Source organism: Nyctibius grandis, chromosome Z, assembly GCF_013368605.1.
Source record: "Nyctibius grandis isolate bNycGra1 chromosome Z, bNycGra1.pri, whole genome shotgun sequence".
Lineage (NCBI taxonomy): Eukaryota > Metazoa > Chordata > Aves > Nyctibiiformes > Nyctibiidae > Nyctibius > Nyctibius grandis.
The window spans coordinates 1,773,080-1,845,168 of record NC_090695.1 but is presented as its reverse complement, the minus strand read 5'-3'; the positions used below and the strand labels follow the sequence as shown (position 1 = coordinate 1,845,168).

Below are 72,089 nucleotides of genomic sequence, written 5' to 3'. Positions count from 1 at the left end.
TGAGGATTGCGAAGGCATTAACCAACTTCAGTGAGAGTCTGCGGACTAACGTTGCCTCAGTCACTGTTGATCCGATCATCTTTGGCGAGTGTGCCTTCCTCTGTTTTCCCTTCAAGCCCTTCTCCTGAAGAAATACCTAGGAACCATGTAAGACATATCTCTGTGTCATAAATAAAGCAGCAGCATTAATACTTAAAGTACTTAATAACCATCTATCAAGATATGGCAATAAAGTAAATTAATACTCCAAAGTCCTGATTTGGATCTCATTTACATTGGTGTTACAGCACAAAAAACTATTGGTTTCATCTGGGTCATTTACAGACGAATAACTGAGGTGAGTCTGACCTTGCATTGCTCTAATAAATACATTAGAGTAACAACAGATCTGGAGTCAAAAGGAGTTTGCCCCTGGCTGCAACAGTAGCACCGTGTAAATAATACATGGATATTAGAAAAGCAATTACGTCCCAATATCAGAGCCCATATCATGAGCACGTACTGCTCTGCAACACAAGCTGGCTCTGTTTGCATGAATGCCCTTTCTAAATTACAGCGTTACACATCGACTAGGTATTCACTTTGTTTCTGTAGTCATGCAAAATAGGAGGCTGCTCCGAGTTTAAGGTCAGCTTGATTTTTTTTTTTGAATAGATCTCTTTAAGGACATGAGTTCGTCTTTCAGAGAAAAAAAAAACCTAACCTTGGCCTTGGACAGGTGCAGGGTGACGTCTCCATTTTGCTCTAGTCCCTCTGGGGTGATGCAGAGGAGGGAGAAGAAAGGCAGGATGAGGCGCTCTCATAAAAACTGCTCTCAGTCTGATGCCATTTTGCAGGAGCAAAACTAATACCTGCCCTAAGCTGGTAAATACTGTGCATATTTCTACAAACAGAGCCCTGTCAAGGAGCTCACCTGTAGGCTCTACGCTGGAGATGCCTAAAATTAGGAGAGATTAGTTTCATGCTAAGTATTGTTGCTTTGTATTTGCAGGAGGTGCAGACTCAACTTTTCTCTGTCTCTGTTTTTCCATCTCTAAACTGAAAATATGGATAATATATGGCTAAGTTCACTAATGCTACTCAGGCTGTTGGAGATCAATGGCCAGAGAGATAAGACAAGTTCTCATCTCTTCATTTGTCAGGGCTTTACCACTTGTGGTTGTTTCTCAAACGGTCAGCGAGCAAGACCTTGACCTCAGCTTTGGACAAAGCCATTTGCTACTTGGCAGAGATCTCATTTGCCACTCAAAAATGATGAGACTTTACACTCTGAGATGAGCCACGTTCAGTCTTTCTGTGCAAAGAGTATGATTGGGCTTAAAAAGAGACAGTCAAGGCTAACAACCCAACTGGACCAATCTAAGTCTATGTGTTTTATGGTTGGATTACTGGGATACTTTAACAAATACCTGTCTTTCGTAGCAAGCCTCTTTAAATAGCCATAGTCATGGTATAAAATTATACAGCATGAAACAATAGTTTTTTAAATCAAAATGGTATTGGCTAGGATAAGGGGGCAGGGCCAAACTACTTTAATGTCTTCTGAAGCATCCACTGTAAAAACATATATTTGTTTGCTTTTCCTGCTGGTTATTAGTATAAAATTAACAATCCAAAGGCTAATAGATGAAAAAGTTTTTAAGGTATAAGTTGATTAATCCCCAGAATGTAAATGTTTACTCATGCAGCTATAAAGTTTGCTAATCATAAAAATACATTTTTCAAGCCAAAGCTTGGCAATAGTTACTAAAAATTTGCACTAAGGGTGGTCAAAAATACTCAGTGCAGAAGCTGAAAAGGAGCTGTGCCACAAAGACCTACAGTGGATGAGAGTTCAGAGCACCAAAGACCCAGCAGAGGACAGTCAGCATCTGGTGAGCTGGTTGAAAACTCACCCAAAAACTTTAATAAATAGAGCTTATAAAGATGCAAATACTTGCTACTTTTCCCACCGAATCATCATGTTACATTTGTATGTGTCTTAACAGCCTCTTCTCTGTGACAAACAGTTTAGCATCAGCCTGGCAAAGTGTCTGCAAATTCACTGGGATAAAATAATATTAATATAGCAGAGCAGTTATCGGGCAAGTACTTAATATCTTGGGGTCAATATTGCCTGCTGATGTGATTTCTCACAGAAAGGGTTGTGCGAGCCCCCCACCTGTGCCTCTCTGCCAGCCCCTCCCTCCTGCTTTCCAACTCCTGTGCTAAATTTCAAGCCAGATTGACAGCAAGTCAGTGATTCCAGAGACAGTCTCTTCCTAGATAGTTTATGGAACATTTTAGGGAAATAAAGAGCTATTGTGGATAGTGCACATACACTTGTGCTTTCATTATACTGGAGAACTTGCAAACAAGAGAAATCCCAACCAAGGAGGGGGGTCTCTGGTGTCTAATATGGCAGAAAATCTGATTTAATCTTTTCTGTTCGTGTAAGCATTCATAACATCTCACTGCTAGATCAGTCCTAGAAGGTCTAATATGGGATAAACCCACTGCTGCTGCACTTATTTAAAAAAAAAAATCTGCCTACCACGACCCATAAATCCAGAAGAAGGTAATTTTCCTCAGCTCCACTGTTCACAAAACTGTTTTGGATGTGGTTTAGATGTTTTCAACTTGTGGACAACCATGGTTCTTCCTGTGATGATGTGTAAACATTGAATTCTGCTAGCCGGCTAAATCACGTGATACCAGCAGGTTTATTTTATACAATAAGAGGCGTGTGCAGACACAGAGTCAAGATATGCTCTCTGTACAATATTGTATACATTGATTTTTGTGAATTATTCTTTATTCAGATGAGTGAGGTAACACACTGATCATATATAATCATATAACCAGAGCCAGATAGTCTGTCTATGACCTGAAGAGGCACCTGGAGGGTAGGTTGTACCCCTGAAGCCTACGTGTCCCCACCTTGCAAGGGGACAAAACTCAACACTTGCATTTACCAACAATCATAGAGTCACAGAATCACAGAATGGTTTGGGTTGGAAGGGACCTTAAAGATCATCTAGTTCCAACCCCCCTGCCATGGTCAGGGACACCTTCCACTAGACCAGGTTGCTCCAAGCCCCATCCAACCTGGCCTTGAACACTGACAGGGAGGGGGCAGACACAGCTTCTCTGGGCAACCTGGGCCAGTGTCTCACCACCCTCACAGCAAAGAATTTCTTCCTCATATCTCATCTCAATCTGCCCTCTTTCAGTTTAAAACCGTTCCCCCTCATCCTGTCACTCCATGCCCTTGTAAAAAGTCCCTCTCCAGCTTTCCTGTAGCCCCTTCAGGTACTGGAAGGCTGCTAGATGGTCTCCCCGGAGCCTTCTCTTCTCCAGGCTGAACAGCCCCAACTCTCTCAGCCTGTCTCCAGAGCAGAGGTGCTCCAGCCCTCTGACCATCTTTGTGGCCTCCTCTGCACTCGCTCCAACAGGTCCATGTCCTTCTTATGTTGGGGTCCTCAAATATAGTACTGGCTTATGCACTACTGCCGTAGCTGACCCTGAAGCAATGGGAGGACGGCGGGGCTTTCCTGGGAAGATCCAGGGAAATTCATCTAATCCCAACATCTGCATTGCTACATACAATTCATTGTATATGGCTGCAAGGCAAGAGAGACTATAGAGCCATAAAACTCTGAGTGTTAAGGAGAAAAAAGCAATTCATTAGAAAAATGCATCTTCACTAGAAAAGAAGGTGGCTTGAGCAAGACCAGGAACCTGCTGGGGTAGGTTGCAAAGATGCCAGGCAAGACCGGCTTTTAAGTATTCTCAGTGGCAGGCAGCAAGGCAGAAGGTCAGACCAAGTCTGGTTCTGGGGCTGGTCCAAAGCTGAAGGTGTCCCTGAAGGTGTCCCTGAAGGTGTCCCTGCCCATGGCAGGGGGGTTGGAACTAGATGATCCTTAAGGTCCCCTCCAACCCAAACCATTCTGTGATTTTATGATTCTATGATTCTGTGTCTGCAGGTCTCAAAAGGCAGCACCAAATCACAGGAACCAGGATGGACAGGGATCCAGGAGCCCCTTGTCCTTCCCCTGCAGGACCAGCTACCCCAACAGCAAGGACCTCCATACAACCTCATTTCTGACCCACTGGCAACAGAGAATTCAGTGCTCCCCAGGAAACCTTTTCCAATGCCAAACCCTCGTTATCTTTCTGATAAGTCCCTGTGAGATGCTGCCAGAGGAAGAGGGGTTGCAGGCAACGCATGAAAAGGGCAAAGATGACCCCATCAGCCCCAGGGTGATGGAGGATGCAGGCAGAGAGGGATGAGCACCTGGAGGGATGCTGTCAGCAAGGAGGGAGGACATTAGTGTAGGATGTTTTTCTACAGCTGTGGGCAGAGAAGAGCAGGCGAGGTGTTCCAGACCTCTGATTTCACCTCCACGAGTTGTAACAAAATGCATATCAAAGCTGGTGATGACAAACTGAAATAACTGCCTGTTGATTTTGCAGGTTTGTGAAATGATATCTGACACATCCGAGAGAGAAAAAGACAGTGCCTGTGTACTGGGTAAAACCGTGGGTTTGGGTGATATGAATACTTTGAGTGAGTTGGGGCATGTGCACGTCACTCATTCAAAAGCAGGGCAAGAAAAGGATTATTTTGTTAAATATTCCAGAGTTCTGTTTTGCACCTCTGCCTTTCTACCTACAGATGTATACTTAGGGTTGTCACCTTTTTTATCAAAAAAGTGAGACACTCTCCTGTAGCATTTCTGTTGATTCAGTGGTAGGATTTGAGGTCTGTATCGTTGTCTCTGAGATCTACATAGCCATCTAGTTTCTACATCCCACCTTCAACAAAATACGCATGCTCCCAACTCTTGGTTAAGACCTGAACTTGCTAACTCAACAGTTTTCAAGTGCAGAAAAAAATTAGTGGTGTCTGAGTTCCTACACGTAGGAAGCTTTGGTATTGACATCCTTGCAACCAGGGTGTCTTCTCCACCTGAAAAGGTGCCTGTGGCAGCAGTTATACTCACTTAATGGAATATTTTCCCTCTCTGTGATGGACAGTACCACCTTTATGGATTTAAAGGGTTTATTCCTCTAGCCAGACCCACTGGGAGGGCTTAGAGATGACTGAAGCCTTAGAGCAAGAAAACAACCAAGTGATAAAAATTACCTGACAGCTAGAACTTCACCACCCAGGAGTAGATTCTGCTTAGCAGTGCTCATCACAGCTCTAGAGATGGTTGGGAAAAAAAAAAGGAAAAAAAAAAAGAAAAATAGATATTTATAAAGCTTTTATTCATAGAGGTGATGCCTGTGATGCCTGTGGTGAAAGAAGGGAGGTCAGTACCTGCCCTGGCTCCACGTAGCAGGTGCCACAACCCAAAGACATCTTGGGAGAAAGGAGCAGTTCACAAAAGAAAAAGGAATCACTTCATCACACGAGCGCAGAGCTAAAGTCCTGGTGCTCAGTATCACATAGCATTGCTGAGGCCAAAAAAACAAAGTGGCAATGCCAGTTTGAGGGAATACCAGCAGAAGGGCCATTTATTACTTACCCTATTTCTTCTGCTCTTTGCCTAAGTCCCCGCTCCTGGGTATTGTCAGAGGCAGACTGTGGTGGAACATCTCTGTAATTCACTACGGCTTTTTATGGAGACTTTCTCAGAGGAAAGGCTGCAAACGCCGCAAAGGAAAATGACGGATGCTGCAGTCTTTAGGAAATGAACCATTCTTTGATTGCTTGCTTAGCTGAGCAATTTGCAATGTGATAGACAGCAATTATATCATCCAGTGTCAATTTCCCTATTCATTTTTCCCTCTCCACACGTTTCCTCTTCTTGATTGAATAATCACTAACAATAATCACAAGCAGCTGGGGGAAGGAAGTACGTCCATCAGTTTTAATGTTAGCAAGAATGAGAACTGATTCCTCCAGCATTCACCACAGCTCTGCATCTTCAAAGTCATTTACATTTTTCTTATACCACTGCTAATACCTAGATCATATTATCTCTATCAATCATCACCTACTCCTATTTCAGTTTATATGTTGTAGCAAGGCAGGTGTTGGTCTCTTCTCCCAGGTAACAAGTGATAGGACGAGAGGAAACAGCCTCAAGTTGTGCCAGGGGAGGTTTAGATTGGAGATCAGGAACAATTTCTTCACAGAAAGGGCTGTCAAGCACTGGAACAGGCTGCCCAGGGCAGTGGTAGAGTCACCATCCCTGGAGGGATTTAAAAGCCGTGTAGATGTGGTGCTTGGGCACATGGTTTAGTGGTGGGCTTGGCAGTGCTGGGTTAATGGTTGGACTCTATGGTCTTAAAGGTCCTTTCCAACCAAAACGATTCTGTGATTCTATAACAACAGAATGCCACAGAAAAACACCCAATTTCAAAAAATACACAGTTGTTTCATCTGCTCTTCTGTATTTGCACAAATAGTTTTACATTTATGTTTTAATCCTCCTGATGCTGAGAATATTGACAGAAGTGTAAGCTTGTAAGACTGCAGCTACATAAGATAGACCAGACCCGAGGAAGATGAGTTTATGTAAAGGATGAGAACAGTAAAGGACAGAGTTGTTAGGAAGGTGTAAGCAGGCAAAACCCAAGGATTGCAGAGGCTTTTCAAAGCTTGTCTGTGCAACAGAGTGCTACTTCTAGTAATAAATTACCTTGCTGTGCTCATATATATTGTAGGCTACAACCCAGAATGTAACACTGAATGATACCAAATTCTCCATTTATATCGTTGCATAGCCCTACAGGTACTTTTATATATCTGTATACATATATGATGTTATATCCTTATATAATTTTACAGTGGTATTCTCCAGTTATAGAATTTCTATCATCAGCTGAGCTTCCAGTTCTCTCTGTTCAGAGACACAGAACAGCAGAAAATATGAAATGAGTTTGAAGGCACAAAAAGCGGCCCAAAAATTGCCTTTCCAATAAAACTGTTGAAGTGGTTTATTCAATAGAATTAAATCATCTTTCAAATACAGTGACACAGACCAAAAATAAAATACCCTGATTACTGTTTTAGTTATGGCTTACATCAATTGATAGGCTTTCTATTACAACCATAATACAGCAACAGAAACAACAAGCAAAAATTACAGGGAGGAAGGTGGAAAAAAGAAAGGTGAGTCAATGGACACGAGGGATTAACATCAGCATGAAACTACCATGACTCTGCTTGGATTTCTCCACCCCCTCCATCACCACCTTACAGACATAACAAACATGAAATAAGCTTTATTTTGTAATAGCCCAAGATCCTCCAACGTGAAGACACACAGTTTTGCTCCAGTACTTCCAAACTAAGCATTTGTTTTCCACCAAGTGAAAATGGGAGACATATTCAACAGACAGTAGCTGTTTCATACAATTTACATGGGCTGAATGCAGAGGTTTGATCAAGAACCTCATGGTTGACAATAAGGAATACCCAGAAATGAAGCAAAATTCACCATGTCCCGTCCCAGATGGAGCAGGTACAGGCAGTTTCCCTCATCTCTAAGGGGACAGGCTCTAGTGTCACACATAAGTGTGTATCACTTGGCCAACACAAGGTTAACCAACAGGGATTAATTCAATTCTGCTTGCTCCCCACTGCTAAAATGGTTAATAACCGGAGTCTTCATAAGCTGTATGGAGCTTTGGAGACACTTCAGTGTCTTTCCATCAGACAGTTTCAGGTAGAAGAGGCATTTCGAGAACTAGCCAACACACTATCTCATTTTGCTGGCTTAATTTGTCATCATTTTACATGCTAACACATCTTACAGTGATTAGTACAGTTAAAAACGTACATCAACTTACCCAAAGATCAAACACCGAGAACATTTATGGCTTCTAAAGGGAAAGTCAGACATGTCAGTAACATATTTACAGCTTTCAATCCTTGAAGCGCTGAGGCAGATTTGTCTTTCTTTAAGTTTCCCACTATGGCCCAGTCCCATATTTCTGACGTTCCTCAGATGCTCATGGCTTGAGGGAGCATTGGAGGTGTTGACAGACCCAAGATCTTTCACTCTATTGCCTAGCGTACATTTGGATTTCCCTTAAGTTTATTTTAGAAAGCACTTAAGTACAATTGCTTGTTGATTTTGAGTACCATGCAGACAACACAGGGATGCCAAGCAGCCTCACCCACGTTAGACAGAATGATAATAAGACATAAAATCATAATACTCTGGGAGGGTTTTTTGGGAGATGGCTTGACTTACAAGCATTGGACCCGATGTTTTTTTTCTGTTGAAGCCAAATGCGAACGTTGTGCTGGCTTCAAAGGGAACAGACTGAATCCTGCCTTGAACACATTCATATCACTGGTAAATTCCACACTGGTATTTTAAAGCAAGTAGAAAAACACCTCTTTTTCTCAAGGCATGTGATTCGCGTACATACAGTTAGGTACAGAGGGTTCATTTGTGATCTGATATGGCAATTTACACTACCACGATGAAATGCTTTGCATAGATGAGTTTGAAAAGATAAAAAGTGCTGAAATCTGGAAGGGAGAGTGACAGTCACATTTCTGCTTCCAGATAAGTTTGTTAGTTACGCACACCATTAAAAACACAGTATTGCTACTGCACTGTATCTACAATGTTTTAAAAAATGTATCTGAAATCAAGTGAGCAAGAAACAAAAGAGGCTCCTCTTCCTGCCCATGATCAGAGCCCGTTTCTGGAGGCTTGCTCTGAAGGAGACCAAACTTACCACAGACTTCACAGATTTTTGGAAAAGGCCCTAAGCATAAATAAGGACTCCTTTATTTCTAAAAGCTCAGCTCAATCCAGAATTTCCCAGGGAATTTGGCCCTTAGGGATTGCTGAATTTTGCTATGTTTCCTTCTTCGTATATGTGTAAAAGCTCCAAAGTTCTCCACTCAAGCGAGACGGGAGAAAGGACCATGTCGGAGCTCTCTATTTTCATTACCCAAGCTTGTGCTCTCTACATTCAGAGCTTTCCTGACAAGCCACCAGGCCTCCTAAGATTAAAAAGGACAGATTCCCTCTCACTCCACATCTCAGTGTTTTATCCCTCACACGCAAACCAGAGATTGCTCCTTCCTGCCGTGTAAAGCTGAGCACGGGCAGTCCGCCCACGTCGCTGCGTCACCACCAATGTTTTAACCAACATTTCTACTGATTCACCAAACCCCCACAGACTGGACTATTCTTAGGGTTTATTTCCTTCCATCTACTACATCTCACCATCCCGAGTGAACGTCACCTTTAATTTCTCATCAGTTGAGGCTGCATGGGGGCAGCTTTTGTCAGGGACTAGGGGAGTTACTCCTGTTCTTTGCAAGCTGTGAAGTTTCATCTATCAATCATCGAAGTCGTGTTACTCCACAGCACTAAAGTCTCTGGACCAGAGCTATGGTTGCAATCTCCCATGTTCCCTTTACATCGCTTTTCCAGGCGGTCACGGACCTACTCACTGTGGTGCCTCTCCTCCCCGAGATCGCAGCAGGAAGAGCTGCCACGGTGTGGCTCTCCCTTTGCAATTCATGAGCTGGCTTTGACAACTCTGCTGCAATCACAGAAAATATGGTAAAATATTATAATGGCCCTATCACCATTTAAGCCCTTCTGTCCAACAGCAATGTTGGATTTCACAAATCAAAGGCAAGCAGCTAAACTATTTCAACTAAATACTTCCTTCTCTTTGATGAAAGCACTGTCAGATTCATAAGCCTCCTCTGTCGACCTGACAATAAAGGAGAAGCAGTCCTAGTTATGTTTTTCTGACTGAATTTGCATTGCCAGTGTATGCAGATCTCAGGAACTTCTTAAGAGATTCTCCTAAATAACATGAGGAGATGGGGATTAAACCATAATACTATAATTTTCTCTCTCCCTGTCTCAGTTTTCATATCCTGAGCAACAGAGCTGGGATTACAGCTTGAGCTCAGGCTGTGGTACCAGACAGATGACAGCATTTCTTCTTGGACAGATGAGATTTTTGTATCGGGGGATTTCTCTGGGACCTGCAGCCTTTTCTGTGGGAAAGCATGGCCTGCTCTGCACACCATTTACTTGCCATAACACTGTGCAGCAAACACACCCGGATTCCTGACAGTCACTTCTTATCCCTCAGGTATCCCTTTGTTCAAGGAAGTTAAGATTGGACATTTGGAGCTTTGACCGCATGGGAGAAGGGAAAACAAAACAGCCTCAAACTCAGACAAAATCTTGATGTCAAAAGAGCATTTTCTTATGCTCAGTACACAAAAGAATGATGGCAGAAAACAAGGAGGGTCCTTCTTTCTGCATCAGCCCTTCTTTTCATCCGTTTAAGCAGGATGGGCAGAAGCTCAGGCTGGTCAATGCTGGCTCACCCATCACACCGTAACATTGCACAGGTAGTGACCTCTGCATAGCTAAAATCTCCTGGGCAGCATTTATTTGCTGCCTACGGAGAACAGAGCAGAAGGTAGAATCCATCCTCAGGACCTGCTCCTGCAAGCTGCCACCATTTCCAGTTTGCCCCATTGATGCTGCAGTACAGCAGCAGGAATCTAGTTTTCCAGTGCCCAGTGCAAGGAAAGGAGGCTAAAAAATATCTGAAAGCTTCTGCATATGGCATTTCTGACAAATGCCATAGTTCTTCAATCATTTTTTGAGCAACACCTGAAAAACGAATCAGAAAGTAAACACGTTGCAACATGCATCTCATCTCAAGGACTATTTTATGTATATTTCTTTAAGTATCTCTCTGGCTTGCAAATCACTCCTTATATCTAACTATACACCTATGTACACCTGCACAGATGTGTCTGGGCCTGTTTCTGCAGTCCCTACACAAATAAAATACCCATCCACTTGAATGGGAGCTCTTTTCAGATAAATGTGGCAAGATTGGGCCTTTGGTGCATACGTGCGAGTATCCTGCACACAAATTTTATAATCATTAAAAAAATATAGTAGCTATAGATTTATAACTGATCAAAATCTAAACACAGTAAAACTGCACTTATTATGGTATAGCCTAGGTGAATTTACATTGCTCATTTATATGAAGCAAACAAAGGAAAGGAAATGTCTGTGACCCTGTAATACAGGTTAACTGTAATTACAGTTTTGCTTATCCTTTTGTCTGTCCAAAAATTCCAAAAGGATTTTTGCAACTAAAAAGAGGGATTTGCACCATTTCTTTCCAACATATGGATGCTCCTCAAGTGCCTTCCCATCTTTCTTGAAGCATCTTTCACAACATATCAGACTCCTTTCGGTTGCTTTTGTTCACTTCAATCATCACAGTAACGAAAAATCCCTTAATAAACAAGGTAACCTTAGCAAAGCAGCAGCAGCAAAGCAATACTGAAGTCACTACTAGTCCCATACTCAGGCAGATTAAGGAGTAGGGGCTCTAGGTATCAGCTTCAGCGTCATTCCTGTTATCATAAAGCTTAATGCACAGCAAGATGGCCAACCCACGGGGTCACATTGCTCTCTAAATAGCACTTTCATTACAGCACTTCATTATCAAAGCCCTTTGCACATAAATTTACAAATCACAGCAAAGACAAAGATCTCTTTTGCATATTAAATCAAGGAAACCATTTCATCTACAAGTTCATTCGTAGGGTGCTGTATATTTCACAGCTAGCCGATACGAGGTGGTGCTCACTAACACAAGCTATAACTCTTAAGACCAAAAGCACAACACCACAAACATATAAAGCTTAAGCACAGGTCCTTCACCTACCCCTGGCTGGTATTTCCCAACTGAGCTCTGACACCTTTATCAAGGATACGGGTTGCTTCTAAAGTAATCAGACCTCTGGAGTCTAGTGTAAAGTTAAGGAAATACACTCTCACATACCATCCAGGTCACTGCTGGTCAGTAGGGACTTTTGAAACGGTGACCATCATGCTTCGCTTCCTTTTTGATCATTTTATCTGTAGTGTGAGCAACTTCCACAGCTCTCAGCATAGCACAGAGGCTTTTAAAGGAAACTTTGTGCATTCATGCATTATAAAATCAAAATCCAAGTCCAGATTTGGATTTAAACTCTCCCCCTCCCAAAAAAAGTATCCCTCATAAAGAACAAGCACTTTAAACTCCAAATCCTTGATGAAAGATCTGGTAATCTAAGTAAGACAAGACAAGGCACTGGACAACAGCCCAAGTGCTTCAGACTAAGAACTTATACGAGGAAACTCTGTTCATTTAACTACGCCAGCACAGCTGAAACAGCAAACCTCACCCTCCTGCATATGCAGTCACACCAGTATGAAAGAGCATATACCAGCAGCCTACTACACCACAGTTCAGCAGCCAAAACAAACTCCAGCAATATGTGGCATCTTTTCTGCATCAGGAGTTTGCCAGTTTAACTGTATCAGGTGAAAAATTAAGCTTGGCATAACTGACAGAGTTACATTGGTAACTTTTTAAAGACTACATCAGCCCTTTTACTATCCTAATAACATTCGCAACACACAAAAATGCCACCTTAAGACATCTGACATCTTGAGATGCATAATTTAAAAATAAGCATCATAATCCAAGCCACAAAGTATTTTCACTGTACTTTAACTTCATTTCCTGCCAGTACTTATCACAGATACCTGAAAGTATTTAACTTGACCTTCACAACAGTGAATCAACATTCAGATACTCTTGCAAAGTCTTTAATAAAAAACAAAGAGGAAATGCTTTTTTCTATCTTATCTTGTGATAATTGAATCAAAAAAAACCAACTCAGAAAACCTAACCATGGTAACCTCCTTGCTAGTCAGCCTGAGAAAAACTTGCAGAAGTGTGAAGGAGCATGTTTCTGCAGTAAGGACTCCAATCTGAAGCTCAGATGGTCACTGTAGGAGAAAGCACACACATTGCTCATGCGTTAGCTAGCAGGAAAGCGTTACAGACAATGAGAAAGAAAACATGATCAGCAGAGGAGACCAGAAACGTAAGACACAAGAAGGAAGAAGAAAGAAACTCTAAAACAATTGCACGCCATGATCAACACCATTACCTGTTGCTGTGAATGGGAGTTTAACATTCTCTTCTACCCTGGCTGAAAAATTTCCTAAGTGATCATGTTTATTCCTATCACATCTACCTGCTATTTTTCACCAATACTTTGTGACATTACAGAACAAAGACCTCAAGTTATATACTTCCCCTTAAAACTATAATGCTAAAGAGTATTTTTAAAAAAACAAATGCCAGAGAACAGTGCTTTCAATAAAACCTGGCAATGCCCTAAGGTCCTCGATTCAGGAACCTAGGTAAAGTCATACAGTCTGTGCTAAAATTCTCCATCACCGATTCTCCTCAAAAGTTTGGTGCTTTTCTTCATAGTGAGATGATAACAATATTAATGTGCTCTGTTTATCCCTAAACCTACTGGAAATGTGCTTATCTGACTTGCTTTCCAGGGCACTGTATACCCTGGGACAGAGTTTTTCTTCTCCTACACTGTTACAGACCCAACTCTGCTAGCAGGAAAGATGCTGGTATCCTAGATCCTGTGGGATGCAATGCCTTGAGGAAATTTCTATTAAACAATTATTGCATAATCTCAGGGTGTAATAAAACCTCCTACACCATATACAGGCATTGAGTTCCTGTTACACTTTTGTGTCAGAGGAATAAGTGTCCCCGTCAACAGCAGCTACAGGTCCCTGTATGAACCCGCAGGATCCCCTTGCTGTGCATGTGGAGGAAGTTGAAGATTTCTGAGGGCATAGCATGAAAACCAGGGCGAGGTTTCACATTGTCATAGTAGTGGTGAGTTATAAAAATCCCTGAGGGGTTCATGGGGAAGGCCCAAAAGCCAAAAAGGTGGACCTCTTCGCAGAGCTCCAGGGCAGCAGTCACCAGGATCAGTCCAGTGCTAATCCGCTTGGCCCTCACCCCTTGGCCGAGCCAGTAGCGTGAGACGTTGATGAGATACTGGGGATGAAAGTAATAAACAGCTTGCTGGGATTCAAAATCATCCAGGACATATTTGACCCGGATTGAGACATCTGTGTTGCGAGTGTTGTAGAAAGCTGGCAGCAGCACGGAAGCGTTCTCGTAGACCTGGAGCACATCGTAGAAGGGTTTCCTCCATTTTTCCAGCTTATGAAATCTAAAGGGAAAAGGATGTGAGTGATAGTCAGACCAGGGCGGACTCAGTCTGAACCCAGCAGACAAGAAGCCTCCAATGGGCTTTTACAGAAACATTTCTGATACAGAGATAATTGAAATGGTGTTTCAGTTAACGAGGGGAATATATTTAGATTTGTAGCTAAAGTATCAGCATGATATGTAGGGCAAAAATGCAGGGGACAAAAAAATACATATTCTCCCCTCTTATGACAATACACATTAAATAGTGGACAAACTTTGTAGACATTTCTGATAATGTCTCGCTTCGCATTTTATTGTAATTATGTAATTTTTTCAATGTTTGGTCAGCTGTATAGTGCATTATGCAGTGCAGAACTGTATAAAAAAGTGGCAAATACCAAAGCAGAGCAAAAACATTTCCAAAATGTCCAACTGTAACATTTAAAAGAATTCCACAATGCAAGTAAATGATTTTATGTTGCTTGAGAAATGAAACACATTCCCCCAGCAAGAAAGGAAAGCAATAATTAGTCCCATGGTCCCAAACCTGTCAGCAAGGTGGCATTAAGGTATTCAAAAAATTAAAATCACTCAGTCAACCCTGGCTACAAAGTTAACTGATATTTCTTTAAAAAAATATGACAATGTGTGTTACTTTATTTAAGCATTTAGGGTTGGATTCAGTTGCTTCCACCCTAAATGTTTCTGAGACATTGCCTGGGGCTTGCAAGCACGGCACAAGACTTCCAGGGGAAGGATGGCTCTGTTTTAATACCAGCTCATCAGCTTCTCACCTTCTACCACCAATGTGCAGGTCTAAGTGTTTAACACATTTCTATAAGTTGTTACAGATTCCATATACTGAATAACTTCAATTAAGAATGAAATGTATGATTCATAGTGTCAGTTTAAAGTAGTATTGGGAAGAAAATTCTCTGTAACAGTTAGAATTAAATCAAAGGTAGATTTGGAAAAGCAATAGGAGATGAAAATACAAAAAAAAACAGAAATGACCTCTCAGTAATTATACTGGGATTGACAGTCACGACATCCGTCTTTACTCCAACGTCCGTGAAGTATTTCTCAGATATAGGAGGCAAATTGCATCTGTAAGGGAAAGAAAGTAGTAAGAAAGTTAAAAAATCCCTTGCACCTGTTCAGGACTAGCAAGTAGAACAGATTTAAGCATTTCTTCCAAGCAGCAAATCCAGAAACAGATTGAGAATTAAAAATTGTATCAAACGTGTTGATGCCCAAACTATGCATTAAAGTAACAAGTTCCTAGGGGCTGTATGAAGACCTCTCTTCTTTCCCGAGTCTGTCAGAGCTGATCCCTTTTTGCAGATGTAGCCAACGTTTACTCATTGCATTTCCTTAATAGCAGTTCAGCTATTTCCTTTGGCAGTTTAAGACAAGAAATGGGATGAAGCCCCGAGGACAATCAGCCTATAAAATCAAAGACTTCCTCAGCAACAGCTGAGCTGTATTCAATAATTGATAGATAAAACTATATGTATAACATTGCCTTTAACATGCTTTGGTTTATACCCAAGAGAATTTAGGGGAAATGCTCCACAAGAGACAAATCAGTTCAGTCCTAATTAATCCAAATCTGCTTCCCTTCCTTTTCACTTTACAAGTATCTCCCAGTGCAGTGTAAGAGCAGCAATTCTGACTCTACAGATTCACCAGAGGATGTCAAAGCTATTAGGAGGAAACTTGTGAAGATTTGCAAACCTTGACTTTGCCCAGCCTCTGCTCACCTTGGCCTTGACCTAGATTCATCATCTCACAAAATTTAGAGCATCCCTCCAGAGATGCTGAAGTTACTGAAACACACGCACGCGTGCTATCACACAAGCTTTGCTTCCATAGGAAATCCAGATGAAAAGAAAGCTTCATTATGTGTTATCAGAGGCAACATAAGTGGCTTTGCAACTAGTTTTACACTCAGTTGAATCTAGTGTTAGATACTTGCTGACATTTTGAGAAGTTTTTGAAGTGATCTACAAGCCGCAATAAAAGCCATCACTGCTAAGATCCCCACATCTCAAAAGTACTGCTGTGCCTAATTCCTAAACACCTCCATATTTTTGAAGTTCAGAGTTGAACAGGAGAAAACCTTGAAGGTATCTAGGGTAAGCGATGCTCAGTGTTTTCACATTACTAAAGTTCAGCTGCCATCGTAATTTCTCAGTCACAGGGACAGGGTGAGTGGGGGAGCAGAGGAATGCACAAAAATCCTTCAAAGTCCTTCTCAGACTCAGGAGGTTCACATCTACCTTCCAGAGAGTCCCTCTTTATCAGGTCAGAGAATTTTTTTTAGCCACCTCATCCTTCTCATAGGCAATGTTATTTCCAGCACTTTTCTCTGATAGGTCAAGCAACGTCCTTCTGAAGTCCTCTAGCATCCTCAGTTCCACCTAGCACTGGGCACTGTTCTCATTAGATTATATTTGACAAAGGTTTTCAAATACTTAGCTTCAATATTTTTGAACAGTAAACGCCCACTAGGATTAAGAAAGACTGAACTTGTTGAAAGTGATAATTCCTTACAAAAATGACACAAGCTGCATAAACTGTACTTTTGCCATAAGACTCCACAAAATTCATCCCTGCAAAGAGAGTAGTCCCATCTCTAAATGCACCGTGTTTCATCACAGATCTCTGCTCTGGCCAGTAGATGGAGATAGACAATAACAACCAGTAAATGCAATTCATATGGGTGTATTTTATATGTTCTATTGTACTATAATTAATTGCTATCTGGATTTATTTCATAGAAAATCTTTGGTTGCATCCTGCTGGCCACAAGCTTCTTGACAATAAAAGATTCTTCCCAGGTGTCCTGAAGGTATCACTGAATGTTAGTTGTGCTCCATATGCAGTTTTTGAAATATTTGAAAGAATTATTTTGTTGGTGACCAAGATGGTGATTCCTGACAGTTTTGTGAACTGGTGTTAGACTGGAAAGCGGATGTGTTCAGACCCGACCTTAAAAACAAGCTTTACTTTAAAATTGATGTCAGCAGACCTTAAGCTCTTAAACACTAGCATGACTTTGTGCATAACGCTGGTCCCACATGTTCTGGAGATGATGAACCAGCAGTTTCTTTCACACAAGTACTGATGTATTTATTCATATTTCAGTTTCACAGATTAAAACTAAGACAATAGTTTTCTATAAAGTGAGCACAAGAGGCAGACACAACGGTCTGAAAACAACGAAGAGGGAAGGTAGGATCTGTAAAATTTTATTTCTCATTTGATGCCAAATTAAATTAAGAATGCAGTGAGCCAAAATCTGACCTAATTTTTGCTGGTGTGAAATCAAAGAAATTCATTGATTTATGCACAGTTATTCTACACTGACAGCAACATACCCGAGATCAGAAATAGGCCAACAAAAGTAAAAAGATTTTTCTTTTCTACGGAACAGGTCATGAATCTGTGAGCTAGCTGTTATATGCCATGACCCAGGCAAAGAGTTTAACAGGATTTACAGAGGGATTAGTCATGCATATGAATAATAAAAAAATCTTTCCCATATATATTAAGGATGATAAAAGTGCTGCTAAACTCCGTTATCCAGGGACGCAAGTCGTGGGGCATCCCAGTCTATGCAAAACCTGGATAACTCCATATGTGGTGGGGAGCACAGTATGAAGACACTCAGCCTTCAAAGATATTCAGGAGTCTCTGCACACCCTGGAGTCTACAGTACTGAGTACTGTAACGCGTATTATCCAGCACTTGAGCTCAGTACCACTTCAGAAACACTTCTCTGAGAAACATGAGCTGCACAGAGTGGAGCTATTAACATCTGTCCAAGCTGCTTGTCACATAATAGAGGTTGTAACTGGTTCAGAACTGCCCCAGAAAATCATGGCCACATTCACAGGACACTGCTCCTGAGCTAATGTCCATGGAAGGATAAATCCGTAACCTGAGTAACAGGGGATGTATTGAATGAGGACATCAAACTTTGTCAGCAAGTCAATTATTAGCCACATGGAGTTAGGGAGAAATGATTCCTCAAAACATAATTTTTAAATAAATACTATACAGTGAGGTGGTTTTTTTGAAACCTCGCTTTTTGTGCCAGAAGCAGGCTTGATGTAGCCAGTTTGGCAAATCCCATGTTTCCATGTGAGAGAGAATAGCTTTGCAATCCTTTATTTGTCATTAAAACAGGCAAAAAGAAAAAACGGTGCTGTGGTGATTACCGAAACACGAAGTCTGCACTGTCAATCTCTCGGCCACATCTGCTGTTCTTCAGAATTCCTCCATTCCCAACCACTGCACATTTCTTAAACTGGGAGCGGTGGTACGGCATATCCTGCAACATCACAGCAAGGAAACAGTTAAATATCCAGAAACATGGAGGCAACAAGTCTCTTTTTTTACTTTTTCCTCTTTCTTTTTGTGCAGCTGCATCTTACTGCAGATGCACTAATCATAGGAAGTTGACACTGGTTCCGGCCCGCAATATTCCCATGGTGTACATAAACAGATGGGATTGTTTTCTGTGCAATTAGAGATAGTACAGGCAACTAACTCAGAGCAATAAAATAACTCAGAAAAAAAGCAATAACCTGGTTTTGTCCAGACTTAACGGAATAAGTCATTTTAGAAACTTGGTTTCCCTTCTGATTTCCACATGAGGGCATGAACCATAAAATTAGCATACCCCAGGCATTGCCTTCTGAGCTGCCTGCAAACTGCTTGCTCCTCAGGCTCTGATGTTCTGCTTTTGAGAAGTCTGCACACAGTCCCAGAGCAGCTAGGAAAGCCCAAGAAGTCTCTCTAAGTCAGACAGCACATAACAGCTATTTATCAGAACCTAGCCCAAATTTTAGTGCTTGATCCCACTAATTGTACTAATAGTATTAAAAAATGATTATTAATTAGCACTTGTACTACCAGCAGCACCTAGAGCTGGTCAGACACCTTTTTGGACTCATGTAGGATGCATCTTTCTGTAATCTCCAGGCAAAATTCTGTCTTCATACACAGACTTGCAGCTGCTGCTGAAGCCAGAGAGAGTGAAAACAGTGCCTCTGAGAACAGAACTGGGCCATTAGGGTGAGAGGGTTTTGACGCAGAACTGAGCCACGCTACACCTTATAAATATGTAGAGACGTGCTTATATAAGCATGAGAGCGCTCGTTTTGGTACATACATATTTTATCAATAATTTCATACTGCAAACTACAGAGAGATGCAACAGTGGCCTGACATTTCTATGTGATTATTCCCAGGAGCTTTCCGTAGCACTCATAAGCCATGAGGCAAAAGGGCATGCAATTACACCTGTTGTTTGAGAAAGGTAGCAGCTAAGAGAGGCATTGTGAAGTTGTCTGTGCTTTATCCAGTGATTTCTTAACACAAAATGCCTTGGCAGTCCTGAAAGGGGAGATCAGAAGCCAGGTCTCCACACTCAGCACAAGGCTCTTGCCCTTACAGTCTTGCTCCCATGCTTTCAGCCCTTTATCACCTACATTTACCATGCTGCAGCCCTGCTCCTAGGCAGAGGGTGGCTTTGGCCACATAGCTCTTGCCCAGGGAGTCCCAAAGGCACTTCAGCATGGGACAGAGCCTGCAAAGCATCCTCAAGGCATACCTGGATAAATACAACAGCAGCTGTAGGACATTCCTAGCAAAAGCATAGGTGACCAGTCTTTCATGCATTCATCCATGCAATTAGGCAGGGTTTTGAGGATTATACTCCTGGACTTAGATGTACCCACTCGTTGCACGTCTCCAGATGCCAGAGTGCTTTCCTGGATCTGAGCCTTTCCCTTGCTCTGCCCCAGTTTCTCATGCACACTTAGATAACAGCACTACCCTACCACTTAGTAGGGCTCAGAAAGCAAACAGATTAAAAGTGGTTAGAACCTGAAGGACAACGTTAATGACACAAATCTAAGCACTTAACTTGAATATTTTTCTCACTTTCTGAAAGGGACAAATTTCACTTATTCCCTCCAAATATGCGATTTTAAATTCATGACATGTGCCCTATGATAAATCAGTAGTCACATAAGCCCATTTCTACACATCAGTCACTATGTGCAATGGGAATTGCCCACAGTTTATAACTCTGAATGACCCTCAGGTCAAGGATTGTTTGCTGAAAAGGTTTTGAATAATCACTATGATGAATATATTTTAAAATTGTGCAGCTTGTTCACAGATAAGCTGCAAACAGAAATAAGTATAATGACTACTAGTCATATAATAATGACTAACTAGTCATTGTGAATATGAACGATAAAATAATCATGCCCCTAAAAAAGCAGACCTACACAAAATATTGGATTTATTGTATGTGAGTATTATACTTTTAAAAAGTTCTGATCAGTAAGTGCCTCTTTTATTCAGCTTTCTTAAGTTATTTCATCAGCCACTTTGCTGCTAAGCCAGTAATATTCTGCAGGAAAATATCTATATATATATATTGCATACTAGAGCAGACAACCACTAGAAAATAGGATAATCAGCTAAAATATAATATCAAAAATAAACAGTTTCAAGGTATAAGCAGTGAAGTTTGTAGAAAAGTCAAACAACCAACTGCTAAATGATTGGCTGTAGGATAGCATCTAATTCAGCAAGTAGAATGAAATTGATTCTGCAAATGAACAGAGGTATGAGGCACCTTTGGAAACATCTTGAAGATTTCTTGGTTGATATGGAAGATTCCGCTAGTATCCACTTCATATTTCAGTTTAGTTCCCAAGGGAGTGTTTTTCTGGGTGGTAAACAGAAAGGCAGGGGCATTGCAACACCTTGATAAAGTAGACCTGTAAAATGAAAAAGAGAGAAATAAGATCAAGGAGCTGATAGCATGCTTTAGGATTTGCAATTACTATCACTCCTAACAAGGTATTTTTCAGCAAAAAGAAACTTTTTCACCATAGGAGGGATAAAATCGTGGTTTGCTGGATTTTCCTGCAGAAAATTTCAGATTCAGTGAAATTTTCCTTCATTGGAGAACTTATGGTAAAAACAAAAACAGAAGAAGATCCCTGTACCTGTCTCCTCTAGGCTGCAGGAAAGACATTTGCAAATTCTGCCCTGCTACAGACCCCAAAGCTAAGCTTCTGCCCCCAATAACCCAGGGAAACCATCCTAATAAATTAGTTGCTCTCTGCTTTAGAGGTCTTCCACGTTTTGTAAATTATTTACTCACCACTGGGCAGGAAATGCAGGCACTAAAGTATTCATTTGGGGAGGTGGAAGCTTGGCAGGGGCTTAAACACAGAAATAACTAATGACGTTACCCCACTGACCAGACTACTGTGGAGCACAGCACACTTTGATTACAACAAAAACTTTTAAAGGTCTTAGTTTTGCCTTTGACCTTGCATATGTGCATCAGGAAGATGATGTGGCCCTGACAGATGGGTGCCAGGCAGACTGGTCATGGCTTCAACTCCAAAATCTCAGACAAATGGCCAAAGTTTTCTTTGTCTCTGGGACAAAATGGTAGGTATTCCAATGCAAACAAGAACAGTTTTGAAATCTCAAAAATGGGATTCACAGCATGAGAGAAAAAACATTCAGATCTGATCCCCTTACCGTAAGTTTTATATTAAATTTAAATTGGAAAAGCAGCTTTCCAAATAGGGGTCTATTTCTTAGCTCCCACCTTCCCCTGAATGCTTTTCTCCTTTTACTGGTGTAACTGAAAGCCCTGACTTCAGCTTACTCTTGCTCCAGAGCCAGTTTGTTTCTCAGCCAGTGCGTCTTATACCTTTAATGAAAAATACATGTCATGGCAAATGCACAAACATGAAGGCAAAGCCAAATGGCTCTCAAATAACCTAGATTAAATACCTTGCCTCTCGGGTATGTGGCCTCATTATGAGTTGGAAGAATAAGCCAGTCTGCTTTATGGGCTTTATTACAAGCACCAGAAAGCAAATACGGAATTATGCAAACATTTCAGTGATGTCCAATTACTATTATATACTTGATTCATGCAGAGTGACAGAATATGATGATCAGATCAAGGTAATAATTGAGACTGAATAAGTCAATGAATAATTTCTAATAACGAAATCATTAAATAATTACAAGCAGGTAATGGGATTGAATTGTGATATTTAAGATAGGAAAACACTCCTTAGTTCTGCATTAAGGAATAGAAAGAGATGTTGTTCTTTAATCTAATGTCCAACTGGTATTCCAGAGGCACATTCTTTAATGTAAACCTCTGATATCTAGTGGAGGAAGACTGTCAAGGAAATTGTTTTCCTTAGTCTCCAGATACAAAAGCTAGCTTGATTTTTGTGCTTCCTCCCTCCCTGCGGCTTAAGTGGCTGCCATTTAAGTTTTGCTGGATTCTGCCCACCTCACCTGATGGTCCAGAACGGGCAAAGTTGGAAAGCTCACAATTCAGCATTGTTAGACCACCACCTTTTAGCCTCCTGCTAGTCCACCTCCAAACTCAGAGACTGTGGTCTGCTTTTAAGGGACTACAGTTTCCCTACACATTCACACGCTGAAGTCTCTGTCCCATAAGACAAAAATGAAACAGACTTTGAACTTCTTTTTTTTCATGACTAGCACGATTACTGTTCCTGGAACCAGCTAACAAAGGTTATGTTACATCTAGGTACCAGTGGGAGTTTCTTAAGCAGTGATATATCAGTCAGGCAGGTATAAGGGGGCGACAGGAGTCTTTCATCTCTTCTTTCTCTCAATGCACTGTCTAGGATGGAGAGGGGTTCTTTGCTTAATGTGCTGGTGTTGGTGGCCTGAGAGAGAGTGATGGTCTTCCTGATGGTCTTTAGATAGTCCTTTCTCATTGCTCCCACCTCTGGGATGGCCTCCATACTTCAATGTGCTCCTTGTGCTCTGGGGACAATCATTAGTACTCTTACTCCAAGCAATCTTTAAGATAGTAGGCTCTAATCCTGAAGGGCTCTTGTCTTCAAAATGGGCTCTGATAACTGTCCATCAAGTAATTTCCAGAAAAATATATACTAAAAAAAACCCTAAAAAGCTCACGTGTGGAGCTCGTGTTGGAAAAACTGCTGTGAGCCTGGGACTAACAATTAGTTATTTTTAAAGATGTTAATGACTAACTCAGCACATGCATTCTCACATTCTCTCATTAACTTGTGACAGCTATTTCCTGGAATCATGCAAGAGAATTTAGGAGAAAGTTGTGGGGCCTTATTCTAAGCAACAGCTCTGAATCATAACAGTGACTTACAGACTTAACCAGACTATATTCCCCTTACTCTGAAATAATGTGGTTTCTCTAGACCTACTCAAATATGGCCCTTGAATATATCAATGTGCAGCATTCAAATATTGTTTTGGCTTCATTCTACAATTGCCTTCACAAGACCAATTTCAAGTTGTATCTTGAAAGGACCTTTGGAAAAGAGGAAGTCACATGAAGGAAGACAGAATACTACAGAAACAAACTGAAGAGGTCCCTGAAGACAAGAAAAAGATATCTAAATAGTCAGGGAGTAATAGCTGAGAAGCCATTAAAAAAAAGGAAGTCATAAACAATGTCTGACAGTACTTAATACACTACAGAAAAAATCCAGTTTAGAGCATTTTATAGGCCAAATTTGCAGCATCACCAGTGATATCACCATTTACACCACCAGAGAGTTAGGCTGATGCATCAGGTGCAGCCATCAGGCCTTGGCTCCATCCTCACTTCTGCCTGAATCACACTTGGAAGTCTTTCCCATACCAAGTTCCCTGCCTTTCCTGGGAAGACTGTCCCACATGCCGGAAGAGCTCTCTTTCACTCTTGCTGTTGACTTTTTCAAAGTAGAAAAAAGTCCATATTTATTCAAAAGGATGGTACTCCAACAGTAACAGTGTTAGAATGCTTACTCTTGCTACCCATATGAAGGTTTGATCTCTCTCTACAGGAAGCTAAACTCAAACTAAAGTAAATCTTACTCAGTCTCATTAATGTGGACAATTCTTACTTGAATAAATTAGCTTCTGTGACATTCATCTCCCATTTGCACACCTGTAAGCTCTTCCATCTGTCAAACAATTCGGTTTGTTTCACCCTAAAAGATAAAAAGAAAGAAAATAAAAATTCACTTTATTACAAAGGCTTCCTTTCCTAAAACAGCTGCAGCCAGGGTACCACGCAGTAGGTTTTTGATAGGGCAAACCAGTCAGTCTATCTAGTGCATTATTTCTCATTTTTATTTCTTTTTCTGCTCAGACATAGCAACTCTATGCTATATATACACATGTACTGATGAAGCTCTTCAGATGTTCGGGACTGATTTCTATTCCCTGATAGGTATTCTCCATTTCTTCAGGATAAAAAATGCAGTATCAAGCAAGAACCATCTACTGTACCAAAGTCTGTCCATAGCCTGCTGCGAAGCTGATGAGTGTCTGGCAACTACAATGGCTTCGGGGGGAAAAGTTGCACCTAGCAGAAGGGGAAAGGAGAGGGGGCATTGGAATAGAGGATACTTTAGATATCTTGGCCAACTACCATCATATTTTGGTGAGGTTATCTTAATTCGTGAGATCCTACCGAAGAGCACTGTTGGTAAATCCATTTTATAAACTGCAAGAGCACATACGTAGGGATAAGTATCTGTGACAGTAAGAGGAAATGAAAGGCTCTTTACATAAAGATCTCTTCCTCCCTCTCTGTTAATAAATAGAATTATATCAAAAAATGATACTCCTCTTTCTAATAGGTTGACACAGGATGACACATTTTTGGTGATATCATCAATTCTAACCACTTCTACCTTAGAGTTCATACATATTCTTCTGTATTTGGACAACAGAGATAATGAAGGCCTTGCAAGTATCTAGAGCTAGGGAGCAATGCCATAATCTGGCTAGGAAATTTTCAAGTCTGAGATTTCTTCAAGACTAATAGGTCTTAATGAGCTCTCCTCAGGCTTGAGGGCTTTGAACGTTTGAATAAAGCAAAGACTTTTAAGATAATTATATATTTAAAGTGAGTAGAACTTACTGTTTCCCAGGCTGTGGAAGTTACAGGAAGGAATTAGGTCATATTGTACTTTCTGTAGCCCACCAGAGCACATTAACTTGGAAATCGTCCATTACCGTAAGGGCTGACTTAGGAAATGTAGCACATTAGAAGCAAGTACATCAGAAGAGCCCAGCATAGTAAAAGAGCTTAATGTCAAATGGCATCCATCGTAAAAAGTAAGGCTGACTCTATCCAGCTGAGCAAGAGTCCACTACCTTCTATGTGCCATTGGATAAGATGAAGACAAATGAGTAATGCTCTGTACCATCTGATAAGTATGCAGAAAAGCAATTCAAAACTCCCCGTCTTCAGCAGAACATTGGCAGAAGTGTCACATTCTCACCCCTTCTTTTTATATTTAAGCACTGCAAGTCAGCAAGCAGAGCAAAGTTGTGACTCGTATATCCTTCATCTGGTACCAAATACAGGAGACAAGGACATAACCTACATTTTTTTGTGCACAAAGTCAGCGAGGGACACACGCTCAAAATTCATGCAGACCTGGAGCAACAAACTATATTTGCTGTAGCGTTGATTACTTAATGCTATGCACTTGTACAGCTGCACTTTCAATTGAGATTCTCAGTGAGCTTTACAGACCTTAACAAGCGTTGTGGATTGTTGGTAAGATCACTAAACCACTGGTTTTAGATATGGTAAGGGATTAGGCATAACCTAAGTACCTAAATTCAGTGCAATGCTGAAAATCCAAAAGGGCAACACAAAAATACCCTGCTTTGCTCTGTCCGATGAGCTCCATTTGCAACCTCACTTTTTTGCCTGATTCCATCTCTATGGCTTCATGGAAACATCTCATTCAACTCATTTGTTTTCTGATGTACATACAGGACCATAGAAGACAAAATACAGATATTTTATTATTTCTCAGAATTTCATTTCTTACCTTTTAGTGAGTGTTATTAACTTGTGAAACTCACTGCTGCAGGAAATTGTGGAAGTCAAACGTACAAACAGGCTCAGAAAGGATCTAAACAAATTAAGAGAGAGGTCTACTGTCCACTCTGACTACTGTAGTCTAGTCACCACCTACCACTCAGCAAGTCCCTGTGCCAGTATTTGTTATCAGGAAGGGCTAACTTTTTCGCTTCATTTCTTAGCCTTCGCTGCTGGCCACTGTCAATGATAGAGTCTTAGGCTAGAGGGACACTTGCTATGAGTCAGTCTGGCTGTTCTTACTCTTCAATTACCCTCAGTAAAGGACCTGGAATTTAATATTACAAATAATATTACACTGTATTTCATTCTAAACAGTGATAATGGGCCTGACCAAAATGCCGCAATGTATGTGAAATGCCTCCAGTTTTTTCAAATGGTTCTCAGATCAAATGTGACTACTTGCACATATAAGAGAATCTCAGGAATCCCTGATGAGATCCCTATGGATGGGATCTCTTAAGCCTCGCATCTTTGACAATGTTATTGTAAGTTATCATTTTCATCCTGCCTGAAAAGTAACCTTTTAGCAAACGTTCATTCATACTTACATAGACAAAACCTTCACCTCAATGATGTCCTGCCGTAATTCCAGGCATTTGGTAGAGTTGTATTCCAAAGGCCCTTCATAAAACTCAAAATACCTGAAGAAGGACAAGAAAAAAAGATTATAAATAAGCCTTAGACTGGAATACTTAATTTATACATCAATGGAAATTTGCTTAAAGTTGTCATTTATGATTTGTGCCTAAGTTGAGACTACACTGTCTGGCCCATAGGCAGGTTATTACTTCACAGGAAAACACAGATGTCATTGCTGATTGTAGAACAGCCACCCATGTCCAGTTTGTCCACCTCTACAAGAGTTCACCTATCTTGTAGGCATCAACAGGGACCAGCTACCTCTTCCAGCAGTCAGCACATGGCAGCTGCCACTGAAAGTCAGGGGAAAAGCACTGATCGCTTAACAAACACTGTTCCCATCCTTTGGGTGTATGAATGTGCTGAGAGTTTAAAAATCAGTTCCTTAAATTTTGCTCTTAGGTGGAAAGCAAAGTGCTGGAAGTTGCATCTGGTCTCTAGAGACCGTTGCATACCTCTACGCAATTGAGATTTTTGTTGGGATTTACCCTTTTGATATATTTGGAGGGGAAGGGAAGCTGGGATTTTCTTCTCAAAAAAATTGAGATGGTTTTGAGAACAAAAGGATTTGAATGCTCAGACGCAGTACAAATGATAGTGCTATTCTTAATTATTAGACATAAATATTTACTTTTTTGGTTAAATCACCTTAGCCATTAGACTGAGTGAAGGGAAATCAGAACACAATGGTAGCTACTCATGTTTAGGGGCCAGAGAAAGCCCAGGCTGTCCAGTGAATTCAATGAGACTGTATTGAAATGACAAAAAAGATTAAGGGTTTAAACCATACTCTGTACCAGTTTCGCCACTTATCCTTAGAAGACTGTATTAAAACCTAATGTCCAAGAACTGCGCATGCCCATACAGCAATTATGAGCATAATGAAGAAATAGGAGGAGACGACTTGGAGGAACAGGTATTACGACCAAGGCTAGAGCAAGTTATTTGGATGGATCCTTTAAAATCTCAGAATTCATGAGACTGTAACTCCAAACTACCTTCTGAATTTTCAATACGAAAGAAAAATACAAGATTTCTGGAAGAGCTTTATTTAAACCATCACTGGAAATGTAATGATTTGGGTTTGCATCATTTTAAAATAACATCAAAATTCATGTGTGACCTGAATGTCTGTTCAGGTCTGAATATATAATCCTTAAGTAGGAAAGCCTTGTTAGTGTCCTTAGTACTTCATGTTTATAGTTAATATCAAAATTCTGGGGGATTCAAAATTGATCTGTTCTGGAGAAGTGCTAAGCGTTCACACCTCCCAGGGGAACTGTAGGAAGGCAGACTGTCCAGAAAATGACATCTCCAGGTATCTCCCACAGGGCCTCCAAAGGCCATGAGCATCTAAAACCAAACAGCTTCTGAATTTTGCCTTGTCAGTACATCCAGAAATCAATCTGATAAAGCAGGAAAGAGAGAAGCCTATAGAAGGGAGAAAGGGACTATAGTATGTTACTGGAAAAAGCCCAAGAGCTTCTCAAAGAAATCTGCTACCAACCGCGAGCATTTCTGTCCTGTCAAATGCTGCTTTAGGATGTGTCTCCTCCACCTCTCACTGAGGTTTTCATTACCTCAGCTTTGCCAAATCCCAAACCAATCATTTCTGTGATCCAGTGAGAGGTACAAATCTTGAGACTGAAAAGAAGAAGATCATGCCTAGAAGGTGGCAGTAGACCATCATAAATTCCCAATAAAGAAGTAAACTGATTATTGTCTGAAAAAAAACAATAGCTCAGCAATCTTTAAAAAATGTGACTATTTGGAAATGTGTTTGCATAGTTTTCAAGGCAACAAATATATTTTTATGAGTTTTGTAGAGGAAAATACATATTTAAAGCACTCCATAATCAGTGACAAATCTGGGAAAAGACTTCCTCAGCCTCCAGAAGGGAGATAAAGTTCATGTAACATAAACCTTCACCTGGTCTCTACCAAAAGTCTTGGGCTCTCCTTCCAACTCAATCGTTTACCTGGACATTCAGCCTTTACTAAAGAGTAGCTGAAATCCCTTGCACTGGCACATCTCCTGCATGCTTGGCTTGTAGAGTTGGAGCTGAGCAACTTGTGTATTTTGAAAGCTGCTCCAACTGAAATTGGATTAAGAGCTCAGCTGGTTGCACCAGGTCAAAGCCCTGTGTGGATGTACTCCAGATAAATTTCCCAAATTAAACTGAAATCTCTCTCTGTGGGAGCCAACACCATAGGACTTCTTACTGGTCACAGAATTTTACAGGGGTGAAGGAGTGCCCTCTGGCTACCAGTCCAGACAACTTCTTTGTCCTTCTACAATACTCATTTTCGTTACTGGATTTTGTGGTATCCATTTTTACTTTGATTCTTTGGATTAGATAAGATGGGGACCCTGATTGTGCACGTTCTACAGAATAGCTAGAGGCAGGTATACATCCCCACGCAACACCCAGCACGTTACACACCATTCCTACCTCTTCAAGCATAAGGGGGATACCAATGGCTATCAATCAGCCTTATCCTCGCCTTTCAACTAACACTGGATCCAGTACCTTGTATGTGCCTCAGCACAGATAAGAATGGGAAAAATTTAGATTAACATGTATTTTTATCTTTCCTGCATACTTCTGGCTCTGCTGCTAAGTTAGAAGACTGCAGCTCAGATGTCAAACAGCACATGCTATCACATGGGAACGCCACAGCAGGGGCAAGCTGGCTTCAGCCCGTGGCACTGGAGACAATAAGTCATTTTACGAAACAGAGATGAAATTTCCTGAGTCCCAGCCATTCCCTTTGATCATTGCCCATTTACCCAACCCACAAACCAAAAATAGAAATTAAAAAGGATGTGTTACCAAAAAGGCAGAAGGGCAAGGAGGAAAGGATTAGGTAAAAAATAAACCGCTTCTGGATCTGAAAGGAAATCCATGAGGCAGTAGTGCATTTGTAGGAGAGTTATTCCATCAGCCTACATCTTCGAAAAGCACAGGGCTGTCCTGCAAGTCTCTAACTCTCACAACAACTCCAGCTTTTCCAGCAGAGACACTGGGAGTGTCGAATCCACCATTTGGCACCTCGTGGAAGTGCAGAGGGAGGTCCTGTGAAACAGACTGGATGACACACTACCAATGGGACACGTGCCTCCTTTGGCAAAGGCAGGGGACACTGACGGCGGTGTCACTTCTGCACTGAGTGGGGAGAAGATGCTACGGGCCACAGGGTGAGCTCGACTGAAACTAACTCAGTGTGCCTGAGCCACTGAATAATCATCATCTGGGCTGTCATTCATAAGCCCTGAACCACATCTGAAGCAGACAGCCAAACACCGAGCCTCCCTAGTGTTAATGCTACTGATTCTGCAGCACTTAGGTTGCAAGCATTAATGATGCTACAACACCATTAAAGAATTTTCAAGACAGTAACTGGTCAATAGACTAAAAAAAAAAAATATTCCCTCTCTTTGTCCCAGGAGTGTTCATGCTATTTATCTGCTTCACAGCAATCCCCCTCCCGCTACAGACACCGAGGCAAATTAGCAGAGGCATCTCCCTGGAGCACCGGCCAACCTCTCCTTGCAGGAGTGCTTCATGTTGTACTTTCCCAGAATACAGCTTTTGCACAACACCGGGCTCTAGCACAAGGAACATGGGTTCCCTCAACCCCCGCGGATGTCCTTTAAACCCATCTCCTCCGCTCAGCAGGGTCTGGTCCTGCCGAGAGAACTTGGAGACCAGCCCCCCGTGCTCTCCCAGAGGAAGCATCAGTCTCACCCACTCCCTGGTCTCTGAGTGCTGCTTCTGCTTATTAACTCCCACTCTAAACCATGTAGTTCCCTGTGAACGAAGATACATTTGCCTGTCAGAAAGCTTAATTAGCACAAATGGAAACTGTCCTCCCCATCATCTTCCTCAGTCTGATATCCAGCTAAGAAGCAAGGGTGTAGTGCAGTTTATTTTGATTTATGCTCTTGATTAGTGACAAGCGACAAACCTGACTATGCTACTCCTTTTGCTACAGAAAAGGGCTGTGTTTCAGCTTTACAAGAAGGACAGTCGAGGTTTATATCCATAAAATAGAGTTGATCGATATGTCACCGCCAGAATGTCCTCTCCCTGCATTGCCTTCGCTTCCCCTGCTGAAATCTGAATAACTTTTATCCCTCAAAAGTCACAAGTCTACAGGAAAACCAACACAAGAACTCATGATTCTTTACAACAGGGAACACAGCTACAACCGAATCACAACAGACAGCACAGAGATTGCCTTTTCCCAGGGTGCCGGGCACTACACACCACTCACTGCTTTATGTCCTTTCAAATCTACAACATTTTTCCAGGATCAAATCCTGTACCTGAACACCACACAAGCTGCAAGTTCTCAGAGAGGACTCTTTTTTTGTAGCTCTCAGTACTGAATGCCCAGAAATTAAATGCTATTCACGCTGTAATTTTCTATTTTTGACTAACAGTGACTTTCTTCTTTTCTAACCTTCATGTCTCCCATTGCAACCTCGCTTCCAGCTGAGCAGCTTACTGAGCTCACTGGTGAGAGACAGATTTGGTTTCCCAGTTTACCAGATAACTGTTAGGTCTTTGATCGTCTGCAGTTGGCCTGCTCCTGCTTTGATTGCAAGCAAGCTTTTCTTGATCATGCTACATGAATTAAAAAGCCTGAGGCTTCAATCCTGCCTTCAAGTGACACTTGGATTGAAGCACTGATTTGTCTGATATATTGAACAAAGTTTTTAAAATATAATTGAGTGTAATTGTCAGGCATCTTTTAAACAAGACCATTTTCTCCTGCACAAGCCGCCTTCCCATTTCACTTGTTCCTGAAGTGCCAGTTCTGCACTGTTTGCAGAGAGGGTGCAGAACTTATGCTGCAAGAGAACAGAGCATCACAGGAAGGATTCCACCTACCCTGCAGGAAAAACAAAGATCTTTCCAAAAATATACATTTTCCAGTGACTAAGAAATGAGAATAAATGAACCAAACGCTGCAGGCTTCTACTAAATACTTATTCAGAGAACTGTCTAATTAGCAGTGCTTGTACTCATCAGTACGGGCAGATCCATGGCCAACCTCGAATCTACATTCACCTTCGCTACTCAGGACCCTTGCAAGTGTGCCAGAGCACACTCCTTCAAGCACACAGGGACTCACGTTCATCTGGCAAGGCCAGCATGGGATCTTCAGACCCTTGTAGCAAAAATACTGCTAAGGTGGAGCATATCATGGCTATAGGGGCTGTGGAAAACTCATCCAGAGCAGAGCAAACTAGGTGTTGACTTTATCAGAGAGCCCATTGTGAGTGAGCCACCAAATCCCACTAGCCTTTGCTTCTGTTAATATTTCTATGTAACAACATCAAAAACTACAAGATTTGGTCAAAAGGTTTAAGGGCCTGACATCAATACAGTGATTTTTTTCCCTCCAAGAGTGCATTCTACGACTTTGCATGGCATATTCTCCTAAGACTACCTGACCCCGTTTGGAAGGCCTGATCCCCATTTGGCAGATAAGAAGCTGATGTAGAGGCTGATTGACAGGGAAGTCCATGGCAGGCAGTAACAGGGACCTTGGGCTCTGCTCTCATAGACACTGCCTAGACTACATGATGACCACCAAGAACAAAAGCAGCCTCTGAAGTTGATGGAAACCATAACGAACTTTCATACTACACCTTGCAAAAGAAAACACCTGTGGATGTACTGATCATAGAATCACAGAATGGTTTTGGTTGGAAAGGACCTTTAAGATCATCAGGTCCAACCATTAACCCAGCACTGCCAAGTCCACCACTAAACCATGTCCCTAAGCACCACATCTACTCGTCTTTTAAACCCCTCCAGGGATGGGGACTCCACCACTGCCCTGGGCAGCCTGTTGCAATGCTTGATAACGTTTTCGGTGAAGACATTTATCCTGATATCTGATCTAAACATCCCCTGGCGCAACCTGATGTTAAATGAGATCCCCTTGCTCTGAGAATTGGCAAGTGAAGCAGAAATGTTTGAGGACCTTAGATTAATTTACACTTTACTAGAGCTGTGGCACAAAAAAATCACATTGCTGCATGTGTTGTTTCTGCCCTTTGAGAGCCTGAGTTGACTTGTCCAAAACAAGATGGTGCTTGAAAGACTGAACTGAAAGAGAAGGTGCTGTGGGCACAAAGGAGAAGGCTGCAGAAGCAATAGTCTTCTCTTATACAGGTTGATGAAACTATTTGACTACCTCCTCCTTGGAGACGACAAATATAAAAAAAGATGGTTCACATTCCTCCTGACTACCACCTGCTGATGCCAATGTCACTGGTATTAACTGGTTTAAATCTTTTACCATTTTCATCTCTAATGCTACTAGATGTAGTAGATGTCTAACTGATCACCAACTTTCAGCATGTGGCTGTAGCTAGGAACAAAATGTGTCGCTATAAACTGTGTCACATGAAAAAAAAGAAAATATAAGCAAGAGAAAATGGTCATACGTCTTTGTATACATTATGTGGTAATAGCTCTTCTGAATTACCACATCCAGTTCTGATATTTCACTTTTGAGGGTCTGAGGTGCTGGCAAGAGTTACAAAAGGACCTGCAGAAATTATTTGGGTTCTAAAAAATATGAGAGGCATATGAAGCTTAATCTAAACATATGGTGACTGAGCAGGGAGACACTGCACCAGGAAGCAATTACTAGTGGCAGGAAGCTTTTTAATACAGTATAGCAAGGAAAAATAGCATCCAACGCCTGGAAGTTAAAGATAGAAATGGCACCTTTAGTTCAAGGCTGGTTTTCTTTCTAGAAGAACCAGAGTAATCAAAGAAAATTCAGGAGCTGCAATTCTTGTACCAGGACGCATGCTTCCCGGGAGATTCATGTAGCTGAGGTTAAAAGCTATTAACTCATTAACCTCCTGATTGTCCACCAAGGATATTTTGAAATGTTTGGCTCGATTTGTCTCCTTACAGCGTTACAAGTTTTTCTGGGTTTTGATAATAGATGGCATCAGAAATGTCCATCCACCAAGACAAGGGTAGTTTCCTAAGACACCCTGCCTACCTTCTAAAATAAAGATTTTTACTTTAAAAAAAATCAAAAGTGCTTCCACGAACCATCCCTAAATGCATAAGTTTGATGTTCCTCTGAAGAGGAGTGGCTTTTATATTTCTGTCCTCTAGAAGCCATTCATCAATAGATCTGTGTACCACCCAAGTAACATTAGAAAAGCACGTGCATCCACCTCTCTTATCTCAGAGGCGCTCCTTTTCTGGATTCCTTATTTGATCTGGTCCCGTGACTTCACAGGCATTTTATGCATCTGTACAGTTAAGAAGACAGCTGTGATACCTTGAGGATATGTTTTTCGTCACGACTATGAAAGCTCCTGAGAAACTGGCACTGGTTGCTCACTGCCATTCTGATTTTGATCCCCTGTCTTCATGTCTCAACACAGAGATCATTTGGCATTACTTGGCTCTGCTGTCCAATTTCACACCAGCAACGTGAACTGACCAAACACCCACTCCTGCCAATGCCACAGTGTTCCCTTCTCATCTGTCCACTTATTTGGGAGCCAAGACTCTCCAAAATTTCTGTCTAATACCCTATCCAGTACAGCTCTACTGCAATAGCTGTGGGTGTAACAACAGGAGATATAGTGAAACAGCCCTAAATGACATAGCAAAGTCCAGGCTACCTCCTGCAGTTTGTTCACCCACCTGGCATAAGCCCACCTTGCAATACCACAACCCCCTGTGCTTCAAGGGTGTTCTCTTGCACAGACTGCCACGCATCTTCATTTAGAGGCTTTTCCACTGTACAATATGTCACCCCCAGAATGATTTATTGGAGAGTATATTGAATTGTAGTTTTGGGGAGACTTTGGTGTTTCTTTTCTTTCTCAGTCACTGTATCAAAACAACATCAGCTCCTGACAAGCAGCAGCGGGGTATGCTGCAGTGAGTCCTATTTTACCAATGTCATATCAGAACTCTTCCAACTTTTAACAAACTGCTGTTTGGCTGTTTTAATCAAGCCCATTCTCATCACTCTGACTGAAATAAGCTGCTGATGTTGTTATCCATATGACCACCTGGGAGGCATAACAAAACACATGACAACACTTACACATCAATAACATCTCAAAAAACAAATCACTCCTACAGAATGAGTTGTCAGTGTCTCTACACCGTGTATTAAGTTATATGATTAAAAGATAGAAAGCAGTTATAGAATATACATGGGTTGATACCACAAATGTATGAATAAACATGTATCTATATACTTATAGATATATAAATGATATAAGCTATAGTATACTAAGGTAAAAGGAGGTGATAACACACCATAAACTGCAAAGCCATGCAGTGAAATGTATTTACTGTGCGTATGCTGACACATAAGTAGTTTTGTGCACTTTAGACATCTCTCTGGAGACTTGCAAATACATACAAGTAAAATCAGGTCGGTAAAATGTAGTCTGTAAGTTTTCCATTTGGTGGAAAGAATTATTCATTAGAAGAAAGTTTATTTTCAGTTGATATCAACACCCTGAAGCTTGGTGTCAGATTAAGACTCTCAGGAGATGTCTAGTGATAACACAGCAAAAAAGGTGATCAAAGGTAAACAGTAAACAATTTATGACATCGCTCTGCAGTTATTCACCACACAGTCTCACCTCCAGTCTCACCTCCACATTTATACAGTTCTTTTTTATTTTGCTGTATTCTCAGCTTTCAGACAATAGACAAATGGATAAATAATATCTCTAACACACGTATGTGCAATATATGTTGCAGCTAGACTTATTCCTAACTCAAAATCCCCATCTTTCAGCTCCACAGTCATTAACACGACATGGACTTTGAAATTTGCATCTTTTATTGACATTATAACCTTTGAAATTTATACCTAACTTTTGCAGTTTGAGCCTGTTTGTTTAAAAAACACTTGCATCCTGAACCTCTTTGTCTTTGAAGTGGCTAAACAGATTGAGAATAGTACTGTTGTTCAGTTTTGGTTCCCCATCCTGCAATCAATGATGATTCAATTGTCTCTGTCAAGGGTGCCTAGAGGGTGAAATCTATATTAATTCTCTCGTGTCTTCAAGAAGATATCTGTCTTTGTGCCACATTCAGTTCTTTTATAGGGCAAGTGCCTAAGCTGAAGACTTTGCATATACAGACTGTAGATGTGTATGCAAACAAGGCAACAGAAGTAGAGGTAGGTAGATAGATAGGCAGATACATACATACATACGTACATAGAATGAACCATTTTTCCTTGCTCTGAGTGAAAAACTGCAGCTGAAGCTGGTTCTTTTTATAAGGAACCTTAAGTAATGAAGGGTAGCACGCATACAGGATCACATTACAGAGAAGAGCCGTAACAGGAATTGCAGCATTGCTGCGGTTCAGTGAGTCTGGATGATTTTTGGCAGGTCAGACTGTATTTCCGCTTGCCTTTGAAATGCTATCAGCTCCACAGCTGTAGGGGCGTATGGTTACCAAAATATACTTTGGCAATATTTTAAACAAAATATGTAATTTATCCAGAGAGAGTACTACTTATACATGGGTATTAAATGTAAGCTTCTTTTATTTATTTTATTTTTTCTTTAACTTACAGTCTTTCTAAGCTTTCCCTGCTATTTATTGAATATGATACTACACATGACTTAGGATTTTTAACCTCTACAACTGCAATTCACAGATTTATGTAGATGGCCCGTGATAGCCATGGAACTCTTTCGGCACAACTACATCCAGTTTCTTAACTATGCACATGGCTCTTCATGATCCTTCAGATATGTGTTAGTCGAAAGGATCTTACTACAAATTAATAAGTACAAAAAGTGCAACAGTGCTTCTCATATTTTCAAAATAGTGTAAATAAAGGAAATACTCTGGTCTTATCTTGATAGAAAGCTTCTCCCCTACTAGGCCCTGGAAAGATTTCAATTTAGACTATGTTTTCTTAGAACATCTATTCTATTATAAAGAAAGCCTTGAGTCAGATTCTGCAGTGTGCTCTGCATGCATCAATACAGTCACGTTGGGACATTGCCCACCCAAGTCCCACTTTTCCACATTGCCACATATTGACACATAGCATTGGTGGGGTAATGGAAACAGGAGAAGCCAGGACACATAAGTTATCCTCCTGTGTACTGCGTGGATGCTTATGGCATATTCCAAAACGGTCCCAAGGCCTTGAAGGGGGAAAATAGCACAGCCCTTGGGCATCCCTGGCATCTTCTGTGCCATGGTGAGCAGGACCAAGCAGCCAAAGCAAACTGCAAATCTCATTTTTCATACAGCCTGTGTTCACATTTGTGGTTCATACAAAGAGAGAGAGATCTCTGTAGTCATTCCCTCGGGTGTTGGTACCTGGTGCCTGTGTCACTGCCACTCTTCACTGCTCCGTCATCCGTGAAATTAAAGGTGCCGGTCCAATTTGCCAATTGCTCTCCATTCTGCCAGCTAAACTGCAGCCCTCTAGCAAGAAAACGAGGCAGTTGATATTTGATATCATTCATTAGGTTAAGTCTGTCAGCATGAGTTCTCATGTCCTTTTTCTTAACACAGAAATGTGACTACGACACATTCATCAAAAATAATAAAAAGATACCAAGAACCACAAGACATCATCTTACTAGTGTAGTGGAAACAATTAATTTTCAATTCCCATAGACTCTACAAATCCTTGGTTGAAAACAACACCAGACTCCCCAACCGAATTGGAAGGCCAGTAATCACCTGTGCTCATAAACAACATATATATGTGTGGAGCAAGGTGGAAATTTCATTCCCAGAGACACAAGTGCAAAAAGCCAGAGATTTATGTAGAAAACTGCCGGGCCAAAGAAGTAAACCCTCCAAACTTCAATTTTACATCTACAGTAGTTGTTAAATATGGTGAGCACTTGGTCCTTCCTCTGATTTGTTGGCCATGCTGGCAAAGGATTTGTCATTTGTGACTTCTCTAAGTGACACTATATTGCTTCTTTTCTCTGTTTGGGAAGGTGATATTTTTTAAGCCAATGAATATCACAATCATCATAACTCCCTGTTTTCCAAACTTTCAGAAATTCATTCCAAGACCCATGATGCATGCAGTCTTCTGGAAACTACACCTATAGTTGGGTAGAAATCTTACATGTATTTAAAAACGCTGGGTCTGAAAAAACATTTGACAGCACAAGTCAAATCCTTCCCTTATCTCAGAAGTCAACGAAAAAGAATCTTGCAGATTTTTATTTTTAATCTTCTCCATTTTAACCCCATTTCATGATTTCAGAAGCCTGGCAGCTGAGTTGCGAACATTTGGTGCTGCCAATACTGAAAGTTAACTTCACGGGGACAGCCAGGAAGCAATCTGCCAGCCCACTTTGCCCGAAAGAAAGGGCATCCAGGACCCCGCTAGTTTTCTTGGTCAACAGGCTTGTTACAAGGACTGGAGAATCTCTCATACCACATCCATCATCTAGTGTAATTGGCAGCAGTTATAAGCTTAGGAAATCGAGAAGGAAAGACATGAGGCATTAAAATAAATCCTCTTTGCTTCCTGCAGCAGAAAAGGGGAGTAGCTCTAAACAGCTCCAAAAACATACAGTAGGAGCTTATTTGTTCTGCATTGTGGGAATGTGTACACATAACTTCTTGTTGTCATCGTTGTTTTAAGACAATCTTGTCTAACTTCAAGTATCTGCAGTGCAGGCATTTCCACATGAGCTCATTGCCTGCCTTCTTAAACATCCATAGAGATTGTCTCAATGCAGTTAGTTTGGGGAAAGATTCACCCGATCAAAGGCTGGCCTTCACCCTATGGTGAACTGATCCATCCTCCATCAGCAGTACAGGGAGCTGGGGTTGCTTGTAGCGTGGGCACGCATGATAGAAGGAACTCGCCACCCAAGTGAAGTGCAGTGCATGTCACCACAAACGTTTATTCTGACCTAAAACCAAGATACTTGGAAAGAATTTAAGAAGTTTATTCTTGTGTTTTGTGCCTTTTAATCTTTTTGGGTTTTTGTTTTTTAATTGAAAACAGAGTTTTTGGTAAAGGCATTTTGAGGGAAAAGGAATTCGGAAGAAGGTAGGGAGCCATTTCAACACTCTGAACCGAGGAAAGAGCTAGCATCCTAAACTACCCCCTGCCCTCCCAAGCTGCCTCCCACCACAAAAGGCAGGAGTAAAGCACTGTGAAAATATTGAAAAACTTCCTCTGAATCTTTCAAATGTGTTTAATTTCTTGCACATTCTCCAGTGGTCAAATTTTGCTTTTTCAAATAAAAACTTTTTAAGTATAAAATTGGGAACGTTTCAAATATACAAGCCAAATTTTTGCTCATAGGAGACCCATTCTCATTACTACTTAGGTAAATATGTCGATGTAATTCTCCTGTTTTCCAAAAAATCAGAACAAGTGGAAGAGAGTATCCTGATGGCCATAAGCAGAATGAGATGATATCGCACACTTACATCTTGCATTCAGCTTGGAGAGAGCTACTTTGGTGATCAATTTGGAGAATCACGTCAAAGGGTGTACAGGTTATGCTGTAATGTCTATAGGGTAATGCAGTGCTGTTGCCTTGTCAGGGGTCCCACACCTTCTACATTGCTCTGACAGTTTTTAATCAGCTGAGGCTGCCCAAGGTACGACTTCTGAGTAGAATATTGGTGTGAAGAAAATATGAGAAAATTCTCACTTTTACTAAGACACCTTCACTTTTAGGCTTGTTGAAATAAACACTTGTGATTCTCTCCCATGTACCACAGTCTAACACATTTTTTTTTGCCACGCTGTAACTGGTATGGAAACATGTTTCTTTTGAATGTGTATGTCTTTGTAAAAGGCATCTAAATATATGACCTTAAAAATATGTTTTAATTGCTAAGGGCAGCACTGAATGACACATGGGGAGGGAGAGTAGAAGTGCGGGAAAAACAAGCTGGAATTATACTTTTAAATTGGATTTAAATTAGATATTTTGGGCTTAGATCTTTACTTACAAACTGAAATAGAGAGCACTAATCTAGATAAATAGCTGGTGTCAGTGTGCCCTTCAGAGGTGAACTCTCCTAAAGCACAGCCAATATTCAGGCAGATGAAATGAAGAACTAAAACATTCAGTAAAGTCCTTTCCCTTTGTACATCTTCACTCCACATGTAACAGCTGGAAGGAAAGGGAAGTAAATGCTCAAAGGTGGAGGGGTGTGAATCTGACCATAAAGCAACAGAAATTATAAAACCACTCTTTAATGCCCTCTTCTCATCAAACCTTTTTTGGGAACAGTGTGTGCTGCAGCTGAGGCACCAAGTTTAAAGGAGGACATGCACATTTTGGGTAAGATCCAACAGGAGACCAGGAAGACTAACACTGAGGAATGATAGCTATGTCTTATGATGAACAGCTTGAAATACTTAGCTTTGAAATGGCGGAGTGGGGGATCTAGCTGAGGTACAAAAATATCTAACGAGGGCAAGCGAGGGTCTGTGTATGACACTTCTACATGGTAAGGACAAAGTACAAAGTTGTAGAGCTCAGCTTAGGGTCAGGAGCAAGCTAAATGTCTCATCCTGAACCAGACAAGAAAAGGGGACTGTACAGTGCTTTACTTCCAACAAACCGGTACTCAAGAGTTTACCACCACCTAGACTTATATACACACAAAACACACCACCAAAGAAACACTCCACAGCTTGTAGGACTGTGTGTCTCACTGTGATTCTGCAAGACTGAGACCAAGCTGCTGCTCTGCATTTTCTGGTGTGGTGGTACAATAAACCTCTTCCTCCTAGTAAGAACAACTCCCATAAATAATGGTTTGAAGTATTAGGACTGAGTAGAAATCAAGGAGGAGACATTTAAAAACACTGACCTCAATTAATTATGTTCCTAAACAGATTCCTGAGAGTTTTATCATTTATTTCAATCAGCCTTGAGTTGGGAGATTTCGATTTTAAAAACATAAAATTTTCTAATCCTCTCAGTTGTGAGGTGTAAGTGGCCAAATTTGCAAACAGCCTGAGAAAATACAACAGAGACACGAACTTATCCATCAGTATATTTCTTTGGCATATTATGGTAGTTAAATTCTTACACGTTCATTCTCAGCACTAACTACACTTGAACAGGTAAACAAAAAAGACCTAAGTTAAGCTTCTGTGAATCAGAATTGCAACAGAAAAGCACATGCAGGATGGAAACACAGAAAAGGAAGAGAAGCAGAACAAAAAAAAAGAGGGTAAGGAAAGATTAAAAGAAGGGAAGAAAAGCAGAGGAAATGATGTAGACATAGAGGTCTCCTATGATATTTAGACAGTTCATGTCAAAATTTTTTTTAAAAAAAACGAAAAGCTAATTTTAAGGCTGGGATCCTTACCAATTATTACCAATGGTGGAACTTCGCCATTTGCTCAATTTGCCTTAATGTTATTTCCTTCTAAAATTAGTACGTCTCCCCAACACCTGACGCTGATGATGACAAGGGAAGACTTTTATAAAGACGTAATAACCAGAAACACTCCTAGTGAAGTGATGCTATGTTTTGCCTGTTCACTGTAAGCAAATTTCTCATCAAGGTTTATGGACATCATTAATCACAGGACTTACTCCTAACAAATAAGAGTATAAGCATTGTTGTGTCTTGCGTTAGAGAAACTCCGTTACGTTGGATGTCTTAGCAATAAAGACCTTGAGTTTCAGGGAAATGTCAAAGCAATATTTTGATCCTAATTGGTAACTGTAAATGTTGAATCAGTATGTGGTCAAATAAACACTGGCGTAATGTAAGAATAGCAGGAGGGGGTGAAAAAAACACAGAAAATTAACAAAGCAGCAGTGATTCTGAAGGGCTTGTCAAGACCGGCTGTCAAGAAGCAGCAGGAAGCAAAGCAAAAAGCCTGTTGCCGCAATCCAAACAAGAAACAATTCCTGTGCAAGCAGAGGTTTTCATAGCAGAGGATGTCAAACAGCTATGAGGTTTTTGAACTGTAAGGCGAGAATGAACAAGTGGATAGGTTGCAGCAAGAAGTTTCGTATCTGTGCTGCCGTCACACTGAGATCCCACCGCAGGGGTATCTCATTGCCTTTCTGAAGCACGAAGGCAAGGTGAGAATTCAGCTCAGACAAGAAGGCAAGGCTTTTAAAAAGGAGCTATTCTACAGCTAATAAATGGAGAAGACACAAAAGACTTAAGCACAGCTGTCAGTCCTGTCTGGGCTCTAACCAGAGAGAAGCCATGACCATGTATGCAGCAGAATTTATTCAGGAGAGACCCACGTGCTTTCAAGGCACAAGAGCAGAGTGAGGCAAGTGTCTGGGTAACACAGTGATGAGACCTATGGGTAATAAGGACTGAGTGGCAACAGAGGCATAACGCAGGTGGTGTGAGGAGAGGGCATGGAAGAGCACCTGCCACTCCAGTGCCAACCCATTCCCCAAAAAAACAACAAGCCTATCTCATTTAATCCCAGCCAGCAGGCTATTTCCACTCATCTTTCAAGGTCACAGCTAGCACTACCCTCATCCTGCATCTACCAGAGGCGGACTAAACCCAAAAGCAAACAAAACCAGACAGAAACCAATGTCATTTTATATTGGCAGAGCTAAGCCAAAATCTGACTCAGCTTGCTGGCCTACCACAGATGGTCAAGCAAGGGGAAGCAGAGGAGTCTATAGACTCCTTCTTTGAAGGGGTGAAAGGAAGATACGAACCTCCCCAAGAGCAAGGCAAATTACTTCTTTTTCTTTCTGAGCTCCCTCTCTTGTTTGTCTTCACTTTTCCTGCTCGCCTTTTCCAGCAGTTCTCATATTCCTTCTCTATATTTATTCTCCCTAGCAAAGAGTCCATTAGGAGGTGACAGCAAGCCCAGCTTTTGCGACTCCAGCTCCTGTTCAAGTTATAAGCTAATAGTATATACATTAATTCCATATACATCATTAATAATTTTATAATCATCTTTCTGCAGGCCCAGTCATGGTGTTGCACTACACTGCTACATAGTACCCCAACACAGAAGCCATATACAGTCTCTGCCCTGACAAACACAGTCCAGGCTATGTACAGTCCTCCTAAAGTCAGTGGAAAATCATTTACTTTCACTGTACCTCAGTTTCCCCGTTTCATAATTCTTGTGCCCTTGAGAGGAGGAACTGAAGACTTCAGTGTTAAATGATCGTGTTACTCTCTTTGAAAACGGAAAGTGATGCCACTAGCCTACCAACAGGGATGTCACAGAGGTATTGGAAAGTCAGATGGTTAATCTTGCTGAAGATGCAGTTCCTTCTTTCTGCAAAATAAGGCAAATATGACTCACTGTGTCCACAGGGTGTATGGAAAATAAAACGAAAACAGTGGTATGCATGAATGACCTGCAGATGAGAGTGATTGAAAACACTCACTAAAATGGATCAGAGAGTAAGAGAGTAAGAAAGGGGAATATCAGGAGTCTCCAACGTGACAGACTGCTGCACAAGTGAAGACAAGCGTAGGGGTCAACAGAGATAACAATAAGAGGAGTATGGGAGAAAAAAACAAGGATCTGGTTTTTTTCCACGGAGGCCAGAAACAGGAAGTTTATTTACACTGCACTTGAAACAACATCAGAGGGGCTCAAAAGGAGTAAAGCACCCTCTGGGTAACAATGAGACGCTGAGATCAAGCTCAACCCAGCTGAGTTAAGGCTGACTAGCCTCTGTGTCCAAAAACTCCCCTTTCCTGACAAGTCTGCCAGACTCAGTCCCTGAAGACAATGAAATTAGATAACAAGAGAAAGGCAAACGCTTACTTGAATAGTTTAATATCACTTCAAACACTCCAATCCATTTTGAAATAAATATTCAAGGCACAGCAATCTAGAAAGACACAGCACAGATGAAAGAAAGAAACATAAATCTACCTGTGGCAGTCCAGGTCCAATTCACCTGTGCTATCATGCCAGAAAAGCTGGTTACTTGCTGTCTTATTGGGAGAAAACCCTTAGAAAAGGTGTCAAAAATGTATGAAAATATGAGCAGGAATGGTCTATTCACAACAAAAGGAAGAAATAAAATAATATGGGTTCCATGAAAAGTAAAATATGGATGGAGGATGCAGGAAAATGGGCCCGTCTGGTTACACCACACGCTTGGCCATATCATATTATACCAGGGACAAGCTTGGCTCTACATGTTAGAGGGAAATGGTAGTAGTAAAGTGGTGGAGGAGTATATTTTGACTAGCACAAAGAGCAAAATTGGAAACATAGGTGGGAAGCTTCTGGATTATAACCACTATTATACAGAAAAAAGGTTTTGTTTCATGTAGCACATTTCACATTTGGATTAAACCTTGTATCAGATATTCACATGCAACGTCTGAAAAACCTGACCTAAAATCACTTCCCAAGAAAGATAAAATAGAATTAACATCAACATTCAACTAGTCTGCTTAAATGGGATGAAGTGTTGACTAGGACATAAAGGGCATCAAAGGATACCTTTCAACATAATACAATCTTTCCTTTTCTCATCTATGGCTGGAAGATAAACATCCAAGGAGTATTAGATAATCAGTATCAATTCATTTTTTAATAATTATTCATAATTAAAATATTTTTATTTGCAATAATTAGGGGCAACACAAACCCCACAACAGAATGAAGTGACAGTGAGGCAGGTTGTTTTCTGTTCAAGAAACTCGAGCACAGAGCCTCACAGGAAATCCCAAATATTTTAAGACACCAGGAAATTCTGACATTTGAGATGGCAGCTCAGTGCAAAGATACCTGACGCAGCATGAGTACCACAAGCAATCTCACCATAGCATTAGAGATCTGACTGAGCTAATCGCTTTGCATCTCATGTTTCCAAAACTAATATATTTAGCACCAGTTCAAGTGTCCCTACACTGAACTATATTCTTCTGTGTAAACATACCCACAAAACCCTGATTGCACTGAGGACTCGTGCTGAAGACGATGAGCAAAACGCCATTTAGAGTCAATGTGTCTGTACCCAGCATCAGCCACAAGAGTAGGCAATATTCCCTCTCTCCACGCACAGAAGTGGACGGCATGATCTCCTCCTACCATTTTTGCAAGCCCTCCAAACTGTTGACTGCCCAAGATTTTCAGCTGGGACTGTGAAAAGCCTAGCCTTAGCTGTTCTGATGGAAAGTGCTATGAAGCTACCAGTGACAGAGATTACATTTAAGGTTTTCATCATGAGAACTAAAACTAGCTAAATAATGAGGACGTGGAAGGACAGTGACTACCTGTGGGGCTGATGAAAAAGCAAAATGGATGCAAGCAATGGAGGGCAAGGATGCCTCAAAGGAATGAGAGGTTAAGTCCACAGTTTGCCTGAGGGAGGCATGGACTGCTGAGCAATGAATACACTTGAATTAAAAAAATGAGAAACTAAATGAAAAAGCAATCAAGGGTAAGAATGAGGCACAGCAAAATTAAGAAAATACAAAGCTTTGCACAGCGAATATGTCTGAACCAAATTCAGCAAGTGTACAAACAATCTTAAAGGTCTTTTCCAACCAAAATGTTTCTATAATTCTATGATCAGGAAACTCCAATCAGGTCAAAAATAAAACACCAAATTAGAAGGAGGTCTGCAACACTGTCCATGGAGGTCAGCGATCAAGTATGTGATAGCTCACAGCTGGGGCCATGGTAGACACGGGTGTAGCACAACTCAAAACAAGAAGACTGGGTTCTGTGTTTGGTTTTCCACAAATGTAGGTAAGAGTGAACTTTGTACTGCCCATACTCACGGAGGGCAAGCGGCTAATTTTTTCAAAACAACATAAAACGTGTTGATGGCAGGTTACAACAGAGATATTTTTGAAAGACATATCACAGGGTTTAAACCACTTTGGATGAAAAGGTTTTGATTCACAGGTGTTGGCAAAACTCAACCATCACTTTGTCACACAGGGGCAACAGATCTGTGTAAAGTACAGAGAGCAGAGTTAACCTAGATATTCAGCCAAATATTCAAAAAGAGCAGTTTGCATGGACAGAAGTAGGTCTGGATCCCCACACAACAGAGTTAGAGACTGAAGCAAGCTGCTACTGGGTATTATATGAATTAGAATTAGAATTTAGAATCATAGAATCACAGAATCGTTTTGGCTGGAAAGGACCTTTAAGATCATCAGGTCCAACCATTAACCCAGCACTGCCAAGCCCAACACTAAACCATGTCCCTCAGCACCACATCTACACGGCTTTTAAATCCTTCCAGGGATGGGGACTCCACCACTGCCCTGGGCAGCCTGTTCCAATGCCTGACAACCCTTTGGGTGAAGAAATTGTTCCTGATCTCCAATCTAAACCTCCCCTGGCACAACTTGAGGCCGTTTCCTCTCATCCTGTCACTTGTTACTTGGGAGGAGACCAACTCCCTCCTCATCACAACCCCCTTTTAGGTAGTTGTAGAGAGCACTACCTAAAGTGCTTTTTTTTCTCCACACTAAGCCACCCCAGTTCCCTCAGCCACTCCTCATCACACTTGTGCTCTGTATTGTCTCTGTATTAATCAGTGAGGATAACGGTCACCTTTTGGCTGGTAAACGGGATACCTATAATTCACCACGCCAGTGCAAGAAGATTCTCGAGAGCTCCTACAGTCCAACACGATTCAAACTCTGGGCAAACCAACTGCTCCTGTGCAGCGTGGGCTTGTGGGAACTGGATTAGGGACTGCCAGGCAGCCACAGCCACAGCGAAAGGGGCAAGCATCTGTAGATCACTCTGTAGTGACTCACGTCCCCTGTGGTTTGAGCTCAAGAGGGACCATGGTGTAACACACCGGGAAATGACACACCCAGGATAATGCAATTTGCACACGTAAAATACTGAAATAACTGACTTTCATTACCTTAATTTACTGTCATCTGGGGAATGGAGAAGGACTGGCAATTCGCAGGATAGATCAGCAAGTGTTTTTGCCATCTTTACAGCAGAGATGCAACACCACAGTGCTAGAAATAAAGCAAGTCTAGAGGGAGCAGGGATGGAAACCCTGCCTGTTTTCTGCATCGGAGCCATAGAGAGCACTGCCAGGGACCACAAGAGAGAAAATAACACACCCTCATGCTCTGGTACTAAAACTTCAGCCACTTGATGCTTTTCTTTAAAAGAAAATGAAAATTATGAGTAAGAAAAAACCCTCCAAGTAGTAGAAGATATGATTTTGGTTTTGGGATACTTTTCACAACAGAAGTCTCTGTTGCTGCCTGTGATAGAGCTGTGACTGTTCGCAAATGTTTGCAGAGCTTTAATTTACATGCCACGTACTTGTGAGCTCTCTCCTTTTATTTGGTGTGGGGAGCAGGAGCATTATGTAAAGCAAGTAACATCAGCAATGAGAAAGGGAATGGGACGACCAGCGGCGGATGACTTTGTAGGCAGCTGAGTTAATCTATCAGCTCCCTGTTTGTTCTGCCCCCTCCATCCCATTGCCATCTATCCCCTGAGCTCTCCCCCAGCACAGGCTCCGGTGCTCCTCTGACCTATCAGGGAGCTGATTCAGCTCCTTGTCTTTGCAAGGTTAGTTGGGGACGATGAGGATGTCATCACCTCAGTCCTCAACCCTTTGAAATGCTCTTGGGAACACCCTGTAGCAAGAACAGCATGGATGGAGTCTCATCTTCTCCTGCTACGCTAGACTAGATCCGGTCACTTTAACGTGATGGTCATATCCCATACATACATATATTGATGTATAGAGCTTCAAGTCGTTGCTGTCTCCTGAAGTTCCCAGTGCTCTTCTCTGAAGAAAACTGACCAAAACCAAGACCTGCTCTGCAGCCCCATCAGCGATTCAGTGAGGTGACTCACGGGTCACATGTGGTTTCACTGGGATAATATTTCACTCTGGTTAGAAATGGAGGGGGCACAGAGCTGTGTGTTAGAGAGATGACTCACTAGGTGACCTTCAGCCTACGTCTGTTGAGAAAAATATTTAAATGGAAAGAGAATTTTAACACTGAAATAGATGGTCTTAGGTTATGGTTAACATCTTCACAGGGTGTTATGAACAGGCCAGAGGAGCACATGCCAGGTATGGGGCAGGAGCTCTCAACTGATGTGAGTTGGTTGTAGTTCCTCAAGACCCCAGCTCAGGACAAAATAAACTCAGGCCACATGCAGCCTCCGTGTCCACATTGCAACTATTGCTGCCGCTGATATAATTAAGACATGATCTTGTCTTATAGCACAGTACAGACTAAATGATCTCTCGAGGTGTAGTCCAGGTTTATTTCTGTGGGTTTATTCGTTATTTGTCAGTGCTGTGCAAAAAAATACCATAAGCTATCTTTCTTATGAGGGTAGGGGAAGGGGCAAAGATGTCTACGGATTGATTTGCAACAGTTGAATAAAAGCTGCTTCAGAAATACCAAAATGGTGGTATAATCTCAAGTTGTGAGAGCCTGATATTAATTATAGGGTACACACACACACACAGGAGTGATGTTTTATTCTCATTTAAAAGATGTAAACCTTTCAAATAACGCAGGTTGCCTGCATGGGAACGTTTGCTGTTTCTTGCTGTGTGATTCTTTGAGTTATTGTACATGCCTCCTCTGACAGATCCCAGGGTAATCTTTGTTTGAAGTCTTTGATAGCTTTGAAAATGTGTTCTCCTCACTTGGCTGGAAAAAAAAATAGTTTTAAAGGGGCAGATTCCCTTCTGCAGCTGACTCTCACCCTGTGCAGAAGTCAGGCTGTTAAAAAAAAAAAAAGAGTATTTAGTGAATTCCCTCCCAAGAGAATACTGGTATAAAGTAAAGTATTGCTTTGATATTTTTCCCTTGCCAAAGCAGGCAAGAACCATCCTATTGATCTCATGCTACAGGTTGGGAGATGAAGACGGGGACCATTTTTTACTATAGTAGCAGTTTCCTGATGTAATCCAGGATTATTCCCTGCTGGCCAAACAAGAGCTCACAAAAAAAAGGCCAGCCCTCAGATGAGCATCTGATTGAAAAGAAAATTCAGCTGAAAGCTGAGCATTGGAAAGATGAGTCAATATAAAAGTAAGTGGCAGCTCTGGATTTAAGCAGAAGTCCACAGCATTTAACCTACTTTAGCAGATCAATGCAGCAGATTTTTAATATCATCACATTAATCCTGAAATAAAAACAATTACCCCAGAGATCTGTATTAAAGTCCCTTAATTGTATCTCATTTCATCATCCTTTTTACTCAGGATCAGGAGCTACAGAGGCCAGAGCTTCCAGATGTCATTCTCCAGCTCACAGTTTAACTCTCTCGTTATGACTTTAGCTGCTACTACATGGACGAGGCATTGGCCTTGCTGAGAGCACCTACACCCATCCTCCTTGGGGGAAAACTGAAAAAGGGAAAAAAAGGTGGGCAGGATCCTGCTTTCCAATGACACGGTACAAAACAGCAGGGGAAGGAGCAGAGAACATTATACGGTGGGTGAAAAATGTGTGAACACCTAGAAATTCAATCTCTGCATTCTCCCCTTCCTCCAGCAATGCCAGGAGCTCATTAATATCTCATTAAGGGGAAAGGGAGGACTTGACCAGAGGCTGGACCCCTTATCAAATTTCACTGAGTAGAGTTTCTTTCCTGGAGCACCCTCTCCTGCCTGCAATCCTGCCATCCCCACAGCCAGGATTTGGGAGCATGGCCATGGGCAAACACAGGACCACGAGCCTCCATGGCACCCTCCATGGAGAGCTTCAGGTGGGTTTTTAAGGCAAGAAAACCATCCCATTCACTGCTTGTAAGGGCAAGTGGCATGGTGCAGCTTACAGCCATACAGCAAACTTTTCCATCTTTCTCCCAGAAAAGGGTGCCTTTTTCCACACCACTTATTGGGACCAGTCCCTAGTCTATGCTGTCCCCTGCATTGTGCACAATCTGCTTGTTTTAGGTCAGATTCCCCCTGCCTTGCTGGCCTTTACCCATTTCCACCATCTTCTTGAAGAAAAACAAGCCAGCCCTGTGTTATATTTAGGCTTAAAAGCATTGTACATTTACTGGAATAGTACTTCAGGGCAATTTTCAGGTTTCTCTAAATACGCCAAGGAATTTCTTCCCGCTGCCTTGGGAAGTAACCCAGAGGCCTGTTACTGTTGCAGATGTTGGGATGCAAAGCAAAGGCTACCACAAAACAAGCAGCGTGTTGAATCCTAGCAAGTAAATGGCTTTAGGTTTAGGCAGAGTCCTCAAACTCCAGCTTGGCAAGCAGCATCAAAACTGTAAATATCCCACTTGTCCTCTGCGAGGATGTTCTCCAAAACCACCAGCTCCACCATGGTGTCTGGAGGTGCAAGCTATAATGTGTCCAAGGAACACCACAGCCGGCATGAGCTTCTAACACGGGACTTAACACTGGAGGTTTGTGAAAGAAAAGAGTAATTAAAGGTTACAGCTACCCCTTGCACAGAGCGGACTGGCAATCAAATTGCCCAGGAATAGTCACGACAATGTACCGCTAGGCAGGAGAGTGAGAGAGGGAAAGAAAAAGTGAAAAAGTTCCTTCTTGATAATATTATGTAGGCTGTTATGTGAATCACCTTTCTATCATTAATAACTGACAGCCTGAGACTGCCACATCCTGCATTTCTACTTCCATGAAAGATGGGAACTACCACTTCCCAGCAGAAAGGAGCCAAAGTGCTTTTTCTCCACACTGAGTGGGGAGAACCCTCTTTGAGACTCTTCCATGTGATTAAAAAAAAAAGGAAAAGAAACAACACATTAAAAGCTGGAATAAAATATTAAATAAACCGTGCTTTCCAGTCAAAGTGACAAAATGTATGCACGTCTCCCTGCTTGAGCCCCTTTGATGGCAGAGTGCTCAGAACCAGACTTTCTCCTAGCAAGGCTGGGAATTGGACATCACCCTTTTTTCATTCCCTGCAGCCCGCTGTTGACAGGAGAGGATCTCAGGGCACGAGGTAGGACATGGCCAAAGAGATCACTCACTGGAAGAGTTTTAGTTGCACCTTCTCATCATTTTATCTTTACTTTGCTATTTTTATTTCAATTTCTACTTGGGATTTCTTTTTCATTGCTCTAATCCTGTTGCAGTCATTTTGACTTAGAAAAGCAAGTATTGGTAGGGCTGCAAGACCTCCAGAACAAATGGGAAAACTTGAGAAACTAAGGCAAGATGAGACCTCGACTGGTTATAAAGTCACCCTCTCAACACCAAGGCAGCTCGGTACTACCCTTGTCTACCTAACAGGTTCCTGAAGCCCCCAAAGACGGAGATTTTGTACCTCCTCAGGTAGGCTTTTTCTTTAAATTTTCCCTTCATAATTAAATCCAAATCTTTCCTGCTGCAATTTAAGACCATGACTTCTTGTCATGTCGTGAGTCTTCAGAGAGATGTGTTTATTACCTTCTTTTTGGCAGAAATAGTTTGAGTATTTCAAGACAGTTATATCTCCCCTCAATTTTCTCCAATCCAAACAAGCACACGTTTTCTACACCTCTGCTCATTCTTGCTCCTTTCCTTTGGCTCCTTCCGACTAAGTTATATCTTTCTGGAAGTGAGGTGCCCAAAAGCAGACAGAGTCCCCCAGACAAGCCCTCACTGCTAAGCAAGGCACCCAAATTGCTCTGTGGATAAACTACAACGCTGCTGCCTATACATATTAATATCATGCTTGCTGTTCCCCCCTGCCAGCCCCATCGAGAAACATTTGCTGATCTGTCAGCATTTTGCTTGCTCTTGGCACAAGGTAAACAACTACATGAGCTGCAAACGAGGCAAGAACCAAACCATTGATCTCTTCTGGCAAAATGCAGCTAAATTCCAGTAAAAAATACCACAGCAGCTGCCTACACTACTGAAACCCACTTACCTCAAAGCATGTAAGTGAAATATTCTCCTTTATAAAATCATCCAAGTCGTAAAACCTCAAACTAGATTTAAGTAAAATAAACTCTGCATAGGTCAAGGTTAAACACGTGAAGATCCCCACTGGTGTTTGCTGTACAAAGAGCAGTACTGTTTTCAGATCAAAGGCTGATGTGCTCTACAACAAAGCAGTCTCAGCAGTAATTCATGAGAATACAGCAGTGAAAAAACAAAGTGCTCTCTCTGTTATTTGGAACACTAATATTGCCACTTTGATTTTAGGAATTGCACCCGCATGTTTCTTTCTAAAGACGTTAAAGTTTAGGCAATGAGCGTGCTACCTTAATTCAACCTCTCGAGCCATTTCAGCTTGAAGTTACACAGGGTGAAAAGTCTGTATGGCAGGGTCTGATCAGGGGCAAATACTCAGGTGGTACAAGTCAGTCTAGCTTAAGTTAAGTAAGACCTAGATTTTTACAACAGCTGAGGACTAAAACACAATCTAAGAAACGCACAAATCATTATATTCTGCCTAACATACTTCTTTAATAATCTAACAGACACTACAGATGCACCTTCCCAGATTGACAAGATATTAATATTGCCAGCACAACACCGAGAAGTGGTTTGAACCTGTATAATGGTATGGCTGGATCTCTGTCTCCATTCAGTCCCATCAAACAACTTTTCCTATTCCCTCAAATCCCCCCTTACCTTTTGAGATAGTTTCTCCCATAGAGGATCTGCTGCAGCAAGGTGACCACAGCAAAGGCGCAGATGAATATGAAGAACAAAGTTCTGTTTCCCAGCAAATCTCTGCTTGACGAAGGGTCAGTGTATCCCATCCTTACTAAAAGCCCCTGAAGCTCTGCTGGGTAAAATTCAGTTCATTGTCACCTTCATGCCCTTTTTGCTGGGAAGCGGAGGGGAACGCTTGCTGGCTTTTCTCTGAGCAATCCAAGGACAAGGTATTCCATTGTTTGGCCCTGCTGCCCCTTCCTTGCCCCTTTTGGATGTTAGCTCCAGGATTGTGCGCAATGGCTTGCTTCCACGGTAAAGTTTCCAGGAGATTCAGACGTGGGTAACATCTAAAATCATCTCTGAGAGCTCTTTCAGCACAGGCAGCCTGTGCTGTGCAAGAGGCATTCTGTTCCCTCTAAGCCTCTCTTGAAAACCCGCTGCTAGCAATTGTCTACTTCAATCCCATTTTCATATTCCAGATGGGGGAAGCTGCAAATAAACCAGAAAACTGCAGCCAATGGCAAACAGAGGGCTCCGGCAACCCGCGTTGGAAACACATAGTCGTCAGCTCTTCTTTGCTTCTGCTCAGTGATTCCAACGAAATGTGCTTGCAAGGAGACGTGACTGGGGTGTGCTATTATTGAACAAGCATGTAACGATCATGAGGATTTCATTCAGTCCCCTGCAAAAAAAAAAAAAACAACAGCAGCAATCTGGTCAGGCTAGCAGGAAAGCTGCGTTTTGTGTAGCAGCGTGCTGTCCGTACCGTGCCTTCGGTACCGTAGCATTTGCATGCAGAATGCAGTGCCCGTAGTCATACACTGCTCACTGTTTGGGCTCTTATATTTCCCCTGGTTCTTCCTCCAGAGTAAGCATAAGCAAGGTCACTGTGCATCTCTTCAAGGACAGAGCTCTCAGTTCCTGCATGCTGATTTATTGGAGGCTCTGAGTAGCCTCACAGCCGCAGAGAGGGAGACTGCCTCTCAGTGCAGGCTCTAAGAACCATTCATTTAAAGAGACAAATATTCTGATTGTTCCTCCACCAGAAACAGTTCTCTTTTGAAAGGGTAAAGCAACAAGACCTTGTCCATGGCCATCATAACTCCTCTAAAAATCTCCCCATTGTCAGGAGAGGTTCGATTCGTCTCACAGGGAAATCAATGAGGAGTTTTGTTGCTGGTTTCACTGGGAGCAAAATCTGCCCCCAGGCCTTAGCTTCTTAAAACAACTTCCAATGAAAGCTTTATCCACGAATGAAACATCCTGGCTAGGAGATTTTTTTGCCTCAATAACAGATGGGCAAAGGATTTTGACAACAAAATGTGGGGAAAAAATCCTTTGTCTAAGAGAATGGGAAGACTTTTGTGTGCATAAATTTTCCAACAGTTTAATCAGCGTATGCAAAATGTTCTAGTGTGCCAGCAGCCCAGCTGTGTGAAGCAGCAAACAGGGACTGTTTCTGGACTTTGTCTCAGCTCTAATTGGTGCTGCACGGGTAGAACGGCCAAAGGTAACTTTATGCAACCCGTTCCTGAAGCCAAGGAAAGTCACTCAGCGTGACCTATGGCATTTTAGGCAAGAATCAAGGGCTAAAGCAGGCTTTGCCTTACCTAATTTTAAGCAAAAGTAACAAAAGTGTTTAAGGTAGGAACCTGGTCACCCTGAACTCCTGCAGGCAGGAACCCCCAGAGGAGTTCACCCTTTAGACGCCCTTGACTTTGCAGAGAAGGTGTAGGGATCCAGCCTCTGATACATTCTCCTTCAGTCCCTTTCAGAGCTCCCAAACATGCCTTTGGGAACCCTGCTAAATGCTTCAACTATCACCTGTGCATACAAAAAGAGTGGTGATCCCAGGTCAGATCAAAGATTATCTATGCCTTGTCCTTGACAGTGGCCAGTGATGGATACACAGGGAAAAGTAGAAGACGAGGGCAAGGACATACTGATATTTACTTGGAAAAACTCTCTTACCATTTTGTGGTTCAGGGTCTTCTTGAACCCGGGGAAGAACAACAATATTTTATTTAGAAAAATAACTGAGTTGGATGCACTCATTTGTACTGTACTGGGAATAATAGACATACCAGGGGACTGCAAATTAAATAGCAAAAGCAGTTTGATTCCCTTTTGTCAAAGTCATTAGCTCTAGGGCCAAATATTGATCAGTTTATGTAAATTTATGTAAGTTTAATGATCGGTTCATGTAAGCCCATATAATACGAGAATGTTTCCATATAGGTTGGAAGCGACCTTAAAGACCATCTAGTTCCAACCCCCCTGCCATGGGCAGGGACACCTTCCACCAGACCAGGTTGCTCAAAGCCCTATCCAACCTGGCCTTGAACACTGCCAGGGAGGGGGCAGCCACAGCTTCTCTGGGCAACCTGGGCCAGTGTCTCACCACCCTCACAGCAAAGAATTTCTTCCTCATATCTCATCTAAATCCACCCTCTTTCAGTTTAAAACCATTCCCCCTCATCCTATCACTCCATGCCCTTGTAAAAAGCCCCTCTCCCGCTTTCCTGTAGCCCCTTCAGGTACTGGAAGACTGCTATAATCTATCATCACAAGCAACTCCTCCAGCCTGAGCAGTGAGACTCTGAGCCCTCTAACACGAACATGCTCCAGACAGTGACACCCTCCAATGGGAGCTCATTGTTTGCTCGTAAGTCCAAATGAAGCAGAAATGAATGAAAAAAAAAAAGTTAACATTGACTCTCAAGGACAAAGAAATTTTGGCTAACCATCAAGACCATGTTTCTGAAGCCCCACACAAGGAAAGATGAATTAGGAGAAGGGCAAAACTGGCAGGAGTCAGACTCTACTTCTCTTGTGCAGGGAACAAGTACCTCTCAAAGGACAATACACAGCCCTTATTTCTAAGCTGCAGTTATTTTTTTAACGCAAATCAAGCAGAAAAATTCACTTCTGATGGGCAGGTCTGATTGAGAATTTCCTTAAGTACCTTTCACTGAACCTGTCATTTGAATTAGTGTTTGACTGATTATGCACTCTAATTTCAGCTGAAAGCAAGGGCATTTAGCATCTCGGATAGCAGGATCTGTCTGTTAGTTGTTTAAATCACGCTGTATATAACTGAGCATGTTAAACTCACAGTATTGTACCAGTTCAGAGTAAAGCAAAACATGCTTCACGTTCCCCTCCAGGATTTTTTTCTCTCCCTGCCTGCTCAGCCACTCTCCACTCCTCTTCGTGACTGTTATGCAGCTTAAAGAACTTCACACACAGCATTGCAAAATACTATGGGCTGTAAAAGGTTTTAGTAGAACACTTTTTATATTTCATTCTAGTACCTTTTTTTCCCCCCTAAATTAAAATTAAATCAAGCCTATTTACAGTTTCTGCAACGCCTGTGTCAACTGCTAGATCCCTGATTTTGTGAAGCACTGGCATATTAGGTATATGCCTGGAAGGTTCTGCTGAATATGAAACTCATAAGCATATGCTTATCAATATTAATTCTTTTTCAGATATAAAACATGAATTTATTAGCATAATCTAGTGGTTAACACAATGTCTAGTCCCCCATTGCAGCCGCAAATCCATATGTATTAAACTGGAATATTGAAAGAAGCTGAAAGGATTCAGCCAAGGTGTAAACATTTATTTCCTCCTGAGTTGGGCTAAGCCACGAGGAGATGACAACAGCTAATTTGGCAGCAGGCCTCCTACCTGTGGAGCTGCCAGAATTGGAGGAAGTGTCCTGAAGATAGCATATGGTCCGTACGCTGGATGTACATTACATCATCTATTGAACCATGACCAGTTTCCTTCCAGTTATGGGTCATATTAGAAATTACTTTGATGCATAAAATATCCCTTTGTTACACTGCTGACACCATCTCTGTTGGAAAAGGAGCGAGGTCTTCCTCTCGCTGGTAGGAAGCTCTAATGCAGAGGCTGCCACGGCTACAGTGCTGCACATTACCATTAATAGTTCTTTATAGCAGGGCTTGCTAAAATGTACAGCAAAGTGCAAAACTAAGCTGGGCTCGATGCTGGGGGTGTGCTTTCTTTCCCAGTGGCATGTCCAGATTCCTAGAAAATATAGGAAGTTTAGCATAATTGTCATGGTCCTGCACAGGCTCACAACAACCCTGCAAATAATTGAGAACGATGGAAGCTCAGTTTCTCTGCAGGGAAAAAGAAACAGGACCAAATTATTTTTACAGGAATCATCTGTTAAAAGCATTAGTTTGATTTTGGAGCACTGCATGGGAGCCCTGGATTTAGCACCAAATCAACAGGACTGAGTTGTTGGCAGAACCATGGAGGGGTCAAAGGGTTTCCATGGCTGACATTTGCTCTCAGAATAGGAACATGACCCTCCTTCTATCCCAAGCAAGTCATAACTCCCACCTAGTTCATCAAAACCAAACTTAAAACCTTCTAGTGAAAGCCTGGAAAGTGCTGGAGTCAGTGGCACTCACTTTACAGGTTTAATGGCAGTTGAAAGTTTTGATGTTTCTTTTCCCTGAAAATATTCTAGCATTAACACGACAATGAACAAATATTTCCCATGGTCAAAATAAGGATCACACATTATCTAACACTGAAAAAAGCAATTAATAAGTATTTTACTATTTTAACAACACATTTTTACAGCAAAAATAAAAATGTTAATCTGAGATATTAAAAAAAAACTATAATATGGCATATAAAGTTAGTCAATGCTAGTCCATGCTCAGTTCAGTCCACTACAAAAATTAAAATAAGGAAAAAAAAAATCCAGCTGGCTTCTGTGGTCATCAAAAATCCCCATTCTTCCTGAAATGTATTTTATTTCGCTCTTCTGGCACTGTGGAAGTGCTCACTGGAAATCTGGACAACCAACACTAAATAAAGAAATGTCTACCCTTACAGCACCATGACTAGGCACATCTTTCTGCCCCTCCTATGGCAGCGTGGATTCAGCTTTTAAGCTCTGCACGGTGTCCGGTCTGACCTGCACGTGGCTACAGAGATTGCTATTAATAAAACTGGCGACCCTTTCAAATGCCTTCCTTTGGATGTGCGATCTGCCATGGATTCCTGGGTCATACTTATCTGTATCAGGGTAGCAAATAGAGACCACTCCTGGAACAGGACTGTGTTAGACACTGAGGTTGGGCATTAGCAGAGCCAGTTCTTGCCATGAGAATTTATAATTTAAGCAGGCAAGAAAGAAAGGTGAGAGAGGGACTCGTTAACCTCTTTGACAGAGAGCAGGAACTGTGATTTAGACGTGATGTTTGATAGCACGCAACTCACTCATCTTGCAAACATATACTAGGATGCAAACCCAAGGCAATGATGATCCATTTTGCTGTCAAACAAGTCTAGGTGTCCCAAAGGGACAGCTGGCCACCCAGATCGAAAAACTCATCTGTAGACAAGGCCTGGATCACCCCTAACCTCTACCAGTAGTTTGAGTTTTCCCGGCTCTGTGAACGTAAACGTCATTGCAGTGCTGACATGGGCAGGGAGATTGAGGGTCGCAGCCAAAAGGGTATTAAAGCATCTTCCTCCTCTTGAAATTTGGGGAGTCCCCATCCCTGGAGGTATTTAAAAGATGAGCAGATGTGGTGCTTGGGCACATGGTTTAGTGGTGGGCTTGGCAGTGCTGGGGTAACGGTTGGACTCTATGATCTTAAAGGTCCTTTCCAACCAAAACGATTCTGTGATTCTAAAATCCTTGTTTGGCTCTTGGCTGCAGCAAATTGTCCAGGGCTACGATTCAGATAACGACTTACAGTGAGTTCTTAGACTCAACTGAAGCTTGGGGCTAGCCTGGGAGTTGTTCTGACCTGAACATGGCATAGCCCTTGGGGAAATTACAGCTACCCATAACCCATGAGCCCTGTTACACTGGCATGAGTCTAAAAACACTCCCCAGGCTGAAGGTAGTGACCGGTGCTTTCCCTGCTCACACACCCAAACATGCCATGAGCACGGCTGACATACTTTTAAAAGTATCCCTAGTTATCACTAATGAATTTCTGACCATTCAGATTTCCATCCTCCACAACATACTGCCAAGAAGAAACCCCACAACTGACCCCATGGATGTTTGCTATATTCCACCTGCTTCCAGTGCTTCTCTCTAGCACAGGACCACCAGTACAGCCTCCGTTCCATCGCTCAGAAGGTCTTACACATCTATCAGCAGTCTTTGGTGGTTGTGTTGACCTTTTGATAGAGAGCCTGCAACCGGTTATTTATTTAAATAGCCAAGTACAGCCAGTCGGTTGTGTTTTTTCTTTAAAAACCTAAAGTGGGGAAGACAGAGTGGTACTTTATCCACAGCCTATTATTAATCTCCAACGCAGGGAGTTGCAATAGCATCTGGCCTACGGGATCCAGTGCTCTACAAGCAGGCATTAAAGAAATGCCTTTGACAGGGAGAGGCATCCCCAGGAGAGATCTCCGCTGAGCAGAGGGAAGCACAGCATGGCATTTAGCCAGAATGGGGTTTTTTTTCAGAACATTCCCACCATCATCACCTTTATTTAAACTTCACTTTCAATCTGCTTTTTTATTTTCTTCCAGGTGTATCCAGCAGCTGCTCTGGAGCTAAGAAGTTTGTGCGTGGGGTTTTTTTCCATGCAGTGTGGGTAGGTAGGTACGTGGGAACTGTAATTCAGTCACTTTAAATCACATGAAGTTAAAGCTTGAAAGGAAAAATAATAATAAATGGTTGAGATTGTCAGGCTCAGTGCAATTCTCAATCAATTAAAGCTTATTTTAGCATCCGGGCAGTTTTTTTTTAAAAAGTTTTCCTGTCACTTTGATGCTTTCACGTTACTGTGTAGCTAGAAAGGTCTTGCTGAGAACAATTACTCTTGGTAAAGCATTTTCTGAACAGCATTTTTAGTTTCTGTCAAATGACAATAAATAAGATCCACATGAGCGAACAGCAGCAACAAAATAGCTAGTGGCAGTGAGAGAGTAAGGTTTTGGACCAGGGTAAAGGAAAAAGATAAATCTGAGGCTCAAGCACAGTAAAAACGTGGTTGTTTGGGCTCAGAGTGTACAAACGTATTCTTCAATGCATCTAACTTTCAGTTGCGATTCAGTATGTTGGGACATTAAACAGCGAAAAGTTACCGGCGAAGATATTCTATATCAGATAATTGCTTTTTTCACAATCAGTTTAAAATCACATATTGTATCTGCGTTTTGAATCTTCATTTTGTGATGATATCTTCATTCCCATTTCACAGATGTGGATGACACAGGAACAGTCAAATCAGAATTCCTCTTTTGCAATCCACGCAGCACTTAAGAAAATGAATCACGATGCCAGATTCACACTGGAAGTTTCACAGGTCCAAAAGTTGGCTAATTGATGAGGAAAGCTCTTCCCTGATGTGACAACAAAAATAACATACTAGTACTGTTTGTGGGTCCTTGCAGTCTATGATAGTAGCTGGCAAAGAATAATCTGGGCCCTGCACTTCAAGAAACATGTTGAGGTGTGGGAGTGAGTCCAGAGGAGGGCGACCAAGCTGGTGAAGGGTCTGGAGGGTCTGACCTACGAGGAACGGCTGAGGGAGCTGGGGGTGTTTAGCCTGGAGAAGAGGAGGCTCAGAGGTGACCTTATTGCAGTCTACAACTACCTGAAGGGAGGTTGTAGTGAAGTAGGAGTTGGCCTATTCTCCCAGGCAACCAGAGATAGGACAAGAGGACACAGCCTCAAGCCTCACCAGGGGAGGTTCAGGTTAGACATTAGGAAGCATTTCTTCTCAGAAAGGGTCATTAGACATTGGGAAGGGCTGCCCAGGGAGGTGGTGGAGTCGCCATCTCTGGAAGTGTTTAAGAAAAGACTGGACACGGCACTTAGTGCCATGGTCTAGTTGCCATGGTGGTGTCAGGGCAATGGTTGGACTCGATGACTCCAGAGGGCTCTTCCAACATGGTTGATTCTGTGATTCTGTGATTTGCTTAATAAAAGAGGCAAGAATCACATTAAATTCTCCTTTTTTTTTTTACTGTGGCAAAGACACAGAGAATGTGGAGTATATATGATATACTGTTGCATACTGTCATTATAAGCTGATTAAACTTTTGCTCTAAGGTTTAACAGACAAGGAAATAAAAAGAAAGGTGGAAAGGGTGTATAAAGATTGTCCCTTATCCATTTTTAATTTACAACTTTCTAGCCTCCCACTGCCTGTGTGTTCCTCCTTTCTCTTGCTTTTCCTTCTTCAGGCCTGGACCCATCCCTCACATAGAACGCCCTGGGTAGCACTTTTCCATTCACTTTTCCCAACTGGAAAAATGCACCATATCAAACACAAAGCAATAGGGAACTTAAGGCTTTTCAGCACAGCAGGGAACTATGGCATGGTCATCAATTTCTCTATGACAGCTGATGTTTGTGTCCCATCCCCTCACCTTAGATATCACTACAGGTCTGGCTTGGAAATCGAAGGAAGCTGTAGTTCATATCTATCCATACAGCATCCATCTGCTTTGGGCAAAGGAAGGACATGCCTTTTTCCTCAGCATTGTTCACAGAATCATAGAATCATCTTGTTTGGAAAGGACCTTTAAGATCATCAAGTCCAATCATTGACCTAACAGTGCCAAGGCCACCACTAAACCATGTCCCTCAGCACCACATCTACACGGCTTTTAAATCCCTCCAGGGATGGGGACTCCACCACTGCCCTGGGCAGCCTGTGCCAATGTTTGACAACCATTTGGGTGAAGTAATTGTTCCTGATCTCCAGTCTAAACCTCCCCTGGCACAACTTGAGGCCGTTTCCTCTCATCCTATCACTTGTTACCTGGGAGAAGAGACCGACCCCCACCTCGCTACACCCTCCTTTCAGGCAGTTGTAGACAGTGAGAAGGTCTCCCCTCAGTCTCCTTTTCTCCACACTAAACACCCCCAGGTCCCTCAGCCGCTCCTCATCACACTTGTGCTCCAGACCCTTCACCACCTTCGTTGCCTTCTCTGAACTCGCTCCAGCACCTCAATGTCTTTCTTGTAGTGAGGGGCCCAAAACTGAGCACAGGATTCAAGGATTCACTCTGCTCCCTGTCCCTGTTCTCCAGCTCACGAGGGTGGGTACCCAGAGAACAACTGGTCTTACTACTAAAGACTGAGGCAAAGAAGACATTAAGCACCTCAGCCTTTTCCTCATCCTTTGTCACCATGTTACCTCCCACATCCAGTAAAGGATGGAGATTCTCTTTGGCTCTCCTCTTGTGGCTAATGTATTTGTTCCAGCCAAAGCTCTCTGTTCAGCCAGGCTGGTCTTCTTACCCACTGGCTCGTCTTCCAGCACATGGAGACAGACTGCTCCTATGCCTTTAAGATTTCTTTCTTGAAGAGTGATTTCTTTCTTGAAGTGTGTTCCTTCCAGTTGATGAAGCAGAGGAATTGGCTGGCACTGCAAAAAATCAGTGCTTTCATGATAAACATTGGGCTGTGGCACATGATCTTAGTTTAGATGGTCACCACCTTCACAGGAATACACATCTTGCTCTGGGCCACACAGCTGGTGTATCCATACAAGCTCTGACTGGTCCTATACAGAGCAGAGCTTGACTTTGAATGTTAAATACGTACTTGAATTCACCAGGCGCTGCCTGGAACCAGCACATCACCCTTCCCTAAAAATATACAGGAAAGGCATTAACTCTGCATTTCATGTCTGTTGCCCTTCCTTGCTATCCTGACTCTTCCATCACAGCACATCTGTGCTCCGGAACTTACATGTTCCTGTTAAGTGTTGTCTTCCCAGCAGCTAGTGAAAAGTTACAAAGCTACAAAAAAGTTACAGTTCAACAATATCCATCCAAGCTGACTTCAAACATCAGGTCCAAGTGTTCATACCCCATTGGTTTTAATAGGTCACTAATATTAAAAGAGATTCAATTTAAAAAATCATTAACTATTCCCTAGTTTGTTATTTTTTGCAGAACTATCCAGTCCTTTTTTAACATAAACCCCTAAACTTCCTCCCAGCAGGCCAAAAGCTTCATGACTTCAGGCAGAGCTACGCTACAGTGCTGAGATTTCCAAGCTGGCTTGGGAAGACAAAACGGCACTTCTGCGAACGTGTGGCTGCTTCCAGCACTTGACCTGTGATTTCTGCATGGTGCAGTGGAGTCACCTACTGCTTCATCACCTCACCTTACACTCCATATGCTGTGCAGATGAGTATCTTTACCCTCCTCAGCATCTCTTCCCTCTATTCTGAACTAGCAATCATAGGACTTCTTGGCCTTGCAGGTGTATTGCAGGAGTAACAAGGACAACTGTACAAAGCTTTCCACTTATAGCGTAAGGCAAAATACCTCTTCTGCCTTTTAACATATGATTTTGTCAGTCTGAGGACTGCAAGATCAGGGTCCACCTGACTGGGCACAGGATTCAGTTCCCTAAGCACTGCCATCCTGAACTACTTGACATGCCTCAGGATCATCTGGTTAAGAAAGACAAATATCTCACACAGCTCACGGGAACGCTGCTATAGTGGCAACCAGGAAATCTAGGTATTAACAGCACTAATAAATAGATGTACCTGACTCCCACCATAAATGTGTGTGCCTACAGCCTACTGGGTCCTGCCCTTGGGTCACAACAACCCCATGCAACGCTACAGGCTTGAGGGAGAGTGGCTGGAAAGCCGCCTGGTGGAAAAGGACCTGGGGGTGCTGGTCGATGGCGGCTGGATATGAGTCAGCAGTGTGCCCAGGTGGCCAAGAAGGTCACCAGCATCCTGGCTTGTATCAGCACTATTGTGGCCAGCAGGACTAGGGGAGTGATCGTCCCCCTGTACTCAGCACTGGTGAGGCCGCACCTCAAATCCTGTGTTCAGTTTTGGGCTCCTCACGACAAGAAAGACCTTGAGGTGCTGGAGCGAGTCCAGAGAAGGGCAACGAAGGTGGTGAAGGGTCTGGAGCACAAGTGTGATGAGGAGCAGCTGAGGGACCTGGGGGTGTTTAGTGTGGAGAAAAGGAGACTGAGGGGAGACCTTAGCACTCTCTACAACTACCTGAAAGGAGGGTGTAGTGAGGTGGGGGTCAGTCTCTTCTCCCAAGCAACGAGTGATAGGATGAGAGGAAAGAGCTTCAAGTTGTGCCAGGGGAGGTTTAGATTGGATATCAGGAACAATTTCTTCACCCAAAGAAGAAATGCTTGCTCCATCAAGCATTGGAACAGGCTGCCCAGGGCAGTGGTGGAGTCCCCATCCCTGGGGGGATTTAAAAGCCGTGTAGATGTGGTGCTGAGGGACATGGTTTAGTGGTGGACTTGGCAGTGCTGGTTAACGGTTGGACTTGATGATCTTAAAGGTCCTTTCCAACAAAAATGATTCTGTGATTCTATGAAACCCTCCATGCAGTTAGCTATGATTTAGTCAATATACTCCATGGAGACCAGCAGTTCTTTTCATCCTAAAGAAAGTTTCTAAACTATGACAAATGCATCACATCCTAAAAATGCCTTTGTCTTTCTTGACTATAATGGCAGTATGGGATGACCAGTTCAGTTGCAGGTACCTGCATGGTGGATGCATAAACATTGGTGAGAGGGTCAAGTGTGAAAATAGCATGAAAACAAGTTGAAGTCAATGCCAAGTAAATAAGATAAGGAAGCGAGCTATGAATGTTTCCCCCTTAAAATTTCATCTGCTGAAAGTGCCTATGTTAATTCCAGTGAAACTCTCACAGAAACTCACATTTCCTGCAGTCACCTGCCATTGAAGGGGGATAAAGCCACAGAATTTCACCTAGACTTCCAGTAATATTCTAGTCCTCTTTTTTCTTTCTCATACCTACTGTAGATGATCATCAGTAAATGAATAAAATGTACTTTCATGCGAATGAAACAACATGTGCCAGCTTTGCTGCTGGCGTTCTGTCCACATGACTAGCGCTCCCCTTTGCTAACCCTTCTTCCCACTTCTACTATTAACCCTCCTCTCACAGTCAAAAGGAAGACAAAGCAAATCTGAGAGTCGTGGTATTTCTTTCCCCCCTCCCCAGCAACATTCAAAAATTGGGTGGAGTGAGGAAAGGGGAGGAGTTACATTTCCAGACAATATAAGAAAATCAGATACTTTAAAATACCATTTCTGCTAGAACTGAAAGAATTTTAAAAGTAACAAAAATGAAATAATTTGAAACTATTAAAAGGAAATGCCCAGTTATATAGCACACAGCTTTTGGAAGTCCCTGCCACATGGCAAAGTGCTTACTGAGATTCAAAAACTCCTTTGACGACCCATGCAAAGGCTAAGAGCATTGACAGCTTCACAGACTGCATACTAACACCCCAGAATCACTGTGTGAGCCACCCAGAAGTGCTTCAGCTAGGCTATTCTGTAATCATCTGTCAGGAAGGTGGGAGATAGCAACAGCTTGCATGACCTGAAGCATTTATTATTCAACGTTCCCTTATTTTCATGCCCTTGGCTAAGATGCCTGACCTCCAGGTTCCCCCACAGGGATGGCAGGGAATGGCAACAGGAATACAAAATGAAAAAATACTCATGTTTGCATAATTTGGCCCCTGGATGAAACCCAAGAGTGAAATCAGGGAAGCTATGGATTGTTAAGAGAAGGTTTTCAGGTTATATTTCATCCTTCGGTCATCTCACTTGGCTGCAGACTAAATACCACCTGCTATGGCAATAACAAATAAAGCTTAGTGGGGCTACTGTTCCAGTACACTGCTTGATTTGCTATGAACGCTTCAGGAAAAGGAATTAAAATGCCTACAAAAGAAATCTTCATTTGCTGCACCATTTGCAGGTTAGCAGAGAAATCCTCGAACAGCGAACAGCTAACAGCTGGGTAAATGCCAGATTTCACTGACTTGTGCCAGGGACGTATTTGGCCACGTATTTTTCGTTTGTACATCCCCCATGAAGTCGAATCATTGGGCAAATTCTGCATTACTGCTTAATCAGGAGCTAAGCCAGTACATGCTTAAATCAATGGGAAGCAATCTTGATTTCCAAGGGAGGAAGCAGAATCTAAATCACTTTGTTATCGATTCAGACTCACTTTTTTTTTTTGTTGTTCTCACAGCAAGATCTACTGTGTGAGTGGCTTTAACCTAGCCCCGTTACCATTGGTAATAGAGATCCTTAATCCAGCAACTGGCTGAGCACCCACAAGCTCTTTTAAAGCCCTAGGGAAAGCTTAGAGCAATCCTGGGAAGCATCCAATATCCTATTGGGCTGATGTGTAGAATAGCTATTTCAAGCTTTTTTTCCCTATTTGCTACTATGCTGGATAAAAAGAGGCATTAACTAATTATTTTAATTGCACATTTTGTAGTATTTCTCATGGGACCTGGACTGCAGCTGCCTCAGCTTGATCCCATCTGGCTGGGGGATGGGAACCTATTATAAAATGTGTTTTCCCCAGAGTGAATAGGACTTTCTGCTGCAGCTGTCTTTATGGAGGTGGGGGAGCTATTGGAAACAGGTGTATTGCACATAAATGCTCCCTGGTTTGAAACTACCTAATAGACTCCAGCAGAAAAACTTCCATCAACTCCATAGGGTCAAAACCAGACTAACCCTCACCCTCCTTTTTTGCAGGGTGGGGGAAACACACAATGGTTACTTTTAAAAGAACAAATATCTTTGTGGGGCTGATGTCTTGAAAAGGTATTTATGGCTTTCCAAGAATTTTATTAGTTTCTGAAGGCAAAATATTGTAACTTTTTGGAGTAGTTGTGACCTTGCAGGCAATGAATTATCTGCAACAAGATTAAGGTCACTTATGGAAAAATATGCTGTTAGGAATGGAGTGAAGGAAAACACCCCCACAGAAACCTGCTTAATCAAGTACAATTGGCAGCAAGCATAGAAGAGAGATTGTGTTCTTTAGGAGACATTTTTTAGCACAGATGAGTTTTTGCTTGGCTCCAAGTGACGTTGTCATATATCCCTTACTCCCATTCCTGTTTCAGACCTTGTCAAAGGCTCTGTCAGTACCTCAAACCCCACATGTCCTGGCTCGTTTTTCTTGGGCTCCAGCCTTTTACGGATGCGTGGTGACAGTAAAAGGGAAGGTAATTGGGATCTTCATTGGTCCCAACCAGGCTATCACTGCTGAAAATCTGCATTTCCCCCTGAAAATCCTGCTCGTGTTAAAGATGAGCTACACTGATATAACGGGCACTGAGCTGTGTATAAGGCATTCCCAGGAGCTGGTCAGACCCTGCTCTCCAGAGGACCCGTGATAACATAACCTCCTGAACATGCCACTGGGAACCTCTTTGTGCCCAACTCTTTTGGTGAGGGCTAAAGGGTGAAGTTTCTCCCCCTCACAGTTAGAATTCAAGAGCCAGAAGTGGATATCGCTCCTTCTCCATATCTGATGTTAGGGAGTTAACTTTTTTCCCCCTGTGTTATTTTAGTTCCTTTTCTGAATATATAACAGATGTGCCCAGAGCTCAGCAAAGGAGCTTTGGGAAACATTTCTGTTTTTTTCACTAAACAAATTCTGACAAGTCGAACATCGAAAGTACAACAGCTCCCTTCCCCTCTCTGACCTCTGCCTCCAAGCTTGGGGAGGCTGTCAAAGGCCTTTTCTCCTCCCCTCACATTTTCTGCATCTGCAGCCTGGTCTGTGCACTGTGTTACCGCTTGCATGCTACCCTGGGGCGACACAGCATCTCGTGACTCTGGAAGAGACTAAATGATATCATTTTGGGTACAGAAAGGGTTTCCTTTGACTCTCCTACATCTGCGCAGTTGCTTAACGAAAGTGCAGCATCTGGTCTAACAGGGCCTAATTAAAAAAAAATATCACTTTCTCAAACATTTCCAACTAGCTGTTCCAGATTACATTATTTTACGGAAGCGTTCACGGTGTGCCAAGACAGAATGGTTTTTTAGTGGCTGAAGATAACACGAAGCTGCAGTATTACAAGTGCTACAATCTGGCCTAAGTTGGTCTTACCAACAGAAAAAGTAAAGCTGTCCTGCTCTCAGCTACCTGTCTGTGCTGTTCCACTGCTCCTTCCCTTGTAGAGCATTAGCGTTTGCAGGGATGTGTCATGACTATCAGAAAGATAAATCAGTTTAGAATAAACCCAGCAAAAAAAAAGAATGTAAAAGGTTAGTTTTCACATGGATCAGCCTCCCAGTCCAGATTCACTACACCAGCAAAGAGTCCCAGAAAACAGGAGAGGGGGTGATACACGGGAGGTGTGAGTAGGGAAGTTGGAGATGAAGGGATGAGAGGGATGGACTGTTTTGGCAGCAGTGCTGGCTTTTGTCAGCTGAAAGTGTTTGCAAAATGATGGCCTGAATAAGTGACTTGTGGCATTCTCAAGCAAGCCCTGCTGAAATCTTTGGACAACGTCGTATCACATCTCTCTCTCTTTTTGTGCAGCACAGGCTCATTTTCTAACAAAACCAGTCTGTTCAAGTAGGCAAAAGAATAAAGACATGTCACACATGTGGCTGGGAGAAAAAAAAAAGAGAGCCATGTAGAGATGGGGGATTTTAACTGCAGGAGAACTAGTGCCTCACTGTGTAACCTTGGGAGAGGCACTTGCCCTCAATTTGCCTTAGCTGGAAAGCAGATGGGGAGGGACGTGCAGGTGCACAGGCCTGACAGCGTGATGTTGTGGCTGAGCAAGGCCTTGCTGGATGCTGTGTAGCTGTTTGTGGGCAATTATGTACCAAATCACAACAGTGATGCTAGAAAGCTCCAGGCATCTTCACCAGATTTTGCTGGCCATTAATCCAGCAGAAGGCTGCTAATGGCATCTGATTGCTTTCTTTGTGCTACTGCCATTTCAGGTCACTCTGAAGGACACAAACTCTTCTATATTTTACAGTGTGAGATTCAGGCAAAATAATAACCATGTGTTTCAGAGAATGAGTTCTCAAAATGACAATAAACTAACGAGATGTGAATTTTATTTTTTAAGTCTCCAGTCATGAACTGAAAAGGAATAAACTCTCAAAAAGCAAGGATCTCTGATGATAAATGAAATACCACCCAGTGAGAGTGGATGAGGAATTCATCCTCGGCACCTTCATTACTAAAAACCTTTAGAACAACCCTCTGATTATGAAGCCCACCCACCACAAATCTCTACTGCGGTGCAGCTCTCATGTGTCCACCTGGCATCACTGCGCGTGGAGAAATCCACACCATCCACCGGGGAGCTCACAACATAGAATCATAGAATCATAGAACGGTTTGGGTTGGAAGGGACCTTAAAGACCATCTAGTTCCAACCCCCTGCCACGGGCAGGGACACCTTCCATCAGCCCAGGTTGCTCCAAGCCCCATCCAACCCGGCCTTGAACACTGCCAGGGAGGGGGCAGCCACAGCTTCTCTGGGCAACCTGGGCCAGTGTCTCACCACCCTCACAGCAAAGAATTTCTTCCTAATATCTCATCTAAATCTCACCTCCTTCAGTTTAGAACTGTTCCCCCTCATCCTGTCACTCCATGCCCTTGTAAAAAGCCCCTCTCCTGCTTTCCTGTAGCCCCTTCATGTACTGGAAGGTGCTAGAAGGTCTCCTTGGAGCTTTCTCTTCTCCAGGCTGAACAGCCCCAACTCTCTCAGCCTGTCTCCATAGCAGAGGTGTTCCAGCCCTCTGATCATCTTCGTGGCCTCCTCTGGACTTGCTCCAACAGCTCTGTGTCCTTCCTATGTTGGGGGCCCCGGAGCTGAACACAGTAACACGCCAGTGTGCAGCAGAGATTTTCCACATGGATCAGAGACAGGGATGTACCACCCCAGGAGAAAGGGCAGCCTGCAGTGCGCTTCACATCATCCATGCACAGAGAGGACCAGAACTGCCAGCTCCAGGCAAACTTTTAACACCAGGAGTTGGCATCAAGCTTAAGAGTCTTTCAGTCCAGCCTTTGGAAGATGACTTTTAGTCAGTGTGGTTAAGCAGTGGTCAGTGATGGCTATGGTGGGTTATTATGATTTGTTCCTTCCCAGCAAAGATAACAGACACATCATTCATTGCCTGATTGGAAAATACCTCAGACAACAACCCAGAGCCACTGACTTCAACTATTGCTCAAGCGTTGCCCTTACGTCGAGGGTAACAGCTCTTTCTCAGAGTCAGGAGAGTCAATTATCACATTCAAAAAGAGCAAAAATAGAGTCAAGCTAGAAGGAGAAAAGAGAGGCAGGACCCTGCCTATCTTGACACTTCGGCAGCTCCTTACAGCCTCAAGGGAAGAGTTAATCCAACTCAGAATGGAGGGTAAGCATCACCACACGGGTTAGTTTGCAACAAGATGTAGCTTCCCTGTAGCTACAGACAGTGATAACGAGATTGTGTCACTCGGCCTGTGTACCACTGCCTGCCTTCCTGTGTGTCCCCAGGAGGGGGAAACCCAGACTGAACCCTCCTGCCTTGCGTAAGGAAAACTCTGAGGGAGTAGGTGTAAGAAGCTCGGAGGGTACCTGGAAGTCAGAGGCACCAGCTAAATGGCATGAACTAGCTGGACTGAAAAATCCCACATGCTATGGAACAGCTCCAGTACAGGACTAGGTTAGGAACAGTGACTCAGCTCTGCCCCGATCTCTTAAAAACACATTGAAAATACATTTTAAAACACTTCCTTTTTTTTTTTTTTTAGTATTACAGACTAGTAAATGTCCGGAGGGAAAACTAACCAGCTTACATAGCAAGTGAGTCTCACTATTTAAATAAAACACAATTTTTCATATGGCTTGCTGTCAAAGGAGAATCCAAATGATGTCCTGAATCCTACCTTCACAAGTACATAGGACAGCAGTGTAGTGGAGAGCAAAATTTGATTGGAAAAAAAGGAATGAACTGGCCATTTCAATCCCTGCTGTAAGCATTCCTGATTAACCACAGCTGATGGTTTTAGAATAGTAGGTCTGAGGATTAAAGTATTATGTAGGCTGAAAACACCACGTCACATTTCTAAAATTACTTTGCTTTGTATCATTTAATACTCTGCATGCTCTTAGGATCAGTTCTTAGGTCCTCATTCACTAATGGGAACGTCCACCTCAAATCTAGTTAATGTTTAGAGTTACTCACTCTCAGAGGCTTTTATAAGAGATTCTGCCTCCAACTCTGCTTTATCATACTTTCTCGTTTGTACTCTTCCAGTCCTACCTTAATGGTTTCCCTGGGAACAAACGAACATCCCACATGTAGATTAAAGAGAACTACAAGCCCTATTTTTTCTTTACGTGGGTAATTCTTAACACAAAATAGTAATGCAATGTCCATTCACTCAAATATCTTAACTGTAAACAACATACCAGACTATCAGACAACCTTCTGACAAAAAATAATGCATAAAAATGTACCCAGGTCCTAAAGTTCATGATCCTTTTTACATGTCCAAGTTCCAAAATTCAGGCACTACACTGCTTTACCTGTGGGTCTTTGCTCTGTTTACTGCAAATAAATTTCTTGGCTGTCACATTATACAGAAAGAGGGAAAAAAAGCATACTGTATTAGAAGTGGCAAATAAAAAGTCTGATTAATGCTCAATCGTGATAGCATTAATTACATATATATCTAATTAAGGATCTATATTGTGCTTTTTCTGAACTGAAATTTTTTAAAAATTAAATGCAGCTTCCCTTCTGGGGGAAACGTACGCTGCGTCTTGCTACGGGCCTGCTCAGAACATGTGTGCAGTGTGTAAAATGCAGAATTCATTTGGTTGAATGTTAGCGCTCTCGGTGATAGATCTCTAGAAGAGCTGTTCAGCAGACTCCTGCTATAGCCAGCGGATGAAAACAGGCATCTCCAGAAATGTTTCATTGCTTTTTAAGGTAGACAGACAGGCAATCAGCCATTGAGGGTGCTTCTCTCTCCCCACTGACTATAGAAGGTGCTTAAATCACAAGCTTAGACTAGAGATCTAGCTTCTTCACAACTGAAACTAAGTGAGATTAAGCCCAGCTGGATTCAAATATCACCAAAGATGATGCAGAAACACCTATTAACATTCTTGAGCTCTGGTTCATTACATTTCTGAGGTGAATAAGGCCTCATTCACAAATTTCTGACACCTTTGTAGCTACTTTGACTCCTGCTCAATACCAAAATAAGGCACCATACATTTACACAGTGATGCAGAAGAGCAGATAACTCTCTCTCTCTCTCTCTCTCTCTAAGGCCATAGGAAACACATTGCAGACTCCTACAGCCTCCTACATCACCTCAGCCTTCCTCCACCTTTGTAGCCTGGAGGCTGGACTGAGCTCAGTCCTCTGGTAAGGGAACTCCCATGTCCCTGACCTCCAAGCTGACTTGATGCCCACAGCACAGATTTGTAGAAACCTTCATCCCCAAGTCATGGGCAGGTTAAGGTATCCAGAGATTGCTCCAGACTTGCTCAAGACCTTGTAATGTGAAAGTGGCAGAGCCATGACTACAACACCTAACATAGATTAAACCCAATGTCCAGACGACATTGTCACCCATCCAAACCACCTTCCTTTCTTCTTAAATCTCTGTTGTAATTTCTTTCCTCTTTAAAAAGCATTCTAGTTGTTATTGGTAGGGAGAGAAATGAAGAAGATTGGATGCTTTCATCTAAAGGTCATCATTTCCTTTGAATGTCATAATTTAAAATTTCATCATCACTTAAAAACTCCTGAAAGAAAGGAGGGGTATCAAGTTGGAGAAGTTTTATGGAATGGATGGTGAACACAGAAGAACAGACTGGGAGCATCAATACTGGCCAAATACTCTCTGAATATGTAACGGGACCTAGGATTAGCGTGACACATCTACTCAGCTCAAACTATGAGATTCCATGGCTAAACTGAGATTGAAACTCTCACATTCATAGACCCCAAAACTCATACAATCACAGATTAATTTATGATAGTAGGAACTTCTGAAGGTCCTCTA

At 42.2% G+C, this 72,089-nt stretch overlaps 1 protein-coding gene across 3 annotated transcripts; it reads right to left on the bottom strand.

The window, feature by feature from the left end:
* Nucleotides 1-13,593: 13,593 nt before the first annotated feature.
* On the bottom strand, nucleotides 13,594-52,324 carry ST8SIA5 (ST8 alpha-N-acetyl-neuraminide alpha-2,8-sialyltransferase 5). 3 transcript variants are annotated; one of them, XM_068423577.1, is made up of 8 exons: nucleotides 52,194-52,324; nucleotides 37,021-37,128; nucleotides 26,563-26,655; nucleotides 24,012-24,098; nucleotides 20,705-20,849; nucleotides 18,270-18,382; nucleotides 15,058-15,150; nucleotides 13,594-14,062 (listed from the first exon to the last, which is right to left on the bottom strand). In XM_068423577.1, the coding sequence occupies exons 1-8, from the start codon at nucleotides 52,322-52,324 to the stop codon at nucleotides 13,594-13,596; spliced, it is 1,239 nt and encodes a 412-aa protein (XP_068279678.1). The 3 variants fall into 3 exon arrangements, with proteins under 3 accessions (XP_068279678.1, XP_068279679.1, XP_068279681.1); XM_068423578.1 differs by lacking the exon at nucleotides 37,021-37,128; XM_068423580.1 differs by lacking the exons at nucleotides 26,563-26,655; nucleotides 37,021-37,128.
* Nucleotides 52,325-72,089: the final 19,765 nt, after the last annotated feature.

What these genes read in the sequence shown, in the direction of transcription:
- ST8SIA5 (XM_068423577.1), bottom strand. Translation starts at nt 52,324, where the DNA reads ATGGGATACACTGACCCTTCGTCAAGCAGAGATTTGCTGGGAAACAGA. An exon ending in TCTTCAAGATGTTTCCAAAG is followed by an intron (nt 18,383 to 20,704) that starts GTGCCTCATACC and finishes GTGATGTTGCAG; the next exon opens with GATATGCCGTACCACCGCTC. An exon ending in CCCAGTATAATTACTGAGAG is followed by an intron (nt 14,063 to 15,057) that starts GTCATTTCTGTT and finishes TTTTCCCTTTAG; the next exon opens with ATTTCATAAGCTGGAAAAAT.